Below are 72089 nucleotides of genomic sequence, written 5' to 3'. Positions count from 1 at the left end.
GTTTGTTATAGTTATGCCTTATAAAGGGAAACACACCCTCAGTTGGCCAGTTTGAAAGCATTGCCTCAGACAAAATAGAGTTCTGTTCCTGGGAGCCTCTGACCAATGTGTTTGTCAGCCCTTCCACACATAACCTTGTTTGGTGTGTATCTGTTAAAGGTGCTGTGTTTTATTTATCACATTCCCTAGCATTGAACCCATGCCAAACGGCAGTAGAACTGCTGTCTGAAGAGGCATCTCTAACGCATACTTTCTTTGTGAAGCACATTGTAGCCTTCACAAGCTTAAGACCATCCGATATCACTAAAATACAGGGGAAGAAAATGTTCTTCAATAGACTATAACAAAGATTCTTCTTTAAAGGCTAAGGAATAGAATCAGAGCAATGAACTTGCTTCATTTTGAACTCTAAGAATGCATGGCCAGTGACTGGATATTTTCACTGCTCTGTCAGTGAACACAAAGGACTGCATAATTACAAATACATTCAAGTGAGTAGGTAAAATTTTAGACACATAATCTACAAATGAGAAGCTGATAATGTCGGTCATTTGGTAGAGTGCTGGCCTAGTGAGTTAGAGCCCTAGAGCTGCATAAAGTGGACAGAGTGATGCATACCTGTAATCCTAGCACAAATGTTTAAGGTAATTCTTTGATGCATAATGAGTTTGAGGTGAGCTGTGTTTACATGAGACCTTGTCTCCAGATTAGGAAACACACTCTACATTGTAATTAAATATGAGTGGAGTCATCACACTGTCCCCTGAGATGCAAATTTGTCAGAGCCTATGCCGATGATGAGCTTGTCTAGAGCCCGGCTGACAAGTAAGGGGTTAGAGCGTGATGGGTATTTCAAGTTTTGCCAGCCACATAGTCTCCCTCAACTCTGCCAGTCAACTTTCCTGATTCAGCACAAAGTAGCCACAGGGAATCTATTATTGTAAATGCAGGTAGCTCTGTACCAAGAAAAGTTTTAGGTTTACACACCACATTTTGAATTTCACATAATTTTCCTGTCACAGAATACTATTTGTCGTCTGAATTTTCTTCCAAATATTTTAAAATGTAGAAATCATTCTTAGCTCATAGGATAAAGCATATGGTGGCCAGATTTATCCTAAAGGCTATAGTTGGTCAACCGTACTACTTGGTAGGGATGCTTAATAACATAGAAAACACTAATCTTTTTAAAAAGTATGGTGAAATTAAAGAATTGCCAAAGTCCTAAGACCCAGCCATTTTCAAAGATAGTACATAAATGTTCATATATTGGCATGTACATCCTGTGGTCTTGGAATGCCCTTATTCCTCTGGGAACATGTGGTCTTTTTGAGCCTTATGAATGGATCTACACCCTGAATATAATGGCAAACTGTGAGGCTGGGCCATTTGTCTTTCACTAGCATTTTGTTCCTGTTTGGTTTTATTGCTGTTACAAGGCACATTGCATAGGTTCTCCTTTGTGCTCAGAGATAATGCTGGTGAATGGGGAAAAACATAAAAATGAAGAGTCAAGAAGTCATACTAAACCTTGCCCTTGAAACACTTAAGTGGAATAAGCTATACAAGTGGCTTGCGTGTTCAAGTATAGAAGACTAACAGATGAGTCCACTGTACTTCCTGAGTCAATAGTTGCCTTCTGTGGATTCCAGGACCAGGAAAACTCCAGAGAGGGGCTCTCTGAAACCAAGGGTCATTATCCTGCTTTATGAATGGAAAAGCATAGAGTCCAAGGAGGATGGCAGAGAAGGGATGGAGGATTGGTACAAATCCACCAGACTTCACATTGAGGTATCTCTGTATCTTCAATCCTTTATCCTTATATCAGGATCACAGCATGCTGCTGTTCCAGACTTTGTGTCTATATGTCTTCGCATCCAAAGGACCTTATGAAGGTCACAAGAGATGGATAAGAAGTTGACTATGGCAGAAATTAAATGGGATTTATCAAACATCAAGACTCCTCCTGTCACATTCATGAGATAATCAGCATTGTGTTGCTTGTGCAGCTAATGCAGTCAGCTGCCTCTTCCCTAATTATTAAACATGAATATGTAGCACCTGGACACCAGGTACCTCATTTGTGTTGATAGCCTCCACAAGGCTGTCAGACAAAGTCCCTATCTCTGGGGACCTCATTTTTTCCACATCAGCCATAATGTTGTGGTATTCCTGTGTGCTCCAGGATCAGGTAGGATGCCAGCCATGATCACCTTCCTGTACTCAGGGCATTAGTAATGATCTATAACCAGGTAGGTAAGTTGTAGAGATTCTTCCCGGAATCTTGTTTTGAGTATATGCAAAGATAATGGATATATAGCTCACCATGAGAATTCACAAATAGGTTAGGTGTGCTGGCACACATCTGGAATCCCAGCACAGGAGAGGCTAAGAGGTTTGAGGACAACCTGGTCTATATGGTGAGACTTCATCTCTGCAAGATTCAAAAAAAAAAAAAAAATTGAAAAATAGCTTCAATCTTTTACCATAGAGGAGTGACTGAAGGCGCTGTAGCATATATAGTGATTGAATTTGTTTTCCGGTCATTTAAACATAAAAATGATAGTTTAATATGACTATGTTATGGGGCAAAAATAGTACGTAAAATTTTGAAATGAAGCAATGACGTAAAAAGCAAAGAAACATAAAATTACACCTAGGTCAGCAACAACGTCAGGCACCTGCCACAGCAGTTTTTCCCTGGGACATAGACAGCTATGCTTTCTCATGAGATTCTTAGAAATCACTGTCTCCAAGATGACCCCAAGTCCCCACTACACATAATGGCGTCTTCATCACTGTGTGTAATGCCATCTTTATTAACACATGTGACAGAATCCTCACTGCTATATATAGTGACAGTCTGGGTGCTTACTGTCCTCAGATGTCAGTCACAGAGGGAGTTCAAGGGAAATGGTCCAGGTAGAAAAGTCATTGCTTCAGCTGCTGGCACCCATGAAAGCAGGAGTAGAATGAGGAGAATCTTCTAGGGGGAACCTCTGACTGTGTACTCCTCCCGGGGAGGAGCCTATATCTTGGCACTAAGCTGTGTGGACTGGATGAGGTGGGTCAAGGAGCAAGTTACAAATAAGAAACCCTTGCATCCTCAGGCCCAGAGGTTAATGCTCCTGTCTGGAGTCCACGCTATTTCTCTCCCACTTAAATTCCATGGATCTGACATTGGGAAGGAATTGCTGGTTCTGGAGAAGACATTGCTCCTTGATTCTTGGCAATCAAATATGATTCATGATGATGGTAGCAGATGGGTCCTGAGGTCAGCCAGCTGAGAGTTCCTCCCTGCAGAGGCAGGTCTAGCCTGTGAACTGACCTGGGTTGTCCAGTTCTGAGCAGTATGGTCAACACTGACCAGTCCTTTTGTTCCCGGTGTGAGATTCATGGCCACTGTATTGGCACACGAATTGGGTGATCACTTATACAGGATGCTGCCACCAGCTTGCAGAAAGAGAGCTGGGAAAATGAGAGGGTACAACAGGGAGAAACTCTCTTTACAGTCATTTTTTAAGTACATGGAAGATAGAGGAAATATTGCAAATTCTCATAACCACACCGATTTCTAACACTTATTCCAAAAAATGACTAACGTCAGCCTGAAACCCTCTTGGCCGTATCTTGAGATCATACCTCTGACTAGTTCAGCACTTTGTGCATGCCCACTAGTGTCCTGTTCATCTTCTCAGGAGGGGGCAACATCCTGAATTGGAGGTTTGTCTGCCTTCATGAATGAAATATTACCATGAAAACTCATTGGTTCTCACAAGCTTACACAGGCTCACATTTTTTTTTTTTTCTCTGTTTGTGGAGGATTAGAAATCCACCACTGTTTTGGTTTACCAATGTCTGCTACATCAGCATCTGCAGGTGTACTTATCTCCTTCCCCTCCTGTGAGGGAAATGTCCCAGGAGCATTGTGGGAAGGGCAGAATGGACTCTCCTGAAAAGGAAGAGCAAGAGGAGCTTGCTCTTGGTGCTAAACAGCCACCTCCTGCTGTTTTGCCTGGGTCTGGAATTCGCTTGTTGCTCACTCCAGCTCTGGCTTCTTCTAAACATGCTCTTCTAATAACTCGTGACTCAGGCAAGTCTGCTGATGACATTTTCATTCTCCTTTACTTCCAGATCCCAGGAGAGAATCGCCCTTTCTTGTGTAGATTTTTTTTTCCTGGTACCGTTCATTCTGCATTTGCCCCTGGACTTCCCTCTCCACTCTGTGATTTCTTAGTGCTGCCCCTCCTTGTGTGGGTGGTAGTGTCCATCACACCTTCTTGACTATTGTACAGTATTCACCTGTTTCTCGTTAAGAAGCAGAGGTGTTCTGGGAGGCAAAAAGAGTCCCCCCTTCTGTAGTAAGCTTTCTCATTGGGACTGCCAGTCCACAAGTAACAAAACAGAGACTTATTAATTATGAAAGCTTAGCCTTAGCTTAAGCTTTTTTCTAACCAGCTCTTACAACTTAATTAACCTGTTTTTATTAGTCTACATTCTATCACATGACTTGGTTACCTTTCCTCTGTCCCGTACATCTGACTTGGTGTCTCCCATTCCCATTGGTGTCTCCATCTCTCTTCTTCCCAGAGTCCTCTCTTTCCCCAGAAGTCCTGCCTATTTTCTCCTGCCTAGCTATATTGGCCATTCAGCTCTTTGTTAAACCAATCAGAAGACACCTTGGCAAAGATGCATTCTCACAGTGTACAAAATGATTATTCCACAACAACCCTCTTTCTAATGTTTTAAGCTTATGAGCAAAACATATTACATGCCCCAAAGGACTTTGCATGCATCATTGAGGTTACTAATCACTTTGGGCTAATAATTATCTTAAGTTAAGCAGGTGTAATCTCTTAGACCCTCAGTAGCAGAGAGTTTGCTCTATTGGAAACAGGGAGAAATTATCAAGAAAGAGTTGGAGGGATTCAGATGTGAGGAGGATTTGATGAAATCTGCTTGGCTCCTTAATGTAAGTGCTAGCAAGCATAGACTGGAGAGAGGCTACTGGTTCCTAAGCATCACTGACAACCAACAGCCAGCCAAGAAACTAGAGCCTGCATTCTGCAACTGCAGGAAATGCACTGGACAATGGCATGAATCAGCTCAGAGGAGAATTCTTCCCCAAGCCTCCTGATACAGCTAAGCCTACCTATGCCTTAAACTCAGCGTTGAAGCCTGGGCAGAGAAACTCACATTCTTGCACACAAAATGGTGTGTGTGTGTGTGGAGAGAGAGAGAGAGAGAGAGAGAGAGAGAGAGAGAGAGAGAGAGAGAGAGAGAGAGAGAGAGAGACATGTTTGGGCCGCTTTACAAAATGCACATAGATCCTCAAGGCTAAGAATGTTATGAGTTGTTCGGGACAAAGCCTGGGCTCTGGCAGCCCTGGCAAGTTAGATTCTGACACTGGCCCTTAGTAAACAAAGTAAAGAGACACATAATGGTGAGAATTGAAATTTATTCAGTGTGGCCACATTGTGTATGACACATATAGCAACTACAGCTGCTTGGCACAATAACTCTTAACTGGGTGTTCAGTGGGGTTGCTTTTGCCCTGTTTTAAAGTGAATGCCTCTAAGGACATTACGAGTCTCAGTGTTTTTAGCACTCCATAGGAGTAGCTTTCAGTAAGTTCGAAGATGGGGCAAATATTGGCCAATATTTTACTATGTCTGGTAGAGTATTGCTATTCTGTTACCAACGGTTATCGATACACACGGAATTCGCATGATCACTATTTAGCTGCTTAGTCAATCTTCACAACTGTGCTCTGCAGTTAGACAGTTCGCATCTGCATTTTATGAATGAAGAACCCGGGTCCAGCCAGGCTAAAGGGTGTTTCGATGTGTAATGGTTCTCTAGAAGCTCACAAAGGGAAGGCTTAGACCCAGTGCAGTGATATCCAGAGATGGGATCTTTGGTGGTTACTGCACCATCAAGGCTCTGAGCTTATCAATAGATTAACCTATTGATTCGCTCACAGTCTAATAGGCAATGGGAGGTGGTAGAAAATTCAGGAAGTGAGGTCTAGTTGGAAAAGGTGGTGCTCTTGAAGGTTGTATTTTGTCCCTAGTGACTTATTCCCTAGCTTCCTTTCTCTCTTCTTTCCTCTCTCCCTCTCACTGTCTCCTGACCATGTATGTGGCCAGCACCTTCCTTGCCTGTGTCTCTCCATCAAGATGTTAGGTACTTTTTTTTTTTTATCACTACGAGATGGAAAACCGACACAATGTGGTTTACTGAGCCCTGCACACGTTAGTAATAGAGCCCAAGTTCAAACCAGGCTCTTTGCTCCAGAACCGCCAACCATGTGTCCACTCAGCTGTATTCCCCAGTCTTCTGTCATCATGTTAGTCCATTCATCAGAGATAAGAAAAGCTCCTGACTCTTGGTAAAAGTCACTATCATTGCAGCTGATTTTTACTATTTGTAATGTCTTACATGTCCACAGGGCTTTGAAAGATTTCGTTCTTAACCTGGCATAGCCTCAGGAGTGGAATGAATAGGAGAGCAAGCATGGCTGCATAGCATGGATATGTCAAGAGAAATGATGCAATCCAGTAATTCTCACTGAATCCCACCGAACACTGAGAACTCCCTATCTCAATATGGTATCACCACCTTCCATAGGCTATTCTGCCCCCCCCCCCCCCGCCCCTATCCAATCCTCACTCCCAGATATGCTACCTCAGCACCAGAGGACAGCAGCAGAGTCTACCTTGAGCTCCTCCCATAGGTCTGAATCACAAATTATGATGTTTCCTTTGCAATTTTAAATTCGGTCTGTGAGTTTTCCATTTGTGAGTTTTTATCTTCCTTTGCAACCGTGTGGTCCATTTTCTTTCTAGTCTACCACGCTGAGGAGACATGGAGTCAGGAGGGGAAAATATCTTTCCATATTACATCCTAAGGAGTCTTGCCAGAGTCTGTCCTGAGGCTGCTGGATGGAGGCCCAATCCTGTTCTCAGAAGCCACGTCCACAATGAGCATCTACACACAGATCAGGAGCCAGTGTGTGGCCCCAGCGGTGCTGGACACAGAGTGACAGGCTATCCCTGCCCTGGACTATATTTTGAAAGCACATCATGTCCTTGGCCCTGACATCCCTTCTGCTGGGAAGCAGCATATTTCCCATTCTCTAACTCTCCTCCACCCCCCACAGCATCAATTTTAATAATTACACAGGAAGTTCCTTTTCCTTAAAAAAAGATGGCCATTGCAGTTTTCAGCTGGGTGTTGACTTTTTTTTTTCCTTCGAATCCCCAAGAGTTACGACACGAAGGGAATGAATCACATTTTTGAGGTAGCAAGAACAGGAACACCACAGTAGGCCGTGCTGGAGTTCAAATATAGGGCTGGGCTTCTCAGTGGCCTCTGAGCAAGTCCCTCAACCTCTCTCAACGGAGGCTGCTTCTGAACCTCTCAACTGTGGCTCCTTCCGTGTCAGAAGAGCTTTGTGGGGAATTTGGGAAAGAGACACTAAATGGGAGGGCAAACCCCTTGGAGAGTAACTTGGTAGAAAGGGTTGAAGAAGCCTGAGTGGGAAGTTAGGAGAAGAAAGTGAAAGTTGGTGCGACAGAGCCACACCTGTCAGAAAAGCATGAGAGCCCACAGCTTTGCCCAAGACGTTGGTTAAAGAGTGAGTCCACTGATTTTTAGGGACCCAGACGTACAAGCTCCAGTCTCCCGTAGCAAATAACAGTGCCCCATACAGATTGAATGCTTCCCCTACATTACCTGAGTCTGGGCTTACACCCTCTGCACCTGGCTGGGCTGCACAACATGTTAGATTCAGAACTCATATACTGATACTTTCCCATGCTCATTGTGATTTGACATTTCTCAACTGAAAAACACTCCACAAATATCTCTCTCATCTCCCAAAATTACTGTGAAGTTCAGATGAGGATATGTAGGATATGCGTGCTCATAAGTATTGTTTGGTGTGAAGTGTGCACAAAATAGTTCCTGTCACTACTGACTTCTTTTGCTTCCTCGTGTGTGTGTGTGCGTGTGTGTGTGTGTGTGTGTGTGTGTGTGCGTGTGTGTGTTTCCCGCAGGGGAACAGGTACACTTGATAGCTTTGGGGCCCGCTTCATCTTTGTGGGGTATCCAGTGGTTTGACTACTGCATCCTGCCTCTTTCGTGAGTCTCCAATGTTACCCGAGAAACATCTGTATTGGAGTCACCTGGGGAACTTATTGACATGACATGTCCGTTGTTGCTCACTGGCCCAGAACCTCTGAATCAGAGGCTGGGTATCAGCTGGAATTCCTGCCTGGCCCTTTCTTGCTCAGCTCTGCTAACTGTGTGAGGTGTTTGCTACATGCTGTGCTGTGCTGTCTCTATCCCCAGGAAAACCAGGGCATTTGGGAGCAGGGAGGGTGTGGAAATGGAAATGGATCAATTAGCATGGAGTCTTTGCTTAAACTTTACCCTGGGTTTATGGAGCTTGGAGACACAGGGAAGGTTGCATTCCTCTCTTCGGAGCTGCTTAATTCATCCTCACTCTCTTGTGGAGTGTGCAATTGGCTCATTCCAGCTGCTTAGCCCAGTGACATTTGCTTCCAGCCTAGATGGGCAACCAGAGTGGTTGATGGCAAGGTGTATTCGCTCTCAACCTGAGTCAGGTGGGCACTTCCCTAGCTACTCAAAACTCAGGCCTTCCAAATCTAACAGCTCCCTGGCAAAGTCCCAGCTTGGTATCAAGCTCCTGCTGCTAGTGTTCCTGTCCTTTGTAACCCCACTGCAATGGTGGCAAGCAGGGGGAGTACTTCATACAGCTCAAATAGCTGAGTTCAAGACTAGGGGATTAGCTCCGTTCTAAGTCATATGCTTGGTACACACAAGGTCTTGGAGTACCTAACACCCAAACCAACAGCCATGAAACAGAGCAGAAGCAACAACAAAAACAACAACAACAAAAATCTCAAACGAACAAAAGTCATCAAAAGGAAACAAAAATAAATTTAAGTTCAAATCCCAAATCCCAACTTGGAAATTTATTTGTATTACTTTTTTTCTTTTTTTTTTAGTAGTAGTTTTATGGATCTTCCTTCCTTCGTATACCTACAAAGCATCATGGTCAGTTGGATGCAGGATTGCATCCATCCCAGTGCTTACCTATCCCTGTTATCTTCTGCAGGCCCCAATCACAGGCCTGAACTTTGTTTACTGAGCTGTTCACAGAAGTTGCCAGATGAGTTTTAAAAAAAAGAACTTCCAATGCCACTGTTGAACCTCAGCCATCACCAAAAATGGTCTTCATCTGAGATAATCCTTCAGATTCTAAAAGTGTAATTACTGAAGTAAAATATAGTCAGGGCAGTCTACCTCAATTGACAATAGGCTGCACCAGTCATCAGCCAATTTCCAGACCTCTGAATGAACCTAGTAAAGCCCATCCAAGCTGTCTGTCTGATTGCCTTGATGTGCGGACACCAGCCTAGCATTTGTGCCATGGAGGTCTGGTTGTTAGCAAGCATGGTTTCAGTGATCTATACAATGGAGATATTGGTGACATCTCCTGAATTCTACAAGGACGGGAGCTGAATAGTACCACATTTATTACCTGTCCACTAAATCCTTGCTTAGTGACTGGGCAGTCCTATAAGGGAGAGGTAGTGAACCCTCTGCATATCTGGCACATCACCCATCCACTATGTTCAGGGTATCTCTAATCTCCATTACAGCAACTCTCTATCCACTTGCAAGCCCACAGTGGTAGAGATGTCATTTGCTAGACAGACATCCTGAAAAATAGCAAGGGGGTGTTGAGAATCTAGGTTCTCTTTTGGTGTATGAAGCTGAAGGGTTCCTAAGTCTCCTGTGATCCACTGATTAATTGGGTCCTCCTATGAAGACACACTTATTACATTGCTCTGAGTTGCATAGTCTGATGCAGGCATCTGTTTGTGAATGCAACATGGAGCAACAGAAGTACTTGGAGCACTTGTTCTGTATCAGCACATATCATTTCTTCTCCTTTGACTCAGCAGGGAAGAATTGCTCTCCTGAGTCTTGAGGAAGAATATCAGCTCAGAGACATTAAATGGGTGGCCAGAAGTGACAGCTAAGAAAGTAGCAAGATAAACAGGTTTTATGCAGAAAGAAATTCCACCTGGTGGGTAGATATCACTGCTGAATGTGACCAGGTTACCTATGACACCTTGTGTAATTGCTGAGACCTCATAGACCAACAGGTGTCACTGAAATGCCTAGGTAATTGCCCTCAAATACATCATGAGTTTGTAGAGCTTCATGCAAACCTTAGAAAACCATACTGTTCCAAACCCGAGGCACTCTGTACTCTCATCTCAGGGAAGCCAAACAAAACTGGAAACTGTATATGTGCCAGGGTGAGGCACAAGGTACAAGAGCTGCTTCAAGGATGACATGCCCAGCCCACCCTCAAAAGAGCTGAAGAGTAAAGCCCCCATTCCAACCACCTGCTACTGACTTCTTCCTCCTGCCTGCCAGCTTGGAGTGGGATGGGGACAGAGTCTAGAACATTCTTAGGCTTCTGTTCTTGCTGGCATACTAACCAGGAAGAAGCCCTGGTTGGCTGGCTGCCTTGGGCATCTGCCACCATCGTGTGTTCACTTGCGGGCCATGGGGAGGAAGCAGAATGCTTCTCTTAGGCCTTGGGCATTCCAGACCTCTGGGGTCACCTACTGGGACATGCATACTCAGGACCTAGCTCTTCACCTCCGTAGACCTCCTTCTCCCAGCTACATGATGGACAGATGATAATCCTACCACCTCCTTATTTAACCTGAGATGAAGGCAGGAGGCATGACTGATGTCTACAGAATAGACACTGCGCCTTTCAATTCTAGAACCCCACCCCCAACCCAGGGCACACTCAGCAATTCTCTCCATGTGCAGGATCTCACACTATTCAATTGGGACAAATCAGAAGGATTTACTGTAAAGCTGGGCCTGGTGGCCCATATCTGTCATTCCCATGTCCAGGGAAGTTGAGGTGAGGAAACCAAGGTTCAAAACTAGCCTGGGGAACATGATGAATCCCTGTCTCCAAAACAATATTAGATCTTAGAATTCAACTGAAGGCCTCAGATATCACTTTGCCTACTTTTGCATAGACCTTACAAGTTATTTATGTATCTGAAGCTTGTCTGACCTTCCCATGTGACCCTGGACTTATAATATTCCTGACTTCACTGTCCAAGATGCTGCAGTTATAGGTGTATGCTACCACACCTGTTCTTCTATGGTATTTCCAAGTGGTTTTGTTTTTGTTTTGTTTTATTTATTTGTGTTTTTAATATGGTACAGGGGATCAAACCCAGGACTACACCTGAAGGTAAGCCCTCTACTAACTGAACTGCGACGCCAGCCTCATGAATGATTGAAACACAGTCAGAATTTCAATGGAGCTCCCTTCCTGTTTGAACCATGCAAGGGACTAGTTCTGGGGTATTTCTTAGACAGGAGGGTTTCAACCTTGATATAATTAACATGCTGGGCACTTGATGGCTGGCAAGCTTTTACTCTTACATGAGTATGAGCCGTGAGTGGCACATTGTCAATATCCTATTTTACAGACTGGGCAACCAAAGCCCAAGGGCTAGAGTCAGTCACTCAGCACCTTACAAGAAGCCCTAAGGCAGAAAAGGACTGTCAATCTCTGCTTCTCAAGTCTTGCCTCACTTCTGATTCTCTTGTTGAAAATGGTATGAGAAACCTCAAATGACTCCTGGTCACGCGGCGTGCACTCAAAGAAGGCTCGACTGTTTCGTGTGTCATTGAACCTCTTAAATCATCTATGAACCAGGACTCTACCGCCTAGTACCCCAACCTCTCTGTCCCCCTCTCTGTGGGTTTTTTCCTGTTCTGCCATCTGCCCCTGAGACCAGGGCAGGCTGTAGAGGGGAAGGAACACCCACTTTCTGGGCTGGTTGGGCACCAGGAGCCGGCGGCCCTCTGTAGTTCAGTTCTAGGACCTGGGAAGCCCCAAAGTCAACCTCTTTCTTTCAACCTCCTTCCTCTCTGGCTAGGACCCGGGGCTGCTGGACCGAGAACAAGTCTTGGCAGAGTCTCAGCACAGGCTCCTCATTTGCATAACACGAGTCCTAGGTCTGTGCCTGGCCCTGTCTCTGGACCAAGGAGGAGCCGATGTGGCTGCCGTGGGATCCAGACCCTCCCCTGCTCTGTGCTCTGAGGTTTGCTTCTCATTGTTCTTGTCCCCTGTCCCTGTTCTGCCTTATTCATCCTTTTGAGTTCTCTAATAGCTATATGTTGTGACCCTTCATTACAAGCTATTGTATAGGTCCCGTAGTTCCACTAACATGAGTGCTCATCTCCAAGAAGAAATTAAACTCTCCAGGGGCAGGGGCCAGGTTATCACTTTGGGTTTATTTATTTGATTTTTAAGATTTGGTAAACTATGTGAAATGTCTTGTATATATGTACACTGTATGCATACACCTGGTGCCCATGGAGGTCAGAAGAGGATGATGGATCCTCTGGAACTGGAGTTGTAAATGGTAGTGAGCCACCATGTAGATGCCAGAACCCGAACCCCAGGCCTCTGAAAGATCAACATGTGCTCTTAACTGCTGAACCATCTCTTCAGCCCCCATAGTGGGGAAAAGGGCCAACACTAAGTGCCTTGAAGCTGGGGTCTAATCCTCTTGTGTCATCTTTTTGATGTGACTCCTGCTTCCCCTACTGTGACTCTGCAACGGTGACAGTAACACTCTTCAGGTGGGAGTCAGGACGTAGCTGAATCGGTGTTTTATCCTCCATTGTTCCTATGGAGTACTCAACTCCCTCTGTACCTGGAAGTGATACCCTTGGGTGCTGGAAGACTGCTGTCAGGAGTATTAACTTGGAACCTTATCCTACCTTGCTTACCTTGATGTCCTTGACCATCTGACTCTTACTGCATGCAAGCTGCTGAAGAAAAAGTCACCTACTGGTGGCATCAGGAGGGGAGATATTTTAATTCTTGTCTCATAGACAAGACTCTTCCTGGTTTTTATCCTCATCAGACATCCAGCTCCACCTACCTGGTCCTGACAGGAATATCTGAGGGGAGCTAGTCCAGGAGGGCCCAGTTGTTCAGGCTCCTGTCTGGGCCCTGGATGCTACTATGGCCGGTACTGAAGTCATGCAAGATGGGAAAAGACCTGTGTGAGGGAATTTCTGAAATGCCTTAGACACCTAGCAGAGTTCCTTGAATGCCTTATGAATGAATGGGCTTGTTCTCAGACTGAGGATGTAGCTCTGTTTAGAGTGATCCATACATGAAGCCCTGGATTTGGTCCCCAGCACCCCACATGTGCCAACAAACCCAGAATTCAGGAAGTAGAGGTAGAAGGATCTGAAGTTCAGGGTCATCCTGTGCTACCTAGTGAGTTCAAATCTACCTTGGGTAGGTACCCTGAGGCACTATTTTAAAACAAACAAATAAGCAAACAAACAACCCAAAAGGTTTGCCCTCTGCTGGCTTCCACCTACCAAGCCTTCTCCAGGCCTCAGCTTCTTCTATAACTGTGACCTGTTTGCATTCTGTCTCCCTCCTGTGGGCAGAGAATGTCCGATGCAAATAGCACCTTGTAACCCCGCCCCCCAGCTCTCACTTTGTGCCTCCTGTTTCCCCGCCTTCTATCCCGCCATGGGTTTCTGCCAGCTTTAGCCCACAGTGGCCTCCTTTTGTTCAGCCATCTCAGTTTCAGGCAGGCTTGTCCTGCCTAGTCTCCCAGCCTGCTTCATTCACCCTTTAGAAGCCTTGACAGGCAGCCAAGCAAACTGGCCAGTCAGCAAAGGAGGGGTACTGGTGCCAGGGCCCTGATGGCTGCTTCCTGTCTTGGTGGCTTCCCAGACCTGGCTACCCTGAGGCCCGGTTACACAGGGATGGAAATGCCCAGATATTCACCTTGGCTGGCATGGATATACCATCTGGGGCTGCTGGCTGGAGCTAGTCCCATAGTCGTGATCCTTTCTCAGGCCTCTACTTCTTCCATGGGTAAGCCCTCTGCTCTTTCCCGGGCCATTCAGTCCACAGCCTGTCCCCACCAAGGATCTCAGGAAGCAAGAACATAATAACCTGGCTGGATTCTGTGGTTGTGAGGAGAAGCAGGGTGCTGTGTAGAGGAGCGTGCAGGTTGTGGCTTCCGATTCTGATGGAGCACCTCGCTCTGCCAGCCTATCACTGGGACCTACCTGCTTCATGCCTCAGTTTCCCCTTCTATACATGGGCATCTACCCAGTATGTCGACACCAGTGAAGGGCACGAGAGTATTACAGGCTAGCCCAGTGTAAGTGTTCCACAAACAATACCTGCTAAGACAGCGCTAGTCTGTGTGAGTTATCATCCTAGTTGTTGAGTGTCTCTGAGGTTCAAGAGGATGCAGTCCAGAAGCTTTGCTGTACCATCCAGCTCCCTTGGCATGCTCCCCTGTTATAGACCCATCTGAGAAAAAGGAGGAGAGCTTCCATTCTCACTGTTCAATTAGAAAAGCAATGAATACTCATAGTGTAAGTTAGGAAATTCAGATAAGCAAAAATAAAACTTAAAAAAAGCTATTTTGCTAAGATAGGTAGTCATAGGCACACAGACTCTACCTACAGTGGAAGTGTAAGGTTTTTTTTGTTTGTTTGTTTTTGTGTTTGTGTTTGTGTGTGTGCATGTATTTATTGCTACTTCACACATGTATAATGCTCATTTCATATTCTTTCTTTCAACGTATTTTAGTTGTGTTGAGACCGGGTCTCACTTATAGCCTTGGGCTGGCCTTGATTTATTTTTTTCTCTTTTGAAACAAGGTCTCACTATGTTGCCCTGGCTGTCCCTGAACTCACTCTATAGACCAGGCTGGCTTTGAACTCAGAGATCTGCCTGCCTCTGCCTCCTGAGTACTGAGATCAAAGGTGTATGCCACCACCACTGGCATTTAATATTCTTATTCCATGTTATGTGGATCTCATATATGAAGATACATATATCAAACATATATTTCAATATATGTTTGCAAAAAACTAGAAACATGCTCTGACATTTATAGCCGGTTTTACCATTTGTCTTTAAGTGATCCTTTTTCCTGTCTTTAAATGTATCTATGGGGAAAATGTGACCATAGACCTGCTTTATCCATCTAACTGATGAAGAAGGTGATGCAGTATAAGTCTCTAAGATTTTCAGGCTGACTATAGGCATAGCTGATACCCAGAACATCTCCATGAACATCTTCGGCATTCCCAGAGACAGATTCAGCAAGCATCTGAGTTCTGTGAGCACCAGGGACCCTATTCCCTCACCTTATACTTAATTGAAGTGTGTTTCTGTTCTGTTAAGAGCTACTGAGGAAGTGAATATGGGATGTTGTATCAGTTACTTTTCTATTACTGTGATGCCAAGGCCACTCACAGAAGAAATAGGTTTATTTGGGTTTATGGTTCTAGAGGCTTAGAGTCCATCCACGGCAGCAGAACCAAGGCACAGCAGCAGAAGCGAGATGGGAGGGCTCACAAGAGACTAGAAATGACTCAAGCACCTTTACCCTGAAAGCGTGATTCTGATGACACACTTCCTTCAACCATGCTACCCCTCCTAAATCTCCCCAAACAGTACCATCAGCTGGAGATCACGCATTCAGATCCCTGAGATCATGGGGAACACTTCTCATCAAACCATCACAGATGTGATGAACCCTTTCCGGTCCTGTTTCATGTTCAGAGCCTTCGTCAAACAAAACAGCTCCTCGGGAATGGTTATCTTTTTTGAATCTTTTGGCCCCAGCTTGCCCTGGAGTAAGTGTGGTTTATGTGAACTCGGGCCCATGGGAACAGGCTGCACCCTCCCGTGGGGGCCCTCCTGAACTCATTCATCCTAGTTAGAGGTTATTTCCTTGACCCATCACGCTGCCAGTGACCTGTGTGTCACTGCTGGTCAAGGAGCCGCTTGGAGGTCAGCCCCTGCCTGGCACATCTGGAGTTGGCACACCTCAGCTGTTCCAGGACAGATCCTATGGCTGGGTGTTAAGTAGCACCTGGGATGGTTAAAAAGTCTGATAGGTCCTCCTTATGACTCTTCCTGGGCTAGCATGTGGCTGATGACTGGCAGAGTATGTGTGCTTGGCATACCTGCCAGCTGGGCCTTTGATCATGATGGGGCTGTCCACACAGCCCAGCGTATTACAGAACACAAAAGCTTCAGAAAGCAGCGCAGAACCACTGGCAAACGGCAGGGAGTTGGTTTGCTGTTTCCTGGCTGCAGGTCCAGAGTGTGGGAGGAGACTTGGCATGACTGGCTGGTAGCATGACAGTTGCGTACACAACGCTGACCTTGAAATTCAGCAGAATCCTTGGCTTTTCTGAGCCTCCACTGCTCACACTTACACTGACTTAAGTGCAGGCTCAGAGGAAGCTGGTGTAGTTCAAATGCGTATGGAGCGCCTGTCTCTTAATAACAACAGCAGTTAATAGTAGCAGCAGGTAATAATGTTGAGCGATTGTTCTGACTAAGAGCCCCAGAGTCCCAATATCTGGGCTCAACTTAGGCCACTCAAAATCCCAGGTTCACCTGTTATCTGTAAAGCAAAGACAGTGGCCATTTCCACATCACAGTGGCTATGAGCCATGGATAGTGCAAAGCATATGAAAAGCTCTCCAAACACTGCCATGTCTTCCTGACAGATGAAGAAGACCCAGTGGTTTAGCCCGCTGACATCCAACATCTCCAAGAGTAGAAAGCCCTTCAACTGGATCTCACTTGTTCCAAGTGAGTGTATCAGCCGGACTGCCTCTGTTGAACACTTTTCCTTATCTACACGGATCTGCCAACGGAAAGTTCTGACCTGGTTGCTAGGCAGATTTCCTAGAATTCTGGCTGGTACCATGTAAAAAAAAAATGCTCTATTAGGAGACAGCTGTAGCCTTTGTGAAAAAGAAGGCCACATTCTATTGCTCGTACACTATTTGACACATTGAAAAATGTCTTGTAAATGCCCCTGGGGAAGTCTTGTGATGGAGTGAGTGACTGGTATAAACACACTCTGTTATCCAACATTATGGATTTGACTCAAGAGCTAAGAACAGAGAGAGTATGCTGGCCCTGATATGTTGTGCTCAGCAGGGGAAGAGGTGAGTGGAGAGAGGGGATCAGCCCTGCTTGCTAGGAGTCCTGCTGGGGTACCCTGAGCCTCATCTTGGTCATGACAATCTTTCTTCCCTTTGGCCTCTGTCAAATGCATTTCCTCTTCCTGCCTTTGGTATGTGTGATTCTTCTGACCATTGGTGTCATTGGCTTTAAGAGAACAGACTCGACTCACAGCGGAGTATGTGGCAGTTCTAGGATGCTTGCTAAGACCCTTCCTCCCCAACCTAATCATCTTTCTCTCTGATCTTTCCTTACCTGGCCACTAATCTCCCCCCCTCGCCCCCCTTGGCATAGTTCAGAGAATAGTCTGCATTACCACCTGCCTTAGACACTTGGCCGAATTCAAATGTATCACCTTGTCTCCCTCACCTGTACTTAATCCCTTGCAGTACTCCAGCCCCTTCCATTGTCCTCAGGTTACTGCCCTCCCTTCGTTTTTGGCCAGGATTATAAGATATCTTGTGAATGCTGCATACCTTCCAGATAGGTAGGCTTCCGGAAATGGCCTGTCGGGGCCAGTTAAGATAGACAGATGGGGAGGGGACATGTTGTAGTCCAAAAGAGCAAAAGCCACCTCAGGGAGGGGAGGGGGCAGAATAAGGAGTTTGGTTCCACCCTTATTGAGAAGAGGCCCATTGGACACTGTTAAACAGGCTGTTATATTGCAGGTGCACTGGAAGCCGCCAGGGTGAAGCAGCTGGCCACTCTGCAGGCTACTGGACAGCCCAGGTTACTGCAGTTACCAGAGAGAAGACACTGGGGGGTAGGAGAAGGCACTGGGGTTCAGAATGAATCCCCACTGTGCATTCTGCTGGTAGTTCAGATGTAAAGTGTCAGGGCAAAAAGAAATTTATCTTGTGCAACTAGAGACCTAAGTTTCTACCTGGAGCCAGAGAAGGGAGTGGGGTGTTTATTCTGTGTTTCAAGCAAGGAGCAGAATTTTTACGTCTGTGACTCTATTGAGAGGGCCCAAATGGAAATGAATATATGTGTAGAGGAATAATCACTGTTTGTATCTGGTATGTAAAGGTGAGTTTTGTATCATCTTAGCTGGGGTAGGATACTAAGACATTTGATCAATTATCAGTTTATGTGGCATGAAGAAAGTATGCTTTTTGGTTGTTTCTTATTCTTTCTTGTCTTTCTTTTTTGTTTTTTTTTTTTGAGACTCTCACACACAAATATAGTGCATTTTGATTATAACAACCCCTCCCTTATCCCCTCATGTATTCCTCTTCCAAATTCATATCCTCTTCTGTTATTACTATGATTGCTATGATTAGTGTTGCATATACATATGGGTGTAAGGCCCATCACTGGGCTATGAGCAGCCTAGCAGTCTTATCCCTGAAGAAAACTGACTTTTCTTTCCTTAGCAGCAGTTGACTGCCCTTAGGTCTTCAGCCTGGGTTGGGACCTTGTGAGTACCCCAAGCCTTCCCCAAGCCATGCTGGGATGTTGACTGGGGTGGTTCTGTGCATGTTTTACACAGGCAGCCATAGGGGTTGAGTGATCATGGGAGCAGCACCCCTGCCATGTCCAGAAGACACTATTTTGCAGCAGTCTTCCTTGCCCTCTGGCTCTTACAACCCTTCTGTCCCATCTCCTGTGGTGATCCCGGAACCCTGGGTGTAGGGGTTGAGTTATAAAGGCTCCACAGTCATTTATTCTGTGTACTTTGACCTATTGTGGATCTCTGTAATGCCTTCCATCTACTGCAAAAAGCAGCTTTTTAAATGAGGGCTAAGAGCTACACTTCTCAATGACTCTAAGGATAAGTATTTGTCCTTATGTAAGTATGGATCCTATGTCAGCTTAGCAGACTTGTAGTAATGGGTTCTTTTCCAGGGTCTATGACCATGCCAGCCATGGATTCTTGGTTGTGTAGCACATCAGGCAAGAGTTCTACTGAGCGGGTCTTAAGTCCAGTGAGAGAGTTGTTTGTGATCATCCCTAAGATGAAGATGCCACTATTGTACCATTGGGTACGTCTCACTGGACCAATAATTATTGTAATTCACAGGATTTACAGCTAGGTAGGCCTGTTGATAACTTCCCTCTCCTGACAGCTTGCGTAGCACCTGCTGACACTATAAGAACGAACCAGCAGTGAGGAGGCTGCCAGGTTAGTACCAGATCAATTTCTTCAAGTCCTTGACTGAAGTGGGTGGTGTCTTCAGCAACAGCATCTATAGGTTGTGAAAGCAACCAAGAGCAATGCAATAGACTGTATTGTTTGGGAGGTCTCTTGGACCCCCTTCATGGTTGTTGTTTTGAGGAAAGGTCTTGATGGCTAGTATAGGCTGACCTCAAACTCATAATCCTCTTGCCTCTGGAGTGCTGTGATTACAGGCATGCATCACCTCCCCAAGCTAAGGTGTTTCTTCAATGAGGTTTACATTTAAATTAATATAGACCAAAGAAAGCATATTACTCTTCATGATGTGGGTAGGTCTCCTCCAGGCAGTTGTAGGCTTTTAGAGAACAGACTGGGGTTTTGTATGGCAGTTGAAAGTGGGAATTCTAACTCCATGCCGCCTGTGGACTTGAAATGCAATCTTGGTCTTGTTTGCTGGCCTGCCCTGCAGATTCTGGGCTTGGGAGCCCGCCGATGACGTGAGCAAACACCCCCTTCCCTTCCTCCTCCTCCCTCCTCTATCTCTCTCACATAAACACACCCTCTGGGAAATATTAAATCCATGGAACAAAGGGATCAACTTGGATGTCTGAAATGTGTACAGAAGTGAATATGTTTTGATTTGTATGCAGAAGCCCCCAACTTAAATCACCCTGCAGGCAAGAAACGATAGAGTGAAGCTATCTTGCTAGTTCTTTGTGCATGCATGCCTCCCTCACTCCCCCCCCTGCACCCCCCTCCCATTTGTGTGTGCGTGTGCACATGTGTGCGTGCTTGTGAGGTATTTGCTGATCACTTACTATGCTCCAGGCACACCCTTGCCCATTACTCAGTGCTGCCTTTTCTTGAAGCCAGGGCCATTTATCTTCTTTCATTCTTTTCTGGCAGTTTGGGATGTGATCCCAGCAGGGTTTCCTATTTGTTGGATGCTCTGTGGTCTCCTCCTTGGAGTCCCTCAGGGTCCTGGGCAGCAGCAAAAACATCCAGTAGTTCTTCTCCTGTGTCAGACGTTGATTGTTCCAGCATCTTCCTTCCAGGCCCTTTGCAGTTCCTTTACCCCAAAGCCTCCTGAAGCCACTTAGTGTCTCTTCGTACTGAGTAATCTCATTTATTAAACATGTGCAGCTTCCTTACTGGCAAGAGTTGGTAAAAATAGTCCTGCAGCCCTGAGGGACAGGGTCATTTGAACTTAGTGACTCTAAAAGCCTTTGGTGTGCATAATGAAAAGCGCAGCCGCAGTGGCGGATTCCTCTCACCCTCTTTGTTCCTTGTTTGCTTTGGGAAGCAGAATGGTTAGCCCATATTTTCCAAGAACTGACTGAGTAGGTGGATTGCTGGGGACAATTGATTTTTTTTTTTAAATTTTTTTTTCTTTTTTTGGAGAAGTATTGTTCCTTTGCATGTGGAAACCATGAAGCAAAGAATAACATTGAGCAAGAGTCATCCTGATGACCAGGCCTGGCTAATTGTGGAGGCGGTTGTTGCAATGTGTTGGGGCCTTCATGTGCTGCAGGTTGAGCGGCCCTATCTGAAATGCTTGGGACTACATGTGTTTCTTTTTTCAATGCTATGGACCCATAGAAACATCTTAGAACTGGGGTACAAATCTTTTTTGTTTCATATATTCCCAGTATGCATGGCCCAAAGTTGATTTTATGCAACATTTCTAGTGATTTGTGTGTGTGTGTGTGTGTGTGTGTGTGTAGGGAAAGGGATGAAGTTTGTGGTGTGGGTTTTCCCATTTGTGCCGTCATATTGGCCCTCAACACATTTTGGGTTTGGGGACATTTTAAGTTGGGGTTTAGGCATTGGGAATGCTGGGCCTTTATTGAGGGCACCACTTCTCATACAACTGGACTTTGCTCTGGACCCAGGATAAAACCCTTAAGGCTTTGCTCTAGTCCAAGGTTACACGGACCATTTCTTTCTTAGATTGTGGTTGTTTCGAATTGGGAATGGTCGTAGCTCAGCAGGTGGTAGAGACCCCAGTCTTCTGGAGTAATACTCAATTCTGGTTCAGGTTATGGAACCTGTCTCAGCAGGAGGAGTTTGGCTAGGCAGATCCTAGGATGTGGGACTGTGGGTGTCAGCAGATGTCTGTCTTTTTCAGAGGAGCCTTCCTCTGCATTTTACCCTTTCTTGTATTGTGAAAACACTTTTGGATTTTGTAATGCAGCAAAATGTCCCATGGGTGGATACTATAGGTGGCCAGTGCCCTGGGACTTTAATTGTGACTCAGCATTTATAGCTTGTCCTTCACAGGTCACCTCCAACTAGAGCTAGGAATGAGGGAAGCTTCTTTGACTCATTAGGTTTGAAAGCAGAACAAGTATTTTCAAGGAAGCAAGTAAAGCGTAGTCAGCTTGGAAGTCTCATCACAAGATGCCTTGAGACCTAGAAAGAGGGCAGTGCTTGCCTTCCTGTGTAGATGAAGACCCAGGCCTGAGAAGGGACTTAGAGATTGTTTCCTTCCTACAGACTGGTCCCCAAGCCTACCCCAGTAATGCTAGTGGCTCCAGAGCCTCGACAGCATTTACAGCTGGAAGGAACAGATGTTTCACCCTGCTCATTTCTCCTGTCAGTCATGGTGCTTGGAGGTGTGTGTGTGTGTGTGTGTGTGTGTGTGTGTGTGTGTGTGTGTACATATGTCTCATTTGCTGCATAGTACTTTATAGTGTTTCTTTCTAGATCCTATAAATGCCAATATTCTTTTTGATCCATTTCTTCCTTTTATTTCTACTTCTGCCTTTAGCCAGATCATAGGATTTCTATTTCCCTGAGCCTAAACTCTTGAACTACTCTTCTCCTGTCTCTCCCTCTTTACCTTGCATCTATCCATCCATCTATGAAGACAGCTGCCTGTATAGATGCTGGCATACGGGCTCAGGTCCTAAGGGTGTGTTTCCATGTCCTATGTCCAAGGAGACAAAGGGAAGTCCCAGAAGGGATTCCTGGGCACTGGCTCCTTCTGCTGTCTGTGTGGAGTGTAGGAAAGCCCACTAAGGTAGGGGATCAAAGGCAGAGTCAGTCAGTGGGCCACTGGGTCCTGTTCTGCCTCCTGGGGACTTTCTAGGACCATCACTGGCTGTTCAACCCTCCTGTCCCATCCCAATGTTAGTTTGTACCTGGGTCAGGAAGCAGAGGATGCATTCTAGTATGAGGCTGGTAAGATGGGTGATAGGACCTTCAAGGGCCTTATGGGTTTTTTTTTTTTTCTCAGATTGAGGGAGAGCCAAATTTTAACAATGTTGCCAATTTGAAGCCATCAAAGAGGACCTCCCTCCGACTTCAGGCTATTCTCCCTAGAGAAAACTGAGCAGAAATGAATCTTAGAGCATTCTGTTCTTCCTGATACTAGAGAAGAGGTTGTCACATTCCTTTATTTTTTAGACAGGATAAAGCATTTTTGGGGTACCCATGCCTCCATCTCCTCTAGGCCTGCCCACACTTTGCTTCTGAGTGAGTGTGCTTATGATAACCATGAGATCCACAGGATGTCATACTAAGCACAGAGTCCTTCCTGAGCACATTGAATTTGGGCTGCGGTATCTGACAACCTGCTGTACTTTGAACCTGATAGGTTTCCACTATACTGTTGAGTCAGGAAAGCTCCAGCTCCCTTTTGTTTTAGGCAAAAGGTGTGTTTCAGTCTTCCTTCCAGGGATATTAGTGAAGGAAAATGAGCTATACCATGCAAAACAACTTCACCTTTAAACGGCACCTGTCACGTAGGAAATAATGCATGCACCTGTGCATACACATAGAAGCGTGCATACAGAGTTTAAGCAACATCTTCCTAAAAAAGCCTTCCCCCAATTTTGTTTTTGTTTTTGTTTGTGTTGTTTTGTTTTGCTTGATTCTTTCGACCATGGCAGATGACTTGTAAATTTCTGCTGAATAAATGAAGGACTATCAAGTCCATTTTAGAGATGACCCCCAGGCTCAGTTTCAGGAACAGAGAGGCAAAGTAACTGACCCAGCTCCTGGCAGGCAAGTCTAGGGCCGGCCTGTGTATTAATCTAAATCATGAATAGGTCACTGTTGGAAAGCCAGCAAAATTGAGCACCTTGCCTCAGCACAGGACCCAGAAAACGTAACACATCAACTATTGCTGTCCCCGGACATGTCCATGTAGCCTACCTCTCAGTTTTGTGTCTGAGTTGCCGATGTGGAATGCACATTCTTACAGTGATAGGGCAGCAAGGCTCTGAGATGGCAAATAGGAAAGACCAAGCACGGTGTGTTTGCAACTGGGTTTGTTATTCTTACTGTATTCTGGCGCACTGCGCTGTGCTAAGAGGTCCTTATTAGCCATTCTTATCTTTGTGCTCCCTGAGGGTGGGAACTGAGAATCTCATTCATCGCCACATCCCCACCTTCTAACGCAATTCTTGGTATGTGCTTGATACACGCTGTAAAAGGTGCATGAATGAACGACATAAATGAAGCAACAGACAGGCTTGGGCTGGTGTGTTGAGGCCACCTCAGCCAGTTATCTGGGGTTGGGTTTCCGGGGGTCTTATCCCTTCTTGTCAGATTCAGGTCCAGGACAACGGTTCTATTGTCCCCAGATAGTATAGCCTATCTGAAGGTCTCCATGGGCAGTCCTCTGTCACACCCTGAGCTCCTGCCCTATCACTGGCCCCACCTGGACCCCTTGCTGCCACCCGTGCGGTGGGCCTGAGGAAAGCTTTCATGTGGCCGGCATGACAGCTCCTTAATCTCTCTCTCCCCTTGTCTAAAAATTCATGGAAGCCTGCCGTTGGTTCTCCTTCACTTTCTGCGGTTCCAGGAGGCCCAGACAATAGTTTAAGTAAGTCTTCAGTGTGGCCTCAAACTTCCAGCTTGAAGGGACCTTGACTGAAAGCCTCATTCCTAGTCCCCTTTGCCATTGGATAAGCTGAGGTCCCCAAATTGTATGACATCTAGGTTACATGACGGTAGAAAAAGAGCCTGAAATTAGAACCAGCCATCCACACCTAACCCATCTTCATGCTTTTTCTCCTAAGTGACCCACCATGACACTTAATTTGTTGCTCTTTTCTGCCTTTGCCTACAAATGGACAAAAGAGAGATGTTGTGAAAGTGGTGATCCAGGGCCTTTTTGAGTCTGTTAATATCATGTGTCCTCCAGGTTTCCTGAAGGATGTCTTGTGTGTGAGCACCCTAAGGAACTGAAGTAGCTCCTGGAGATTCTCCAGCTCAATGCTGGGTAACTTCACCCTTCAGTTTTCATTAGTTGTAGATATTAAACTGGGACACCTTTATAAAAATGAGATGCTATATAGCTTCTTAAAAGAATAAGCCAGAAAAGATATGTATATGAGTTTTTACGTTTATTAGTTCAGCTTAGAATTAGACAAGGTACACACACACACACACACACACATATATATATATATATACTATAAATACGTATAATTTTATCTGTCAATGAAAATTATAGTCACTAACAGGGTTATGAACTGATGGGGAACATTGCTGAAGTAATTCTATTGAAGAACAACATCAACCTTAGCAATGTTGACTTTTCTTCTTAAAGTAGGGTATTGAATACCAGAGTGTGAAGTTGACTAGCAACTGCTCATTAATACACAGCCACTGCCCCATATCAGCCGTGGGATCACTACAGGCCTAAGTATCCTTGGCGTGTTCTGTTATCTCTGCCTCTTTGCTGACCTGTCAGTCACTCCTAGCTCACCAATCATTCCATGAAGTCTAATCTAGCACTGCTTACAGATGCAGTGATATTACCAGGGCCAAGCCAGAACAGACACATAATACATTGTCCATAGCTATTAATGAATGAAGAGTGAATGAATGAACAGAGAAGAGAGGATTTCCCCACAATTTCCCTCTACCTTTCATTCCTTGAATGCATGAACTCAGTATCTAAGTTCCACTGTCCTTTCTCCCTCTTCTGGTCCTATCCCTGACCTCCCCTCCTCTCCTTAACTGTCCTGCCTCGGCAAGGCTTCCTCATCCTTCCCAAGCTGCAGAGAAACTAGGAACAAGAAATGAGTTGAAATGGACCTTTGAGATTACACTGTGGAGCTGATATTGCCAGTTAAGTCAGGCAGAGCTGACTTAATTGATTAATTTAGCTGTTGGAGCAGAGCCAATCCAGAAGCTGGGATTAACCTCCCCATCTGACAGTGTGCTGGTGAGTCAGACCTGTTGGGGTTTGAGCCTGTGCTCTGGTATGGCTGCCTGGGTGACCTTGGCCATGTTACTTACTGCCATTGAATCTCAATTTCCTAATCTGTGATAGAAGACTAAAATGCATCTTTGGAGGGCCTGGTGCAGATAAGCTATGATAACACTAGTCTAGGTGCCCTTTAGAGACAGAGGGAGGTGAGAGTGCTCATTGTGTATGGAGCAGAGAAGGTTCTTGTCTTTCTCGGGGAGGAATCCCAAGGCCAGGTCAGAAGAGGTTATAATTTGGCTCTTCTTCTGTTTGATGCGCTTCTCAGACCGCCCAGGGTTTGCAGCTTAAGCAAATAAATTATCCTGCTCCAGCAGGCCCTGTGTTCTGTAGCTAGCCTTATGTTGGAGGAGATAGAGATCCTTATCTGGCAGAGTAATATTACCCAGCAAGGGATGACATTTCTTATCAGAGGCTCCAGGGAGTCAGAGATAGGAGCTTTCCTTTTCACTGGCTGCCAGACCTCTATGTGCTGGGCTGCCAGGGAGGGTGGGAAGGGCTTGCCGCCCAGGGATGGACAGCTGATGCTTTTGCAGGCATCAGCTGGCCTTCATCTCTTACAACAACCCGGCCTGATAGGCCGCCTCATCCTTTCAAGATTTTTGCATTTTGAATGCACTGATAGAGACTAGGCAGAGGGGAATGAGGAAGGAAGAAGGGAGTGTGTGGTGGTGCTGGCCAACTTTGGGTGGAGGCAGAGCCCTGGCCTTTGTGGGGACTTCCCCTTCTAGGAATAAGCAGGCAATCCCCTGATGCATGGACAAAGCCTGAGTTTCTGGGCTGTGGGTCTGTAGGGTAGCTCAGACCCTTGTACCTACTGAAACCAAGCTATTGGCGTGCTTCTATGTGCTTTCCCAAGTCAGCTTCCTAGAGCTTTCTGCCTTGTGCTTTGTCCTGGAAGGGGAGTTGTGTGGATGCATCCACACGGTGGCTGAGTGGAGCTCCATGCCTTTTGTCAGGGGAGGTACTGACTGGATAGGAGGGCAGAAATAGAGTTTATTCTTCCTCTGACCGCTGATGGTCCTTTTCTACATCTACACAGAAGGCCCTGACTTTGAAACCTGGCTTTCATTCCTTGGGATACTTGCCAAGTGGACCCCTTCCAGCCTCTCTTTCTTTGTCTGCAGTGTGATGAGGCAACATCACATCTTTCCATATCTCCCATGACTGGTTTTGGGGTTCTCAGTTTCAGAGCCCTGGCTTTTTGAAGGAAAAGACTTTATGAGGAAAAGCTCACTGTAGATCGGGTACCATCATGGACTCAGTCAACCACATGCTTTGGGAATGTGACATCTATTGCAGGCACACACTCGGGGCTCTTCCCTTCCTGGTTTTTGGGAAGTCCTGTCCAGCTCTGCTCTCAAGTAATAATCTTACTTCATCAAAAGGAAGGAGAAGTGGTTTTCTGTCTTCCGGGACCCCATCCCCTCAGCAGTTCCTGCCGCTGCTTCTTTCCTGGTGGCCCCACATCTCTGTTTCCTACTGTCTTTTTTCTCTAACTTCTTTGGGTCTTGTCTTGGGGCATTGAGTTTTCTTGTCTTATTCGATTTTGACGTCTCCCACATCCTTTCCCAACGACCAAGTCCAGGAACTAAAAGTCCAGGTCTGACCATGCTCCTCTTCAACTTAAATATAACCAGAAACTCCCTGTCAGCTTCAGGATCATAACCATACCTCTTGATATACTATTTATGGCTTCCACCAACATCATTCTATCCATGAATCCAATCTGATCACCTTTGACACCCCCACCCCACCCCCAGTGTCAGGTGTTGGTCCTCCAAAGCAGGTTTCACATCTTGTGTTTTCAACTCCCACTTTCTCTCTTTGACTTCTGTGGTTTGATCCTGTCATTTTATGTTTATGCCTAAGAAGTCTGTGTGCTCTGGTCTGAGTCCAGCCTCACCTCTGTCTCACTCTGTGGCTGTGAACATATTTCTCCCCTCTCTGCCAGCTTTTGGATAGTATTTGAACCACCTTTTAGCCTCTCTGTGTCCTTAATGATAATCTTTTTTCCTCCTCCTCCTTCTATTAAAATTATTTTGTGTTTTTGAGATAGGGTCTTACTTTGAAGCCCAGGCTGGCTTCTTCCTCCATTTCAGGAATGCTTGAATTACAAGTTTGAGCCTCCGTGTCAGATCAAAGTCATCTTATGGATAGCATAATTGGATCTTGTTTTTAACCATTCAGCTAGCCTTTATTTGATTGGACAATTTAATCTATTTATATTTAATGTAATCACTGATCAGTCAGGACTTACTGTTGCAATTCTGTTGTTTTCCTGGCTGCTTTGTGGTTTCATTAATCCCTTCCTACAGTCTTCTTTGTGATTTTATGATATGTATTTATTTGTGTGCTTTGCTTTTTTTTTTTCCCTCTCTCTCTCTCTCTCTCTAAGGATCTAGCCACTGTGGAATTTTTCTTTGTATTTCCTGTGAAGTTTACACAAAGCATCTTATCATAAAGTCTGTTTTAAGTTGATGACAGCTTCAACTGCATACAGAAAAGCTACACTTCTTTCCCACTACATGTTACGTTATTAGTGTTATGATTTCTACTATTGCATATCTACTAGCAAACAATTAATGCTATAGTTATATTTCAGTCTTGAAGACTGTGTCCTTGAATTGAAAGTAACTTACATACCACCACTGCAGTATTTTTCTGAACTTGACCATTTCCTTGCTTTTATTGTGAGTTCTGCATGCATGTGTCTTTGTGCTATTAGTTAGTGCCCTTTTATTTAAACTTGAAGGGCTTCTTTTAATGCTTCTTTTAAGACAAGCCTTGTGCTGTACAGCCCCCTCATCTATTCTCTGTCTAGGAATGCTTTTCTGTGCCCTCCATTTCTGAAAGATAGCTTTCAGGTATTTGATTGACAGTTATTCTTTCAGTACTTTGAATATATCATCCCACTCTCTTTTAATTTTCAGGATTTCTGCTGATAAATCTGCAGATGTTCTTATGACAGTTCACCTGTATATGACAAGTTAGCTTTCTCTTATTGCTGTCAGACTTCTATGTCTTTGGCTTCTGAGAATTTGATTATAATGTGTCTCAGTAGAGATGTCTTCACAATAACCAGATTGGGGTTCTTTGGGACTCAGCTTGATGTTTATTTCCCTTTCCAGGTATGAAATGTTTTCTGAGTCTTTTTTCTCTTTCAACTAGCTGTTATCAGCCCCTTCTCTCTTTTACTTGATGGTGTACTAGAAAGTTTTTGTATTTTATTCTTTTATTGTTTTGTTCCCAGCTAATTTCAAATGACATGTCTTTGAGCTTGTTGCTTCCTTTTTTCTAGTTGGTCAAGTCTGCAGTGGAAGCTACCTATGGAATTTTTAGTTTGGTCATTGTAAATTGGTGTCAAAATTTCTGCTTTGTTCTTTTTTTAATGTTTTTTTTGTCTTTGTTTACTTTTGTTCATGTGCTATTTTCTGATATCATGCAGTAATATATCTGTATTGTTTTATGCTTCACAGAACTTCTTCAAGACAGTTATTTTTGGTTCTTCTTCAGGCAATTCATGGATATCCAATTCCTTGAGATTTGACTCTTTAATGGTCTCTCTGACTATTCATGATCCTGTGGTCTTGTGTTGATATGAGTCCATTTGAAGAAGTAAGCACACTTGCATTCTTTATAGATTAGCTGTAGCAAAGCAAGTTATCTACCAGTCAGCTCACCCACATCCAGAATTTGGATGGGCTGGCTGATAACATCTCTGGGTAGGATTACTGCCTTAACCATGAATATGATAGGATGCCCTGGTGCCTAGATCATTGGGTAGGTGGGCCTGTGTCTTGAGTGTGTAGGGGCCATGCTGGAGCCTGGAGTCATTTGGATAAGCCCAGATCTTAGGTCTCTGTGCCTAAGCCTAATGTCTGGGTCAGTGGGTGGAGTCTAGGACCTGGATCCATGAGTGTAAACAAAATTCTGAGTCTGTGAGGGTTTATTCTATACTGAACTTCACAGGGGTTTTTCATTAACTGTAACCTAAAGCCTAGATTTGTAGAGGTTGGCCTGAGAGTGGAATTCATTAGGGTAGGCCTGAGGTTGGAGTCTGTGTCAAACACAGTGTTCCTTACTCTCTTTCCTCCAAATGAAGGGCAACTCTTTCCAGAGTCATGAGGAGGAAGGCTGATATGGGGCAGTATAGAGCTATCCCTCATACCATTTAAAATGTGTCTTCTTTTTTTTTTTTTAAAGATTTATTTATTTATTATGTATACAATGTTCTGTTTGCATGTATCCCTGCAGGCCAGAAGAGGGAGCCAGATCTCATTACAGATGGTTGTGAGCCACCATGTGGTTGCTGGGAATTGAACTCAGGACCTCTGGAAGAACAGCCAGTGTTCTTAACCTCCGAGCCATCTCTCCAGCCCCGTCTTCTTTTTTTTTCTTCCACCCAGATGCTACAACCTTTCTCTTGGGTTCCTTAGCCTTTTTGGTTGAATGTTGTTCCAACTCATCTTCCTGTGATGAACAGATGCTGAAATTCCTGTTCTTCATCTTGATGATGCCATTTTTGTCTTCACAGCATCGTTTACAAGGATGTATTCATTTGCTTTTGTTTCATTCCTGTCTTCCTCCGTTACATTTCAACTTTGGAAAGGATAAAGTCAATTTTGACTACTGCAGTCATAGCAACAAAACACGACACAACAGCACTGTTTTCATACTATGTTCTGGGCACTACTGTAAATTCTTCATTTCCACCAAAGTGTTGGATCCTCATAAGACTGTTGCAGTATCGTTACTATTGCCGTATTTATTTTACAGATGAACAAACTTAGCAAGAGAGGTTAACTGCTGTATTCCATCCTCCAGTCTAGATGGGAAATGGTAAAAGCAAGTTTCAGAAGCTCAAGTTGGCTCCAGGATGCTTGCTCTTAAGCCCTCTCCTATGTTCTTGTGACTTCTCAACAGCAGCAACTCCTTTGCAAGCAGCTAATACACGAATCAAAGGGCCCTCTCTCTTTCAGTCTCCACACTAGATGCAGAGTTGGAGCCTGGTAAAACGTACGGAACCAGAGTTTGGGAATCCAGCAGTCCTGGGTTCTTTAGCTGGTGACTGTAAGCAAACTAGCTTCACAGAGCATTGGCCAACATGGGAACAGATACTATTTATCCTGCACAGGATGTTTGTGAGCTGAATTGAAGGGTTACAGTATGCAAGCAAAGAATGCCAACTGCCCTTTAGGAGTTCTCATTTTTAAGTAAAATGATACCACATCCTTCACTGATAAGAGTAGATGGAAAGGAGAAGACAACCTGGGGTGGGATGGCCTTCACTCAGGTTGACAGGGAACAGGAGTAAGGTCCAGTTGCTGTAGGACTCACAGGGGATTCCCTGCCCTCTGGTTCAACCTTAGATCTTAAGTCACAGTAGTCACTGACACATACAGGACCAAGAATGTAAAGACTTGGGGGGTCCCTGACCCAAGCCACGGTATTAAAGGTCTCTGGGTAGTTTTGGTTCTGGGACCGTTCTAAACCTCCAGACACTGGCTGCTTTCTCCTGTGGAACCACTACTGCCTCCTGCCCCTGGCTTTCCCGCCCTGTCAGCCTTCCATTGAGGCCCCCCCAGATGTGCTTTTTGATCTCTTCCAGGAAATCCAACTAGGTGCTCTGAAATACCATTTCTCAGTAATGCTTCTTTCTGAGGATTACTTCACTCTCGTCTTCAATTCTTTCTACATCTGCTCGCCAGTGCTCAGGGACAGCTCTGCTTCTCCCCATAACTCTCATTTTCTTCCTCAACTTTTCCTCACTGCCTTACCTCATTCTGGTCTCCGGCTGTCAAAGGAACAGACGTGCTGGCCTCTTATAAAGCAGCCTCCCTTAGCAGCAGATTCAGTCCCTGAAGATGGGGAAGAAGGACATTTGGCCTTGTGACAGCCGTGGATAGCTGACTCAGCCTGGATGCTGGACTTGCTGTACAATCATCCCTGGAAAGTCACAGAACCTTCTTGGCCCCAGGCCTGGAAGAGAGAATGTGGCCTCACTAAAAGCAACAGCTCAAGCTGGCTGCCTTTCCATTGGTTTGCTCTCTCTTGGAGTGTTGTTCCTTTGCTTCTGAGAATCTTTGCAGCCCAGAGCAATGCACCCTGCTCAGACACAATAACGTTTAGTGTCATACAGACTTAACTGTACTCACCAGCAGATGTAAGTTCTTAACCATCATTCTAAAGCTACCTACTTGCTTCTGTCTTAGTTTCTTCATCTATTGCATTGATGAAAATGCTCAGGCAAAACTCATTTACTAGACAGAGGGTTTATTTCAGATCACAGTTCAGGGTCACAGACCATCAAAGGACGGAACCCCAGCAACGAGAGCTCGAGGCAGCATCTGACCACATGGCATCTACTGTCAAGAAATAGGGAGTGGTGAATGCTTCATGTAGCTTGCATTCTCTCCTATTTAGTCCTGGATTCTGACCCACAGTAACTGTGCCACCCACAATAGATGGATCACCACGCCACAATTAATCTAATCAAGTTAATTCACCACAGGTATGCCCAGAGCCTATTTTCTTGGTGATTCCAGGTCTTGTGAAGTTGACCATTAAGACTGACCATTGGAAGTTACAGTCCTAGCTCCCTTGTGTACTAGTGGTATGATTTGGGGGAAATTCTGAGTGATTCTGTTCTGTTTTCCTCATCTGTAACATGGGATGTTGATTGTCTTTGGTTCCTTGAACTGCTTGTTACAATTCTGCAACCCTCCCTTAGAAAACTATGCATTCACCCCTTTGCCGTGATCGCATAGCACGTTTGGATAGAACGGACTTTTATTCCTGGACTTTGGACTTGGCCATGTGACTTCTTGTCCTCTCTGGGAAGTTCTTGGTCTTATCACCCAAGTGGAGAATGGAATGTGTGGAAACTTGCTCTTGTAACTCTCATGATCCTGGTAACACTGTTTCTTTGGTGATGGGAGTGTGATATAGATGCAGAACCATGTTCCCACAAGCACTGCTTACATCAGCCAACACCTAGCTGACCAGCTGACAGGAGAGTGAAGAATAAGCTCTTGTTATCTATCATATGCCCTTGAACGTCTTGTTCCCCTCTTCCTATCTCCCTAGTGCTGGGATTACACAAGCGTACCACTATGTTCAGTTATTTGGTTCTGGGGATTAAGCTCAGGGCTCTGCACATGATGCTCTACCAACTGAGTCACCCCGCCCCCAGCCCTTCACTCTTTCTTTTATTTGAAAGCCCTTCTGATGGTAACTTGGACCACCAAAATAATCTAGAATCATCTATTTATTTTAAATAAATCAACAACTCTAATTCAATTTGCAGCCTCAATTCCCTTCTGCCATGTAACTTGATATTCACAGGCTTGAGGGATTGGAGCATGGGCATTGTTACATGGCCATCAGTTTATCTACTACAGCCCACATTAGACACACACAGTACTATATTTCTATTGATCCATACTGGTATTATAAGCCCTAGTATTTTATCTGTGACATGAAAATGAGGTGGCCTGTCCTCTGATGTTGCCACCACCTCCTCTTTCAGAGGGGTTTGTTTTCTGAAAATGGTGCTGTCCCTTGCTGGTGGACTACCAGCAGTGGGTTTATGAGCTAGAACAAAGTAGTGTAAGATTCTTAGATGCCTTAATACAGATGAGACTCTTCTGATTGATGATAATTGTCCTGAGAAATAGTTGTGATGGGTGTCTTGTTGTTCCTATCTCCCTTGGTAGATAAAACTGTACCAGTCTACCTAACTCCCTTGGTAGGTAGACTGATTGAGCCAACTCAGAGGGGCCACAGGACAAGGCTAGGTCAGCCCACTTCTATCTCCCCAGGCCAATCTGACTCTGTCCTTGCAGCCACAGGACCCTCTGATCTTCCCACACACAATGCATTACAGGGAAAAAGAAACTTCCTGGCCTGACTGATACCAATTTGAAGGAAATAGCTGGCTTTCATGCGGCAAGGAAACAAAATCCAGCAAGAGTGATAACCTTTTGCTGGTCTGAGTTTTGCTGAGTAGCTAGCTGAAGCATGACTACAGAAGACATTGAGATTTGGGGCAAGGATGTGAATTCTGGGGTGCTGTGTTAGCCATTCATGAGTGAAGAAAGGGTAGTTGAGTAGGAGGAGGAGGAGAGCCAGGATCTAGGGATTCCTAGACTTGTGAAGTCCCATCACAGGCTTACTGCATTGTGACTAGAAAGTAGACCTGTACTTCTGGGTTCTGGTAGCTACCTTACCTGTTTAGCTGGCCTTTGCCATTGATCAGTAAATGACCTTAAGCCAAGTTCTCATTTCTTCCATGCCTGGGGCTCCCTACCTGAGATACGGGGTTATGTTAGCATTAACATAGAGCTTGTATGAGAAGTAACTGAAAAAGATGTGTGTGTGTGTGTGTGTGTGTGTGTGTGTGTGTGTGTGTGTGTGTGTGTAGTGTGTGCACACGCCCGTGTGTGCATATAGTCAGATAGTATGTTTAGGGATATATGTGTATCATATGTGTATATTTATTGTGTTTACTGTATAGTTCATAAGGTTATTTCTCTGTTTATGATGCACTCACAGCCTGAAGAGAAGTCTCAGGATGCCTTACTGTGGGCTCATCCCAGTGTTCTTTAAGAAAATTTTCTGGTTGGGGATGTGCTCAGTAGAGTTTTGAATGACAGTTTCCTGAGACTGCCTACCACCCAGTAGCCACATAAGAGACTCCCAAGCCTGCCTTTGGGAAAGTGTCTGAAAAAGATCACATCTTATACCATACAAGTTCCTCCTGTGTCCAATCTAGGCCCTCAACAACTGAAATCAAATGTAGACTCTAATATTTCAAAGTTCAGAGGGATTTTGGTGGAAATTCATTCCATGCCACTTCTCTCCTGGCGGCCTGAGATCCCTGCCCCTGCCCCTATTCATTTTCCTCCACAGGAAAATCTGATATACTCTGTCCATGTGTAGACAGGAGCTCGCTGGGTACAGGATGCCGACATTTCTTGTTTAGTCAGTCTACCCTGCTTTCCTCCATCCTTGTAAGAGTCAAACACCCTCACCTTGCCCTTCCAGCTAAGGGTAATGAGACCACCAAGGCCCCTCTGTTCAGAATGAGCCTCTTCCCCCATGGTACAGCTTCTCAATGCTTTGTAAGTTCCCCATGGCATTCTCAGAACAGGCCGGCCTTCCTCTGGCTGTTTATTGAGCAGATTATCTACTGCTGTCCCTGCTGCTGTAGAGGGATGCTATTGATCCTGAAGCCAGGAACCAGCAAATAACTTTCAAAAGGGCACAGAGCTGGACTGACACTCTGGCCCACCCCAACACCTTTCCTCTCTACTGCTCCAGGGGCTGGAAGGATAAAGCCACAGAGGCCCTAAAGACTTCTCTTTCATGTGTGTGAACAAAACGCTGCAGAGAAATTGTTTCCAATTTAAAATGTACAGTTCAGCCTTGGGGTTACAAACAAGAGCCAGAAAGTCATAAGCTGCTTTGGTGCAGTCAGCATCCGGAGGCACATGAAGAGGCCTGTGCTCTCCCTTCAAGGTGCGGGGACCTGAAAACCTGCTGCTCGGTATTTCTCTGTACCACACTCCATGTTGTAAACATGTTTTCTACCCTGCATTTTAGTATCCATCACGATTTAAATTCCTTCTTGTTAGCCTTTCAGAAAGGGGTTGGGATCTAGATACTAAGTCCTCCTGTCTTGTGGATACAGTTGGCAGGATGATTTTTGAACTCAAGTTTACTCTCACAGCTCCCGTAACAGGTTACCCCCTCCCACCCTCCAACTTGTGTTAAAGAAAATCTTCTGCCCAGCTGCAAATCAATTCCCTAGTCTCCTTAAGTATACTGGGAGTCCCGCTGTTTAGCTGCTGGGTAGACGAGGGTATGGAAACCTAATCCACATTCAAGTCATAGGGCAAGACTGCACAGCTCCTTGAGATCTGGTGGTCCCCTCCATGCAAGTACCTTATAAATGCAGCATCTGTTCTCTTGGGTGGATGATGATTTGCCTGATGAGCCTTTCTTCCAAATCAGGAATGTCTCTGTCCCATCTGCCAGGATTCTTCAGTGTGTAACCAGACTTGCAATGCATCCTTTAGAAAGACACATAGACAAGTAAATTAATACAGAGCAATCCCCACTTACCAGTCAAACCGCATGTACTTGTTAATGTATACTGTCTTGACACAACCTAGAGTCACCTTGGAAGAGGGAGCCAGATCAGATTGGTCTGTGACAATCTCAAGACAAGAGAGATTGTCTTGATCAATGACTGACATGGGAGGGCACATCATCCCTGGGTAGGTGGCCTGGGTTGTATAGGAAAGCCAACTGAGCAGTATTCTTCTACAGTTTCTCCTTTAGATTCCTGCCTTGGCTTCCCTTGGTGATGGACTGTAACCCAGAAGATGAAATAAATCATTTCCTCCTAGAAGTTGCTTTGAGTCGTGTTTTATTACAGCAACAGATGACAAACAAGAGTACCACTTTAAGAGCATTGAGTGCCTGGATAGCAGTTTGCCCTCTTCGGATGAAACAGGTAAGTACTTCTCAGAAAAAGCTAAAACTACTCATCATTTTGAGGTAACTAATTCAATAACTGCATGAGTGTATGACTCTGTCTGTCTATCATCTCTCATCTATGTAATATGTTCGTAGTTTGCAAATAGATCTTTTACTAAATGCATGATAAACACCTTTAACCTTGCCATGTATGTTTCTGTTACATCATCACAGGTTCCCTGGGCCTCAGTTTTACCCGTATTCAGCAACTAGTGGTAAAACTCTTCAAATTTCTTCCAATGCCTGTGCAGTCTTTTAGGACGAATGAAGCCTCAGTACCGTGATAAGCAGTGGTTATTCTCTTAGCTGCCACAGACAGGGTGAAGTTGAAGTGAGATATGGTACACAAAGGGTGTGTTATACAACTCAGCACACAGTGAGTACTCAGCAGTTAGAGGGAATGACATTTACTGTGAGCCAGGTACTATAAGCTTCAGTGAATTGCCAGTCACAAGCTAGACCCTGCTTGCCACCTGATTTGTACAACTCATGAGTTAAGGAATTTTACTTATTTATCATCTATTTAATGTGTAGTCATTTATTTTTTGAGACAAGGTTCTGTGCATCTCAAGCTGTCCCCAAATTCCCTGTGTAGCGAAGGGTGGCCTTGATGTTCTGTTCTTCCTGAGCACGAGGATTACAGGTGTGTGCCACCTCACAAGGCTTACATATGAGAAAATTACATGAAATGGAAATAGAAAGTTCAATGTCTATAAATAATGAGCCATTGAAATGCAATGTGGCCTTTTTAAAGTCTGTTGGCTTTTTTATGGCACAAATGACAGAATAGGTACCCCAAATACTCTTATCTCTCTTTATAATAAATCTGCCCACATAAACTTACCCACTCCTATATCATGTGGGTGCTAACATATTCTCTGGCGCACAGATCAGTGAGGCTTAGACAGGAAAGGACATTAACTAAAATCATACAGCATGGAAGTGATAGTGCTGGGTATGTTCCCAGGGCTGGGCTTTAGGTGCTTGGACCATAGGTCAGGACATTGTTCTTTTGAAGTAAGGCAGGATGAGATGAAGTCCTGCATTAGTAATGAGGGATTCTGACCTCTTCCCCTCTGGGGCCTACAGATATAGCACAGCTGGTATAATCTTTGCCTAGCATACTGAAGACCCTGAGTTTGAACCCCAGTACCAAATAAACCAGACATGAACCAAAAAGTCCCAGCATTCAGGAGGTGGATGTAGGAGGATCAGAAGTTCAAGGTCATCCTCTGCTACATAAGGAGTTTAAGGCCATCTCAAGCTAGATGAGAACGTATCTCAAAGCAGCACAAAATAACATTACCACTGCCAACACAAAACTGTCTGTACCACAGAGTTCTTGACCTTCCTCTCTAATGGGCTCTTCTCACCTCCACATGCTACTAGTATATTCCGCTAAACACAATGCCACACCCAAGGAGGCCATCACCTTGTCCTTGCAAAAGAAACTAACTGAGAACAGGGGACAGAGGGACAGAACTAGTTGAGTTCTGGGATTTAGACTCTGGAGAGAGGGAAGGGCCCCTGGGAAAGGCAACAAATCGCAGAGCCTTCTCATGAGAAAGAGACTTTACTGGAGCCAGCTCTGTTCCCTGGGGACATGGACTTAGTTCTTAAGCCGCAATACCAAGCAATTGTCCCATTAAATCTCCTCTTCAGGGATGCTGCTGTGGTTTTCCACCTCTGACTGCTGTCCTCACATGGATGGATTCTCAACATGCTCTTTTAAAACAGCTTTATTTAGACACAAGTCACATACCATGGAATTTACTAATCCTAAAACATATTCATTTCCTCAAAGAGAAAGTCTGGGCCCTTCAGCTACCAAGTTCCTGTACCTCTGTTCTATCTCAGTCATCAGACCTCATCAGGGTGCTTCCTGTCTCTGTGGATGGGTCCACTGGAGTCATTTTCTGTACATGGAATCCTACCCTTTTAGGGCTGGCCTCTTTCACTTAGCATAGTTTTTCAAGGCTTATTCATGTTGTACAAGTACCTTGACTTCATTCTTTCTATTGACTGGAAGAAGAATTCATTTTGTGGCTATATGTTGTTTTATTTTCCCATCAGTTGACCAACTTTGGGCTATTTCCTTTTTCTAAAATAGGCTACTCTGGAGGTTCATATCTAAGTTTTCTCATGGACTTACATTTATCACAGTATATACATACCTGGGAGTACAGTTGCTGGGCCACAGGGTATGTCTCTGCATGACCTTTTGAGGATCTGTCATAATTTTGCAGAATGCCTTTGATATTTTACTATCCCTCTCAAACTTCTTGCTCTCATTCCTTATTTCTGCTCATCTTGAACATAAAATATGCTTCTATTTTGTGTGATGTTTAAACTCATGCCAAATTAATAAATGGAAGTAGAAATAAGTGTAGTATTGCCTCTGTTTGGGATGGGGGTGGGGCAAGATCAACTAGGAGAAGAACCAACAGCCTTCTGGATAGGGAATGTTCTGTCTTGTGGTTTGATGCATTTAGATGAATACGTGTCAAATTCAATTTTGTATTTCGCTGAACATAAATTTTATATAAACTTAAAATGATAGAGATGAAAAAAAGTTATAGGAGGTAGGGGGACACATGCATTTAATCATCTTGAGACACAACTGGCTGTTTATCTACCTACTTTGTCATAGAAACAGGGCCTGCGCCTGGCAGTGAAGGCCAAGTGTAAACCAGCTCCTAATTGGCATGATTAACTATGTCTCAATAGGAACCTTAATAGTACCAGTGGGGAGCAAAGGAGGCTATTTTCCACTCTCTGAACAAGGGGCTGCCTGGCAGAGGTCATGGGGTAGCTGGAGGGCTGCTCCTTGGAGCGGGGGAAGGAGCCTTCTTGAAGTCCAGCTCCACTTCCTTTGGAACAAAGTTTAAAAATATTTTTCATCATTTTCTATTATTGGTTATAAAACGCATTCTTCATTTTCACCAAGGAGGACGAGAAAGCCAATTCCATTTTGCTTGCACGTTTTCTAAGGCCAAACTGTGTCCTGAAAAGAGAGCTGCCACAGAGCACAATAACCCTAAATGTATTCCGAGAAATAGAAAGAAACAAACGGAAGTGGGAGATCTCATAGAATATGCAAAAATACATGAATTGACATAAATTCACAGATTAGGACTGAGCAAGCACTACTCATTATCCTCATTTTAAAATCAGTATTATGCAATTTTTGATATAGTTGCATTAATTATGTCATTTTATTTATAGGCTAGAAAAAATGTGTTTGACAAGAAGAAAGTATCAGTATGTTTACTGAAAGGAAGTACTCCACCTTTTTTTGTACCTTTATTCTTCATCTGTAGTTGACTTCTTTTTCCATGGAGATCACTTCCATACTGCTTTGAATTCGGTTATTAAAAAATTATTTGGGTTCTCTCTAACTGAGGGTTCAGTTTCATTGGCCCTCCTCTCTTTAGAGTATGCTTATATTCACCTCCCTATTCTCTGTACTCAAAGCTGGTATACTTTAGGACCCCTTCCACATGTGGCATTGAACATGAGGAGGTCAGTCTTGGGGTTTGATTTCCTAGGATCTGAGCAAGTGGTAGATCTTCTGTCTTGGTTTCCTCATTGGAGGAACGGGACAGAAAACACCCTCCCCAGTGGGTTTACCTTTGAGACATATGTGGGAACACTCCTGGTATCACCTTAGACTCATCTGTCAGTTCACTTCCCTTCTCTAACTAACCTTGAGTCCACAACAAGTAGGACAGGCTATATGATTCTGGTCGTTGGCATGTCTAACCTCTACAGAGACTTAAAAGCATATGCTCATGAGAGAGAGAGAGAGAGAGAGAGAGAGAGACTGAGAGAGAGAGAGAGAGTGCATGTGCGCACACACACACAATGATGCATGTGTGAATGTCTATTTGTATCTTGAAACAGGTACAGGAAGACAAAGCACACATTTTTACTCCCATATTTAATAGGAAGGAATTGGCTCACAGAAGTAGAAAATAGGCTAGTGTTTTCCAGAGGTGGGCTGGTTGGAAGGGAGAGAGCTGTGAGGTATCAATAAAAAAGATATCATTTCAGCCCACTAGGAGGAATAAGTTCAGGAGACTTCTGGTATATGGTTGCTATAATTCTTAGTGTCTTCTAGTCTTGAAAAATGCTTAGAAAATGGATATTATATTCTTTTCACAAATATGAGAGCCATATGAGGTAATAGGCATGTTAACCAGCTACCTTTCATCATTTCACAATGAATGTACCTCATAGTATCATGTTGTTCACGATACATACAATTTTGAAAAGATTACACAAAACTTCTGTCCTCTGGATGAATTATGATTGCTCTTGGGACTAGCAATATGGTTCAGCTGACAGGATAGCTGCCTGACCAGCACTCATGAAACCCAAGATTTGATCCCCAGCACTGCATAAAACCAAGCATGGTGGCACTTGCCTATAACTACAGCACTTCAGAAGTAGAGGCAGGGGTATCAAAGTCTTTGGTCTATATGGTAGGCTCAAGACCAGCTACAGGTCCATGAGACCCAGTCTCAAACAAAACCAGCTGATAGAGCTAGTGAGTGTCCATCACTGGTCGAAGCTAAGGCTGGTTAAGTAGCGAACATCTAGGCGGTGTCAGCTTGTTATTTCCTCCCTCGCTGCAGGTTCCTGGCAGTGGGACTCAGTCTTTAAGGATTGCCCAGTGCTGTGCTGGAAACGCTTCCTGACAATCAGGATCTTGAACTTGACCTCAGGTGGAAGTGAACATTGTTTTCTGAGGATGGAGGAGGGGCTCAACAGAGCATGAGTCATGGTTTTGCAACAATGTTTACCCTTTCAGAATATGCGCCCAGTCATACTTACACAGAAGCTACCCACAGCTAGTTTTCAGCCTCCAATTTATTGAGCACCTCTGTACTGTATCATCCTCCTAAACTGTCTCCCTTGGTCCCTTTGGTCCTTTTGATGACAGTAGGTTTCAGCCTTCGATTTGCCAATGATAATTTTGAAAGCTTGCTGGCATGCAGATACCTAAGTCTACACCAGACTTGCCAACTCCATGCAGTTAATGAATGACAGTCAGCACATTTTCCAAAGTTTGGGTAGATCTGTTTCACCATTTAAGTACGTTAAACAGCCTGAGACCGATCTATATGTGAGGCCTCACATACAAGTTTGAAAACTAGCAGGTGAAAGTATTAGCTCTAATATAAAAAGCAAACTGAAAGATGGTGATAGTTGTAGATATTTATAGACCTTTAGATCGATTTGTCCAGTGAAGCTAGATAGGTTGAAATTTGGAGCTACATCTTACTTGTCAGGAGACATAGCTCTCTTGACAAATGCAGCCACAAGGCAAGGTTGGAGTTGTCGCCCTGGCCGCAGGATGGAGTCTGCCTAGATCTGAGAGGGAAAGACTTCTGAGGTCCCATCTGGGCTCTGCGTTATGGCTTAGTGATGACTGCAGTGCCCACAGGTGACACCTGGCTTTTCTGCTCCTTATGACTCCTTCCCTGCTTAAACTTTTGAAAAATGTTCCTTAAGTCATGGTGGGGGTTGGGCCTTGGGGGTTCCTGGATCTCTGCTAAGGGGTTTTTTGGCTCTCAGCCGCACAGCTTTATGCAATGTTCACGTCTCTGTTTCCCAAGTCAGAATCCTCTGCCTGGCTTTCAGAGTCTTCATCATCCAGACCCTCCACCCCTTCTCCCAGAGCTCCATTATTTTCTTTCTGTTACAGCAACAAGAAGATGCTCACTCTGATCACGTAGAATCAAACCTCTCTCCACTTCAGGCATTTAGCACTCATGGCTTCTGCCTCTCACTCTCCAATCTACGGCTATCCTTGAAATATGGCTTTCAGAGGAGTCTCCCACAAAGCTCACTGTGATCCTGGCCTCCTCTGTTCAGCCCCTACAGGGCCCACACTAAGGTCAACTTTGACAGTCTTATTTTGTTGCGTTATACTTTATTCTTCCATGGCTACCTAACTTCCCTCCTGTTGAAGCCTTGACTCCCTAACTGGGTTATACACTCCAGGAATGATCTCCAGTTTGCAATCTCTTACTATGCTGTCTTAGCATTGGCAGACACTTGAGAAACAGAGCGGGTTCACTTGGTGGTGTGTTGGTTAGGGAGTAGAAAGGGAAACCGGAAGCCATCAGCTAAGGGTCACATGTCCATCTCTTCTATTGTCCAGCCCACTCTGCCTTCCACCTTCCAGGCCAGCTCTCTTTACTCCATGGTTGGCCCAGCTCAAATGTGATTTGGTACACACATATAATATATAATGATTAAATCAAGGCAATTGGCCTTTCCAACCAAGCATCACTTGAGGAAAACAATTTATAAGTCAATGTGGGCCACAGAGAATTACAGCACTGTTTCCTCATTATCAAGTTGACTGGATTTAGAGTCACCCGTGAGATACAACTCTGGGTGTATCTTTTAAAAGAATTTGGTTCTTGTTGTTAATTAAGTGTGTCGTCTGACAATTAGATCCAGGAATATAATGTATTCTCATTACCCTTGCCTCCATCTTCTCTTATCTTCCACCCACCCCTGTGAACTCTCCTCCTCCCTCCTGATAGGTTCTTTTCCCATGTTCATGTTTTTGTTGTTGTTGTACTCATTGATTCCTCTTATGGCACCCCGAGTTTTATCTAGGACATCTGAGTGACCACAGGTATGGAACTACACAGTGCGCCTGCTATGTTACCAATAGGTACTCATTTGAAGACAATAATTCCCTCTCCCTGAGAATCCATCAGTAGAGAGTAGTTCAGCAGGGAGGGGTGGACCTCATAATACCCTCTCCCAACCATCAGTAGCTGTTGACAGTCTTGGGCAGGCTCAGAGCAGGCAACCTCAGCTGCTGTGAGATCATGATTATAATGACTGGGCCATATCCAGGAAATGATATTTCATGATCCTTCCCCCACCTCTTAATGTTCTCACTACCTTTCAACCCTACCATATGCAGGACCAAGCGTATAACCAACGAACCATTTCAATCCATAGTAATCCAGTTTGGGTGCTCTGGGTACCCTTGGTTCATATGAGAGTCCTACGTTTACCTGCCATTGACCCTGGCTTGCATTCTTCTCCTCTTCTATTTCCTATTGGTAGATGCTAGGTGACCAAGTCTAGGTTTCTGATGAACACCTTACACCCGTACTGGGAACTGTGGGAGAGTCCCTGGTGTGAACCCTGCAATGATGTGAATGAGTCATAACTCACAGGCACATTTGGTTTCATGAGTGTTGTCATATTGTTTTCCGGAATGACTGTACTGACTTACACTTCCATCAACCATGCTCGATGGTTTCTGTTTCTCTGTGGCCTCACCAGCACCTGGTATGATAAGATGTGTGTAGTTACCACAATGACTATAGCTAGGCACTTGTGCTAGACACTTCACTTGCCATAGAAAAATCTCTAGTAAAAAGGATTATCAGGCAGGCAGACTATCTTCTATTAGAGAAGACAAATCTTTCCAGAAATTTCTTATAGATTCCCACTAAGTCTTTGTTATTATGTAACTTGGGTCAGGTGTCCTCCTAGCCAGTCCCCATCAGAGATGACAGGATTGCTGTGGTTGCTAAATATTTCTTTGGAGCACATTCCCATCTGTCTCTCCCCCCGCCCCAATCTCCCCCCACCACCACCCGACGGGATTTCTCCATGTAACAATCCTGGCTGTCCTGGAACTCACTTTTGTAGACCAGGCTGGTCTCGAACTCACAGAGATTCAACTACCTCTGCCTCCCAAGTGCTGAGATTAAAAGCGTGCACCACCACCGCCCAGCCATCCCAGTCTGTCTTAAACCTGTATAGAACTGGGACTATTTTAATAAACAAGAGAGCAGAGATGGACTGGCTACCCAGCAACCAACAGTCTACATCAGGTTTTCACTTTGACCAATTTCTGAAGTGCACACTGCCTGATCTGTGCAAGCAATCGTCCCTGGATCTGTATGATTAACCATTTTCAGAGTTCAGAAGTGATGTGTTAACTATCACATGCCATTTCCCTGGGGAAGAGATCTGCCCAGTTCATTTTAGAAACCTAATGTTCTTTAGAAAATTTTCATGCCAGGCAGACATCAGACCTGTTCCCGCTCCAGCTGTTTAAGCTGGGGTTTCTGCATGCTCCCAATGAAAGGGGGCGACACAAAGTTTCAAGGGCAGAACATCACAGCTCTGGCCCTGTGCCATGACAGGTGGGGAGGAACACCTGTCAGGGGCTACTATCTGTAGAGGTAGCTGCTTCCCCTTCTCACCCACCACATGGATGCTTTAGTAAACCTTGCATTTTCTCTCTGACCAAAGGCGGAAAACACTAATCTTTAAGTGATACCCAATTGTTCAAAATTTGTTGACTACTTGTTCTCTGCCAGGTGGCTTGGAGAGTGTTTCATTCCTATGGTCTCATAGAAGTCTCCAGGCAATTGTCCAAGAGGCTGCCCGTGTCATGGCCATAACATGGATACTAGTAAGAAACCCACTTCCAAGCTAGGGATCTGGTTCCATAGTAGAGTGCTTGCTCAGCATGCACAAGGCCCAGTGCCCAGGTAAAAAAAGAGAATTTTATTCTTGGCATTTATTAGCAGGGTGGTGTTAAGCAAGTAACATCACTAAGATATCCCTTGGCATTATTTGTGGGGCCACCGATAATAGTGGTGTGTTTCAAATACTCAGTGGTTTGATAATATAAAGGACTTAGAATACACTCAAATATTAAACACTTTTTATAATCTTAATTTAAAAAATGGAGAAACTGGGAGGTTCAGAGGCATCAACTTACTAAACTTATCAGATAGTTCTGATTAACAGAGCCACAGTTAAAGCCTAGAGTGTCTGATTCCAGAGCTGAGCTTTTAAGCATCCTACTGACTCTGGGCATCAGGGGTTAGAGTGTTCCGGGGAACAGTATTCTGACTTCCTCTGCAGGAAAATACATTCCTACCCAGCCACGCTTTTCACACAGAAAATCTTTTGCAACTGACCACAAAAACAGTGCAATGCTTCCAAGACCTGGTCAACTTCCAGTGATCACCTGACACAGAGCCACACACCTAGGAGGTGACTTATGGCAGACACAGGAGCACCTATTAATCATCTCCTGCGCCAACTTGAATTCTTGAATAAAGGCTACAAGGCCCCAAGGACGCTGCTGGATCACAGACCCATTCTGAGTGTCAGGGAAGGCCCTAGTCCCTGTGACCAGCCCTCCTCACACAGCTCATAGTGCCTGACACTGTCCAGAGCACCACGTGAGTGTGCACACAGCTCAGCTTCCTCAGTCTTCCAGGATATGTGATGATAACAATAATCCTGTCTTATTTTTTTTTTTCAGATGAGAAGCATCTACTTAGAGACGCCAAGTAACTCAGCAGAAGTCACACAGCTGCTAAATAGCAAAGACGGAAGTCTTCAGGCTGGAGGCAATTCTATAAGACAGTTGAGCCCTCCAGAGCTTGTGGGTAAGTACACACTTCCCAGAATGTGATGTGCCCAGAGCTGGTAATGAGGGATGAGGTATTGGTCAGCCAGTGTCTTTTCCTGGAACTCTCTTTGTAGACCAGAGTGGCCTTGAACTCACAGAGATCCACCTGCCTCTGCCTTCCAAGTGCTAGGATTAAAGGTGTGCACCACCACACCAGGCTCCTGGATTCCTTTTTAAAATTTGTTTTGTTTTTTGTAGGAGACTGATGGACTTACACAGGAGATAGATCCAGCCATGACATTGTCTTGAAGAGAATGATACATTCTTTCCAGAAGACATAGAAGATTCCTGAAACTAAGAAATGTGCCTGGAAATGTGGAGAAGAGAGAAGAGAGCACTCTCCCTCCCCTGCCTGGGCATGTCCCACTATACACAATACTTTCAACTGGGGTCACGGCTGAGCTCTCCTCTCTCAATCTAGGTTTGATGGAATATTAGTCTGGAAACGTTACTTTCTTTTTTTTTTTTTTTTTTTTTTTTTTTTTTTTTTTGAAATTAGACTAAGGAATATTAACTCTCCCCCTTTTCTTTATAATTTAAGCAAAATCTCAAGCCTAGTTAGAAACCCAAACTTTTCCATTTAAACAGTTCCATTTATAACACAAAACCATTTCTGTAAGTAATTTCATTTTTACATAAACAGTTCAATAATTCATGAATCCTCAATTAATAAAGCATATATGCATACACAAAACTGCATCTTGATTCTAGGTATGGAAACGTTACTTTCAATTAAACTCACTTGTTGAACCGCCTCTATCTTCAAAGGATTCCATTAGGACGGTTAATTATAGTTATTGCTACAAAGCATTATTTGCACTCAATTTCAGCTTTTAGGCAATTCAGTTCAAATGTTTTATATTTTACTCTTTGGAAGCGTATGCAACCATCATCCTCTTACACTACAGGCTTCCCATGAGATATTTTTAGAAATCCGAATCAAAACAGCAATTTTGGTGGTGATCATATCTGGTCTAACCTTAAGTGCTGATGAAAACAGCCAAAGACACAATGCTGTATAGAGCAAGAAAGACACCCCCTTGTTTTGGGGGGTCAAGTGTTTAGAAACTTCAAGCTGTCCTTTATATTACGGTATTTCTTTGCAAACTAGTTAAAAACAATGACAATGGGAATTCCTCCCAATTTGAAGAGATTTGTCCTTCTACTAACTGTTGGACATAATTACTGTGCTTACGATGGCAGCCATGCAAGAGTTTAGTGGGGACCCTGTTTTGATATCTGCTTTTCCCATGAAATGGAAATAAGTTTCTATTTATTATTTGCGTATATGTGTACTGCATATATGTGGTTGTAAGTACTTGGATGTTATAGCACAGATGAGGTCAAAAGCCAGCTTTCTGGAGTTGTTCATTCCTTCCACAGTGAGTTCTGGAATACAGCTCAGGTCATTAGGTGTTTATGTCAAGCCTTTTTACCCTCTAAGCCATCTTTGGGCCGAAAGCACTTTCTTTGTATTCATAACTCTGCCCTCTTTTCTTCTTGTGCCAGCAGACATGTAGCCTAACTCATGCTTGCTCAACTACTCTCTCTCCCCAAAAGTTAAGTTCTCAACTTGTGGACCACGACTTTACTCTCTCCCATCACATGCCTACCTCATAGGTGCTTGCATGATAAATTGACAGATGGTACATGAATCCTCAAAGTTCAACTTCTATTTTCTCTTTCTGAAAAAGTCAATGTTTTATTACATAATCATTGAATGATTGCATTCATCTTTAAAAATAAACAGCCAACAAAAAGCAAACCCCTAGAACTTTCCCAAGAAGGCTGAGATACTTCTAATGTGTCAGTTGATCTTCACCTCATCCTTATCTTTGCATAGGGAATTATTTGTCATCATTTTGGAGCACATTTTTTTTTATAAACTGTTATCATGCTAAGTGGATATGCCTCCTTTGATTTGAACCAAATGAATCTGTGTGTTTTGAGGTATGCATGCACATGCTTGCAGTACATGGAGAGACCAGATGCCAATCATGGATGCTGTTTCTCAAGCACTGCCTATCTTGTTTTTTGTTTGTTTGGTTTGGTGTGTGTGTGTGTGTGTGTGTGTGTGTGTGTGTGTGTGTGTGTGTGACAGGTCTCCAATTGGCTTGGCACTTACCAATTAGGCTGTGCCAGCTGGCCAAGCAAGCCCCAGAGATCCTCCTGACTTGGCCTCTTGGCCTCTTGGCACTGGGATTATAAGCATGTACCTCACTCAGATTTTTTTTACAGGGGTTTTGATGATCAAACTTAGGTTGTTACATTTGTAAGGCAAGTACTTTACCAACTGAGCTGTCTCCTCAGTCCCTCAAATAATTTTTTTTCTGTTATTTTAGTCACTATATTTCCAGATGCTTCTTTTTTTTTTTTTTTGAACTTGACCAGCTAGCCACAGTATCTTTTAGTAGCCATACCACATTTCATCAAAATCAGCCAGCCACCTTGGGGATTATGCCAAAAAAACAAACAGAATTATGCAAAATTCTGAGGCATGCTACAGACAGAAAAAAAAATCATTTGTCTTAAGTGTAGGGCATTGTGCCCCAAATATTCCATAAAAATGGATGGTGAATGACTGACCTAGGATATTTCCTCTCCCTGGACCACATATTTTCCTCTGCACAGTGGGCTCAGGGGGCCTTTCGAGTGTATTAGGCAGAATAATAGAATTTCCATAGTGCCACTGAGATTCATACGCAGAATATACCGGTAGCTGTCCCTCCATTATGTGTTGAAATGGGGAAAGGCCCCCAGCCCAGCACTTAGCTGAGACAACACCACAAACAGTCCACTATAAGCCCAAAATTGCCTCTAGATTTTATTCTTCTTTCTAAATACTTTGTCATCATTTATAAAGAATTTTTGGTTTCGCTTTGGTCAAATATTACATATTGCATTCTGATTACTCTCATCTCCACCATGTTCTATATGCCCATACCCTTATCAACCTCCTTCCTTCCTGTAACTCCTTTCTCACATTCATGTCTTTTTGTTTTGTTTTGTGACTCACTCTGTTTAGCCAGGTTTGTCTGTGTGGCCACAAGTTTCCCACTATCCACTGGAGCCTAATGGAACCACTTGTGGGTACATGACTGAAGACAATGTCTGCCCTTCTTCTGGAATCTACCAGCATCTAATTGTTGAGCAGGATAGAATATGGTCCTTTGAGTCTCTCACCTGTCCATGATTGATTGATACTAGGCCCGGTTTTATAAGGGATAGGGTAGACAACCACAGCTGCTATGCAATAATGATTGCAATGGCTTTGTCATGTCCAAACAATGGAATTAACAGCCCTTATTCCCGGCCAATAGCATTCACAGCCCAGTTCCTTATTGTCTAGCTCTTACAGTCTTTCCACTTCTTCTTCTGTGACATTCCTTGAGCTTCGCAGGGTGATGCTATTACTCTCCTGAGCACTCAGCCATCATGTATTGTCATCAGCCTCGGAACCCAAGAATCTCTGTATTTATCCCAGTTCATTGTAAAGAGAAACTTCTCTGATTAAGGCCCGGCATTAACATTTGTCTATTATACAGATACAAAATCTAAATACAGATCTTTCTAAGTACAAATACTTGGAAAGCAGCTTGACTCCATATCACTTTAATTGAACAACTGTAGTAAGGTTCCTTATGTAGCCTAAGACCCAAGCCAAACATTTTTGACTGAGTTTATAGAATCAGTTATGGACTTTCTATGAAGCAGGTCTCAAATCAAGTAAGGGAGTAGTTGGTTACCGCTGTAACATTCATGCCACTGTTTCACTAGTGGGCGCATCTTACCTGGCAGATTGATATTGTAGTTCATAGGGTTCACAGATGGATAAAAATGTTCATATGTTCCCCCCACCCAGTAGCTTGCCCCCCAGTAGCTTGCCTAGCACCTTTCAATACTATCCAGCAGAAAGAAAGTTTCTACTTCACTTCCAGCTTGGTTTATCTTTATCTCATAACTGGGGTGTGTGGTGTCTTTCAACAGTGGTGTTATTAACTAGTCTGGTTAGCAACCAATGGCAATGGCAAGAGCTTCCTTAAGAACACATAGTGACAGAACTCACATATGGCATTGGGTTGTTCATTTAGCAACCCATTGCTTTTAGAAGCAGCATTATCCAGACACGTATGAGATATTTTTTAAAACCGTATTTTTAGTTGACTTACAAAGTGGTAGGTTTCCATACCGTCTTTGTACACACTTGTCTCGGTGAATTCCTACCTCTCCTGCCCTTTCGTTTCTTTGTGCCCCAACCCTATCTCTGCTTGAACCTTTCTATCCTCTCTAGTCCCCATTTCTACTTTCTTACCACCTGTGCTCCTCTAGTCTCCCTCTTTAAGTCACGCTCCACCCTGATGGCCCCTTCTAGTTTTCTGGCTTCTGTAGTTACTCCAGGTCAAACCCACAAATGTAAAGATTCAAAGACAGGACCCATCTATGAAAGAGAACATGTACCTGGTATGGTGAAGGAGAAAATAGCTAATAAAATGCAAAAAGTTGAAAACCACACCCACGGGGAATATTTCACCTGGTGTTTCAAGTCTCTTTCCACCTGCTGATAGGTCATTTCATGTGTCTATGACAAGACTTGAGAGACCAGCAAAGCTCAGGAAGTCTTGTTTCACAAGAGAATCCTCAGGTTCTAGGCCCTTGTGACTCATGTCAAGCCTCTCAGGGAGCCACAAGAATGGCCCAGAGGAAGTTCTAAACCACTATGATTCATGGGTAGGCTTTTCTCTTCTGAGACCTGAGCCATAGGGTATTCCCCAACTATGTAGCCCAGGACCACAGGGTCACCAGCTCTTCTTCATATGCCTGAGGTGTGTTTGCCTTACCATGTGGCAGGAAAACTCCGGCCCTTAGTTTGTAGATGATGTGGTTGCATGGGAGAGGTCACAATGAATAGGTGTGAAAGATGCATAGGAGCTATAATCCAGCAGTATCTGAGGGTGCTGTGTGCCTCCACTCCTGAACACCCCTTTGCTTGTGTGTTCCATGGGTTGAGCAGATTTCTACTGGAGTAAGCTCAGGCTCTACCATATATTTCTCTTTATGGAGATGCTAAGAACACAGCTAATCCTCTTCCCTTCTTCTCTTCCTACCAGCTAGGTCTACTGGTGAAATGATGCTGTGCAATAGACACTTTACCCATTCTTTTCCCTTTTTATGGAAAAGGTATAATTTTTCTGGGTATGATAGTGCACACCTGTCATTCCAGTACTTGGGAAGCTCAGGCAGGAAGACCAAGAATTCCAGGCAAGCCTGGGTTATAGTGCAAAACCCTGTCTCAAAACAACAAAAACATAGTTGTAGAGGTTCGGAATTCTAAATAAATATCTAGATGACACACCCACATAATGGGAGCAAAGGGAATGGAGAAGATTTCATTGGCAAAGTGTACCTGGCCAATTGATGATATGAATTAGTAAGTAAATTGTGGGGTTCTTGCTGTGGTTAATAGCTGTCTTTCTTGACTACATGGGTTGGAATCTCTTGTAGATCAATGCAGAGCAATCCAAGTTTCTCACCCCATATTTCATGTTCTCAGCCTTTCCAGCACATATATTCAGAACTGGTAAACTTTCAAAAGTGACTCAACCTACCCTACAATTCATAGATCCTTTGTTGGAAAAGCTCTATGTAGGGAAAATTCAAACATAAATCCCTTGGCCTCTTTAATTCAGCTTACGGAAACCTTCTGGGGGTTTCCCTGAGGAGCAAGGCTCAGGGTCCACACACTCCCTGGAGCCCTGGCTTGAGTTCTGATTACAGCAGCTGTTCCAGTCCCCTTCTGTGATTAGCATACCTCTCCATCAAAAATGCACTGACTGGGAAGATCTTAGTTTCTGGATAAACTACACTGGAAGGCCTTAAAGGCAGAGATTTAATTTTCTCCCATGTATTTCTCTACTGCAGGTCCCCTGAAAGGAATTAGGAAGTAGAGGTTTGCAAGTTGAGTGAGCCAGTTAAGTACATTATTAATCTCTCCCCCTCAGTGTATGTCCATTTCCTATTGACCTTAGCATGCTGGAGGCACATCTGGTGACATTTCTGTGTCCCCAACTAACATCTGAACTTCAGGTGTGTTCATTTTGGTTTCACATAAGCAGTCTTCTAGCTTCCGGTGCTGACTAAGTCCCCCCCCCCACACACACACTTTTTTAAACTTGGAAAAGTATGAAGAAAATTGACTGCCTATCCCTACCTCTTAAAAAATGAGGTGGGCCACCCCCCTAAACCATCAACACCTGAGGCATGTGGGCGAGCTGGTACAGATGCCATAAGCATGGGAGAGCTGCTTTTGTCCCACACCAGCTGCAACACTCAGGAGAGCAGGCCCTGCACCTTGCCTGGGCAGCACAATAGAGCCAATCCTATTGTCCGAGGTGTGCTTGGGCCATCCCCGAAGTTGTGAGCATGAGAGAGCTGTCCCCATTACTTACCTGTACTTGGCAACATGGATAGGGGTGAGATGTCACCCCAACCCCCAATCAGTACCTGAAGCAGGTGGAAGAGCAGGCTCTGAAGTCATAAGAGTAGGAGAGCTGTTCCTGCCCCTCATCAGCTGCAGCACTCAGGAGAATGGCCCCTATACTTCGCCTAGGCAACACAGTATAGCTGGCCCTGAAGGTGTAGGTATGGGAGAACCAACCCTGAGGACATGAAAGCAGAACTGGCCCTGCCCTTGCTCATTGCTGCAAGGGATGAACTAGCCAGGGCAATGCTGAAGAGCTCACCCTGGTGGTGAAGATAGTGGAGAGCTGGTGGGCTGACCAACCCTGCAACTACCCAGGCTCAGAACCAGGGTTAAGTGTTAGCCCACCCCAACAAGCACCCCATCTGTGATCTGCTGGAGCAAGGTGGGTGGGGTGGTGATGTTAGTCCTGTGGACCCAGGGCTACAGGATCTCCATGACACAGGGTAGCAATGGGATGTCCAGGAAGAGTCCCAGTGAGGGCCCAATGTCAAGGGTGTAGCAGAGACTAGGGGCCTCAATCCAGACCAAGGATTCTTTGTGATGAACGCCTGCATGTAAAAATGTGTGGATAAAGGGGTTTACTGCCTGACTCACTGTGTCACACTACAGCTTCCATAATGAGGTTGATTTTTCCTTTTTTTTTTTCTCTTAAATTTTACTATATTTTATTTGGGGGGGTGGATTGCAAGAGCAGAAGGCAGATATGAAGGGACAGGGAAATGAATGGGATGCATGATTTGAAAGACACAGAATACATTTTTTAAAATGTTGAAAAAATAGGGGTGGGAGTTGCTATTCTTCTACTCTCCAGCTTCCGATCTTTTCTCCCTTTGTTCTACGTATTCCACACCTCCAGGGCACATTCACATATTTGAACAAGTATATTGGAAATATAAGGAACCAAAAAGCATGCTTTCTATAATCTCCCAGTCCTTTTTAATATTAGAGCAACTGTTCTATATAACTCATGTCTGTCATTCTGTAGCCCCTCGACACCCACATAGTTGTCATGACAAGGCACCTTCCCTTTCTCCCATCCACAGTTTTCTGCCAGCCATACCTGTGTTAGTCCCTAACTTTTCAGTTACATGTTGAAATCTCCTTTTATCTAAATCATAGTTCACAAAAAAACTGGAACTTCCTTTTCCTTCCTGTATTTAAATTTTTCCTTCTAGCACGTTCTGTATCCAAAAACAATGGCAGAAGTAGAACCACTATATTAAAGGATATAGATATTGTCAAACTGTGTGTGTATTTGTGTTTAAATTAATAGACTTTTTTTTTTCCTGAGTAGGTATGGATTTATCAAGAAATCCACTGAGTTCCCCTGTTTCCTTTTCTCACACTATCTTATTACTAATATCTTGCATTACTGTGGTATATTAGAATTTATATGGCAATATTGATACCTTATGAGTGACCAAAGTTCATTACATTGGGAGTAACTACTGGTGTCCTGTGGGCCTATGGAGCTTGATTAATATGTAAAATTACAAATCTACCATCTCTGGCTCATAAGGAAATTATACTACTTTCACTGGCTTAGAAATTCCCTGTACTCCAGTATTCATTCCTCTGTTCCTTTTCTTTTTCTCCCCCTCCCTCTTTTTTTTTTTTTTTTTTTTTTTTTTTTTAAGACATTGTTTCCCTATGTAGTCCTGGCTGTCTTGGAATTCACTCTGTAGACCAGCCTGGCCTCGAACTCAGAGGTCTGCCTGCTTCTGCCTCCCAAATGCTGGGATTAGAAGTGTGCATCACCATATCTGGCATCCCTTTTCTTAACTTTTAGCAAGCACTGGTCCTTTTACTATCTCTACAGTTTTACAGTTTTGAGAATATCACATGGTTGGTGCCACACTAGGCAGCCTTTTCATACCTGCTTTTTGCATACGATTCAAGTGTCGATTGCTATTCTATAGTCTAGATGAGCCTGAATTGACCCATCCTGTCTGCCTTCAAATTTGTGCATCAAGGAATGAAGCTACTCTAAACACCTATGTAGATAGAAGCTTTCAGCTCACTTGTGGAAAATACTAAGGAGGACAGTTTCTGAATCTTAGATAAGATGATGTTTAGTTTGAAGGTTACTGCCAGACTCTCTTCCAAAGTGCTGTATCATTCCCACTAGCAATGAATTGAGAGCCTCTATGACACAGACTGGAGAGGAAACTCAGCAGCATAGCATGTATCTAGCATTCTTGAAGCCCTAGATTTAACCCTAGAAGCAAATCAACAAAATTTCACTGAGTCTGATAATCCAGCCCTGTAATCCCATCTGCTTGAATGGCTGAGGTAGCAGGATCACAGTGGTCTTGGGTACAGGAAACTCCTGTAGCTCCAGGACTCTGCCAATGTTTGGTGGTGCCAATGTTCTAGATTTGGGCTATATTAATACGTGCATAGTGGCATCTCCATATTATTTTAGTTTGTGTTTCCTTGGCAGCAGATAATGTAGACCATCTTTTCATGTTTATTTTATATGCCTTCCATGTATCGTAAGTGAAGTATGTGCTCAGATCTTTCTTTTGCCTAGTTTTTGTTTGTTTGTTTTAATTTAGGTGCTCATTTTCTTGTTCCTAAGTTTTGTGTTTTTTTTTTTAATTTAGGTGTTCATTTTCTTATTCCTAAATTTGAAGAAGGCCTTTCTTGTGCATTAAAATACTGTTTTTTTGCATTTACTAATTTTGTGTGTGTATATGTATATGTGCATGGGTAAACCATGGCATGTATATAGAGAATTGGTTTCTCTTTCCACTCCACATGGCTTTCTGGGCTCAAACTTAGTCATCAGGCATAGAGGCAAGCAACTTTACCTACTGAGCCATCTTGCTGGTCCTTTACACTTTAAAATGCATTTTTAGTTTTAATATAAGCATATTTAGAAATAAGCATAACAATGTGTGAATTTAGGGGGTACATTTTTATTTTTGATGCATATATAGGGTACCTGGAGGTGAAGCAGCCATGTTAAACTTATGAAGGGATAAGCCATGAAACCAGCATGAAACAATAGAGGAGACAGAAGGAATCTGAATCCCTGACTGAATTGTTGATGGAATATTCCATCATCCCAGGGCTGAGACTACCTTCAGATTGGTGAAACAATTCCTGATTGCTTAAGTTGCTTTAAATTGGACTGTCTCAGCCGGCCAGTAGTGGCACACGCTTTTAAACTCAGCACTTGGGAGGAGGAGGCAGGTGGATATCTGCGTGTTTGAAGCTAGCCTGGTTTACACAGTGAGTTCCAGGGCTAAACAAAGCTACACAGAGAAAGCCTGTCTTTAAAAAACAAAAAAAGCAAAAAGCAAACAAAAACAAAATAAAACAAAGCTAGGCTATCTCTTACTTGCAGCTGAAAGCATTTCTAATACAAATTCACATTATCTGCACAGTGAGGGGCAGCCAGAGCTCCTGAGTTTCAACATAGGGTCATCTATGTGACCTTGGAGAAGTCTCTTAGCTTCTCCATGAATTCTTTGCTCATCTGTGTAATGCTTAATAAACGTAAACTGAACATTGAACGAGGGACAATGGTACTATTTAAGTCATGGTTATCAATCTCATTAAATGACTAAATACTTACAAAAAGGTTGGAACAGTGACTGGCACACAGTAAGTGGCTATGGAAGAGCTGGCCAAACGGAAGGAAAAGAAAAGCAGTCGTGGTTATAGGCTTTGTTTTGCACCTTGATCCTTCATCAAGGCTCTGTGGTCTTTAAGCAGAACCTTGACCCTATTCAGTACTGAGGCTCATGGAGCATGAAATGCCCCCCAAACTCTGCCTCCAAACACCCACACTAGTAGTTTCTTTTTGACACGAAAGACTCCTTTACTGTCTTGTAAAAAAGAAGGGGCTGTGACCACTAAGTCATGTCACTAGATGACCAAAATAACCAAACTTGCTCATGCAAATGGACTCTAGTCTCTCCTGGCAGCCCTTCTGGAAGGCTCTAGAATTTTTGAAACTTCTTTTTGAAATGGTCTTTCCATCCAGTGGCCTTTTTTCATCTCCTCCCAGCTAAGATTTCTTGTCAGAGGCAGAGTGATGAAGGGGGATTAGTGCCTGGGTTCTCTACCCTTTCTGTATAGTGAGGGACCAATCTGCTGGTCATGTGTGAAGGAGCTGATGTGACCTGGGATGTCACTTTCTGTTACCCCAATGGCCAAACTTTAGAGAAGTCACTTGAAGTTGAACAGTGACTAGGCTTTATTTTAAAATAGTTCTTGATTGTGGGGTTAAAGAATCAAATAGTAGGTGTGCCTACTGAAAGTCTTTTGGAAAGTGCCTGCAGAATGTCTGCCCTTCCCACTTGCTTCTTATCCTTTCGGTCAGAAACACCTCAGAAAAGGGGGTCCCCATCTTTGGACAGTCTTCTTCCTACCCATTCTTCCTGTTTCTGTCTGACCTACCTTCCTTCTTCAGCAGCCAGGGTCCTTTAAAAATGAGTACCGAGACATGGGCCTCATCTAGTCACAAGCACCCTCTGGAATCCCATCTCTCTTAGACTGAATTCTGAAGATCCCCTCTAAATGAACACAGTCCTCCCTGATTAGCTAATGGCTTCTCCTTTTTGCCATTTTCCTGCTTGTTCAGATCACTCTTCTTCTAGACTTATTATGTTACAGACTCCCTGAGTACACTCTGCCTTTCCATGTAACAGTTCGCTTTTCTAGAACATTCTTTCCTGCATAACCATCTGCTTCTGTCCTCACTGTATTCTGACTTGTATTTCAATGTCAATTTCCAGTTGGGCATTCTCTGCCCACCCTCTAATGTGTGTCCCTCTTCTTGCTTGCTGTCGTCTGTAGTACCCTAAGTTACTGACCTCATTACAGACTAAAGTTGTTAGCACCGTCCCATTGTCAGAGTATCTACAGAAGCCAGGATGTTCTTCATTGGGTGCTTACTAAGTAATAAGACTGAAGAAAACCTTTTGACCAAGTTCTAAGCCTGCAGTTTCTTGTGAACCTGTGAAGTCAGCCTTGAGACCACTTCTTGGAAAGTTCCTGATATGTTCTGAACAAAGAGACCAAAGATGGAGATATACCCAAAATGACTGCATTGGTTATGATGTGTAGATGATTGAGAGAACATTGATTTGATTAGAAATCTACCTCACCACACTTAGATAATCTCCCTTCCTCTGTTTCTGAGTATCTTTGGGCAGCCCTAGTCTACACAGCATTCTCCTCTATGGTGGTTTATGGACATAATCAACTTGCTGTTTATGTGCTTCCTATTGGAACATGGGATTCCTGTCTCTTCCAGTGTGTGTAGACTGGTGATTGTTGCATGCCGCACTTGCCTAGCGTTCTTGGAGTACAAGTACTAGGGGAACATGGTACTGTAATGCTGAAGAGCAGTTCTTGCCCTAGCTGTGGCCTCAGATTAGTTGCCAGCCAGTGATGGCCATCTTGGCTGTTTAGGCTTTTTGCACTTTTGCATGACCACAGTCTTAAGTGACATCTGAATACAAGGGCATGGAAAACCCCCAGTGAGAACCACTCTGCCAAGTTTTCCCCAAATTCCTGACTAAAAACATTACAAGCATTACTAAATGACTAGTGTTTTAAAACACAAAGCTCTGCAATAATATGTACTCAGCAATCAAATGAGAACATCACCGTAATTCTTCCTTCTGTGTACCGGGCAACTAAGCGAATGATGTTCAGTGTTAAGCACATCAAATTTCTCACTTCTGTGTTAGGAGTACTCATGTGGATGCTACCATTGATCGGTGTGAAAGCAAATTTTGTTCAAATGCAACATGCTTTGCAACAGCTGCTATATTTCTTCAAACCTAGATGCCATCCACTGTATAACTCACCATTAATGTGTGTGTACCATGAAAGAAACAAATCTTTCCAGTGAAACAACAGCATGCCTCTGAACGTAGGCTATACATCATTTGAAAAGATATGTGTCTGAAGACTTCTGACTTAAAGGTTGATGAGCACAAAGACAAGGCTGAACCCAGATGCAAAGTAAGACCCTGAAGATTCAAGTTTATGAGAAACAGAGAGCTCAGAGCAAATATACCTTTGTATTTGAGTCTCTAATCTGTTGTTCCACTTCACAGAGTGAAACACAGAGGTGTAATACTGCTCTGTGGTCTGGGGCAGAAAGTGATTTCCCTGGACCACTGGCAAGTGGAAAGAGTCAAATGACACTGTTTTGTGACTGTTCAGCACCACTGTGTTCTGTGAGAAGGATGAAGTCAGATCCCTCAACCAGGTTGTGTTGATGAGCTGTTGTTAGCAAGAACGTGTCTGTGGCAATAGTGATCAGTCAAGCTCCATTTCCTCCTGGTTCTTGTGACATTGCTTTTTTATGACATGAACTTGCATTTCTTTGTGAGATACCAACAAAGATGACAGAGGAGACTCTGGTCACATCTAATGGAACAGAGACATTATCATCAGAATCATGGATGCTCAGTGCAGCACACCAGTTAGCCCAGTTGCAAGGGTCAGTATTACACTGACTGATGCAAAAGTTTATCCTCCTGGAACCAGAGATGTTAAGTCTCTTTCCCGAGTCACACTGCTTAGTTATGGGAATTTACTTCATCAGACAACAGAGCTTTCTCCCCCACAGCACCATTGCTACTGAGCATGCTTGCCAAGACTGGGAGGGAAAGTGCTTCAGCAGCTGCTTCGATCCAAGACTCTCACCATTACAGCTGTGTGGAGAGACAAGCCTAAACAGTTCTCCATTTAACATCTCCTCATGCTCAACCATGTAGGCTTGCCACCGATACTGGCAAAATAGGAAAGCCTTAAAGGCTCTGCTCAGACAGGACATTCTAGGTCATTGTTCCAGCACAGTGGCCACTGGCGTTAGCTCTCTGAGGCAGTGTGGATGGTGGCTTCTGTTGGTCATTCCCAACCTCCTTGAAGTCTTTGGGCTTCTGGTGTTCGACTGGATATCAGCCCATCTCCACAACTTACAGCTTGAATGCCTGGGCATACATCTCCTCTTTTTTAGATTACAAAATGAAATAACTCCAGTATCTACCTTTTCCCCAGAATGTCATAATGAAGTGTGTGTGTTTAGATTGCCTGTCGGATGCTCGGTGATATTATGTAAAAAGGACTTGCCGAGTGTCCTCACCAACTATTTCCTGTAGCCTGTGGTCTTCATCACAGCCCTCTTCATGACTCATCAAACAGTTTTACGGATGAGGAAACGTGCAAAGGTTCTTGCCCATAACCCTATGGCTAGGATATGACAAAACCGGTCTGTTATCTGACCTCTTTAAACAAACTCTTTAGCGTCCATGAGCTGGATGCTAAGCAAGCTTTTTGTCTGATTCTTCTAGTGCAGGAATTTTCTTCTTTAACTCCATGTAGTAACTGCATTTACTTATAAGGTACAGGATGATGATTTGGGATCTATGTTCATTGTGAATAATCAACTCTGGGTATCATCCATCACTTCAGACATGTCATTTCTCAGTAATGAGAACATTCCAAATCCTGTCTTTCCGCTTTGTGAAACTACAGTGGAATGCTGTGAACTGTGGACACACTTCTGTGTCAAAGTGTGCCAAAACTTGTAACTTGTTCCTCCTGATAGACAACATGGACACTGTGGAACACTTCAACCACATGAAGGATAAACTCTTGCCATTTGTGACAACATGGATGAAGATGGAGGTCAAAATGTTAGGTGAAATTAGCCAGACACAACAAGACAAACATTCTGTGATCTCACTCACACGTGGACTCGCATATAGCAAAATAGAGGCTACTAGAGGCTGGGGAGGGTAGAGAATAGAGAAGGAAGAGACAAGATTGGCTAATGGTTTCAGGAGTGTTATACACTTTCTATTTGTTCTTATCTATGTAAATCTTCATGGGGAAAATGATCATGCTGCCATCATTATGTTAGTAGACATTTGTTTATATATTTCACATGTCTGTTCATACCATCTGCCTCCTTTTTAGGGTTCTTAAGAGTGGCAGGTCCTTGTCACTACAAATTGCCCATTTATATAATGAGCCAAACCAAGATCAGATCATCTGCTTTGAATAGTTCAAGGAAACTTTTAAGTCCAAATTCTTGTCCCTTTCATTTTCCAAACCAAGGAGTATTGTGGATGTGGTTGCCTTTACCTGGAGCAGCTTGGCTTGCAAGATCTCTGGGTAACCTTGTTGCTATTCTCATGGATGCGCTCCAGCACGGAAGACAGGAAAATAACCTTCCTAGTCATCACTTTGGCCTTTTGGGCCATGTTCAGGTGAGTAGTATGACTCAGCATCACATCAAGCATCATCCTTTACTGGGTACTGTAGTGAAAGTTGATGCTCTTCACCATAAAGAGTAGAGTAGAATCCAATATGACAGGTGTCTGAGATCTTTTCACCCAGGTACGAATCTGGTAAAAACCTGGGAGGTTAATTCATTTCCTCAGACTGACAGTAGGTGACGTATTCAAGACTTCAGCCATGTCCTTCACCTTCAAAGGCTACTGTCATGACTTTCGTGCAAAGATATGTCAGGGCAGGGATCAGAAGGTGGGAGTTACCCATATTCAAGGTCTACTTTGTGCCAAGCACTGAGCAGGATTCTTTATTTACAAATAACTGGGAATGTGTGAGTTATTTTTCATCAGTCTGCTAAATTCCTAAGAGAACTCCATTTTAGATGGAAAGACTTGGGCTATGGCCTTGCAGGTTTCAGTCCACAGTTGGCTGGCTCCGTTGTCATGGTCTGGCATTGTAGTGCAACATCACAGTAGCAATGGTATGTGATAGAGTGAAATTGCTCACCCTCTGATGCCCAGGGAATAGAAAGAGAATGTCTGTAACAACTGACTTCTTTCCCTCCGTGTTCCATCAGGACTCCCAGCCCATGGGATGGTGCCTCTCCAGTTCAGGGCTGGGCTTCTCCTCCAAATCAATGGTCTCTAGAAAAGAGCCTCACAAACAAACGCAGTGGTGTGTCTTATTAATCTTCCTAGGCATCTTAATCCAATCAAGTTATGATCTAGATGAGTCCTTTGAGGATGGTATATAGATGTCTTATTGCTAACTTCTTATGTATTTCCACAGAATGGAGAAGCCACTGTGCTTGGATTTAGCTCTTTCAGAGTTACTGCCGATGAATCGAATAGCTCAGCATGTGGTACACCATACTGAATGTTGCATGTGCACTTGAAAGAATGTTTCCTCTGCAATTTGGGGTGGAGTGTTCCATAAATATCCACCATGAGAGGCTGGGCACTGCACTGAGGACGAATTTGCCGGTGAAGGAATGCTTTTGTGTTCTTTTATTGCTGTGATACTCAAATAAACCCACACTAGGAAGCAGAGCCATTGTCTGCCCCCCCCCCCCCCGGGTATGAGTGTGGGTACACCATCAGTTTCTTAGAATGTCATCTTCCACAGTTTGACCACAGGAGGAGAGAAGGACAACATCCAAGTGGGTGAAAAGCCATGGCCAGGAGGCAGCCTTTGTGCCAACGTGTCCTCCCTGTGACCCAAAGGAGAAGAAAATGCCAGGAACTCTAATGGATAGACGAAGCCAAGAGAAAGCAGCTAGATATTTGCTCCAGGAAGATTCACCCACAGAAATGAGGAAAGATGCTATGTTATTGACTTCCCCCAATTCGTTCATCTGACCTTTATCCAAGGTCAGCTGTCTTCTTAACTTCTATAGATGCTGTCCCGGACTGCTGGGAACTGGTAGCTCACACGTCATGGGAATTTATTTCTCACAATTCTAATTATTGTGCCCTCAGTCCTGAAGCAGAAGGGTTGAGGAGTGTCTTTTGTAAAAATACATATCACAAGGGCTTCAACTTCATGTTTTAATTACCTGTGGTAGTTTGAGTGAGAAATGACGCAACCACCCCCAACCCTGGAGCTTGCACAGGAGAGTATGTATAGATAGTTTCACACACAATAATGTGGAATAAGGTGAAAAACCCAGAAGGGCCAAAATGCTGGAACAGGAGGGAGAAACGAAGGACTGAGCATGTATGCCGATGAGACCTGGGGGTGGGGGGTGTTGCTAGGCTTCAAACTTTAAAGGAGATTTCACCAAATTGGGAGCACTACCCAGGGCTAGGGTGTTTCTTCCCAGGAGCCAAGGGGAATCATAAGGTCCTAGTTAGGCTCATCCTACAATCTGGGAGGCATCAGTGGCTGTGAGCCTGAGATTACACTCAAGTTACACAGGAACTACAGGCAGTGATGGGATGCTTCTTAGGTACGGACAGCTGTATCCCCATTCACAATGTCAGCCTAGGACCTGGGGTCCTCACTTTACCAATGAGGTAAGGATCTTGAGCATCACACTTATTCAAGGTCTCTCTGTGTGTATGTGTTTATTGTGTCAAGCCCAACAACCCACATGTCGCAGTCACAGAAGCTGCCTAGATCAGTGGTTCTCAACCTATGGGTCTCGACCCATTTGGGGGTTGTACGACCCTTTCACGGGGGTTGCATGTCAGGGGTCCTGCAAATCAGATACTTACATTTTAATTCATAACAGTAGAAAAATTACAGTTATGAAGTAGCAATGAAAATAATTTCATGGTGGGGGTCACAACAACATGAACAACTGTAATAAAGGGTCGCATCATTAGGAAGGTTCAGAACCATTGGCCTAGACTCTCACTTTTGGTTCACTCTTAAATAATTTAAGGCTCCCATGTGAGCTCCAAATCCTCAAATTTCTCACTTGTAAAATGGATAATTTGATCACTTTTCATATGTAATAGTAGTTGTACATATGTATTGGTGTGGTGAGGCATCTCAATGCATGCCAATAACGTGCAACCATCAGAGTCAGGCTGTCAATCTCAAAAACCGTTTCTTTGTCCTTGGGAACAGTGTAAGCCTGGCTGTTTTGTGATGTGTTGTCTCTCCTACTTATCCTATTTTACTGCAGAATGCTGTAAATTGTTTTTTCTGTCTATCCACACCAAGGGCTTTCTGATGGTTAAAGAGATGCATAGAAACCTCTGAGCACATTTGCCTGACACATTAATACACTGTGCTATTGGCTACTGAGATTATTATTAGCCCAGCAGGACAGGGAGGAGTATTGGGGGGTCCCTGGGGTGTGATCACTCCTGTTTACTCTTTGGACGGTGCTTGTCTGGCCAGGGATCATGAGTTTGTTTTTCTGGTACGGAGGTTGCCCTGGTGTTCTGGAGTGACCCCACAGGGCTGACTGAGCTCATTATCCAAAGCTGTGTGCTGGGTCCTGTCCAGCTCCATCCAGCCCCACCCCCTTGCCTGCTAAGCCTGTGTGCCCACAGTCCACAGGACTGTCACTAGCCAGCATTGTTTTCACTCTGGAAAAGCGTGACCTTTATTCTGAACCACGTCCAAATCTCCTGGCAAATTCCTTCCTCCTGATACACCTTTTCTTTCCTCTTCTGGGGAGGCAAGAGGACTTCAGTGCCTCCAAAGCAATTGTTTGTCCTTCCCCACTTTCTCTTTTCTACAAACTCTGCTCTCTGGTGTGCTTTTCCAACATGAGTCAGATGCTAAAGGATGTGGGGGTATTGAGGAAGAGTGGTGGTGTTAACCAGCCAGACTTTATCCTCGCTGTGCTCTCCACATGGAGAGCAAGAAAATCCCTGGAAACGGGCTCATACTTAAGGTTTCTAATCAGGGTCACGCCTACAACACACTGATTATATGGTAATGTATGTTTACAGCACACGTCATGACTACACTGCTTGCTTTTTATCAACTTGACATTAACTGAGACTCCCCGGAAGAAGGAATCTCAGTTGAAAAATTGCCTCCACCAGGTTGGCCTGTGTGTGAGGCATTTTCATGATTGCTAATTGGTGGGGGAAGGCTTAGCCTTCTGTGGGTGGTGCCATTCCTGGGTAGGTGGTCTTGGCTGGTATAAGAAAGGAAGTTGAACATGAGCCTGGGAACAAGCCAGTAAGCAGGTTTCCTCCATGGTCCCTGTCTCTACTTCTGCTGCCCCGACTTTCCTCAATAAAGGACTGTGATCCAAACATGTAAGCTAAAAACCCCTTCTTTCCTGCTTGTTCCTTTTGGTCATGGTGTTTAGCACAACAATAGGAAAAAAAAATCCTCCAACAATCACATGCAAAAGCCCACTATGCCATTGTGAGGACTCAATATCCTTTTACCCACAGAAAAAGCTGGAACTTTGCAGGTTTCCAGCATATGCTACCTGTTGTTATTTGCAGGGAGCCTTAGTGGCTTCTGGGACTCAGTTGCCCTGTTTTAATACTGTCTGTATAATATTATAAGCATTGTGTCCAGAGCTCCCGTGACTCAGTTTGAGTAGTTACAACCATGATGACTAGTCCACAACCCCAAGACATGTCCCGCCTGGCCAGGTCTAGTAGTGGGACACAGCACAGGAGCATGGCTGCCCACTGTGTGTGGCACAGTGTGTGTAAAGCTTCTAGAACACATCCTTTCTCCCCACCCTAGACTCTTCTCCACTCTCTTCCTACCAGAATTCCCTTTCACAAGTCCAAGCCACCTAAAAATATACAGAGGCCAAGCCTTCAAATGGGGCTGTGTCTGTCAGCTTCATTATCTTCAGCTAAGTAACTCAATGGGGTTTCAGACCCTCCTGTGCTCTGGATATCAGTGTCATCCACACAAGAGACAGGCTTTCTCTGGAGAGCAGCTTCTTCTGGGCTACTCTCAGGTTGGAGGCGTCCTCTACCTCTTTCTTGATGGGCAAATCACGGACCCAGGCTGCTCAAGAACAGCCTGCAGTAGAAGGCCACTTACTCTGGCTGGAGGTAGGGACGTAGTCTTTCACACTGGAATTGAGGATCTTGATTCTGCTCCGAGAAGTGGCCAGGAGTTCTAAGATCTCAGGCTTGGGGTCTTCTCAGGAACCTCTCCTTTGTCCTCATGAGCCCTGGTGCGTTTCCTACTGGCATCTTTGTTTCTCAGCTGGAGTGTGGATGGCACATCTCCTGGTGAGAGGTGAGTAGAATCTCTGCTTGTATTCAACCTGTTGAATCCCAGAGCCTAGAAGAGGGCCTGGACTGTGGTGATTGATGGGCGAACACTTGTTTTAGAAGAAATACTAAAGTCTATAGAATTCCTGGCACAGTTGTCTTGAAAAGTTGCCTGTGACTGTTCTAAACCAGAATCTGACCAATTACAACTTCTCCACCTGTGGTCACCATTAAAGTTTTATTGGAACATGGCTATGTCCATCTTTTATATGATGTCGTTGGGTTGTTTTGCTCCTGTATTAAACCTGGGAGAGTTTAATTGTCATGGGAGAGACGTGGCCAAAAAGCCTAATATAAAGACTGTTTGGCACAAAACTCTGGCTTCTGTTCTGAATAAAGTGATTGTGGATTTTGTTTTCCCATTTGCAGGTGTTTAGGGCAATTATAGGTCGGAAACCAGCAGTGAGCTGGCCACCTTGAGGTGCGTATTCTTTACATCTTCTCTACCGTATTTAGAGTTTTTGCCACCACTCTGTTTTGCCCCTTTAGTTCTGCCTTGAACAGACCAATTTCTGTGCCCCCTGCTTTCCAGTGGAAGGTGTTACTTTCATTTCTGTGTAAAAAGAAACCAGACCCATCTGTTAGCTGCTGGCTTTTTCTATAGGGACAGAGCCTATGTCTTAAAAGAGGTTTAGGGCCAAGGAACCACACTGGACATGGACGCCTTCAGTATAGGCTACTTTGTAGATTCAAAGACTGAGATGCTGGCAGGCCCAGGATAGAGCCCAGGAGAGGATAGAGAGTGCATCACTTGCTACTCTTTTCCAGCATTCCAAATGGCACGATCTTAGGCATCTTATTTTTCTTGTACTCAATTCACCAACATGTAAAATGGTCATAATGATGCCTATCAAGCTGGTTGGCATTAAGGCTGAGGCATGAGATGTCTATTATCCAAATCACAATAGAGTTGTTAAATATTCCTATAATCTTTATCACTGTTTGGGTATGTGTCGTCACTCTTTCTAATGATCAGCAGTCACCCCTGAGTTTGTTGGGTGGGACATTGTTTTCTGGCCTTGTGATGGACAGCTTCCTAGGCAACTATGCATCTATGAAGTACCCCAAGGTCTAGAACTGAAGGCTGCTTGTCCTGATGCCAGTTGAGCAATCCTATGGGTCACAATCATGGAACACAGCATGGCTATCGGACAATTTTCTTTCTTTCCATCCAGAACAAAACAACAGGCTCCCAAGTTCCTCAGCCCCAAGCACAGGACCATACAGGGATATCTATAGCCTGAGGAACTCACTGAGAATCAGATATCTGAGACCCAGGGTGGGATCCAAGCTCAAGACTTGCTGTTGTCTGCCAGTCAACATTTTCAGGTATCTGGTCAGCTTTATCTTTCCGTCTCATTCATGGTACATCATCAATAATCTGTAAATGTTACTGAGGGGATAAAGGGTGGTTTGCTCTGAGACTTTTACAGACAAGCTGCCAGCTTCCAATGGGCAGGTCCTTGAGAATAGGGTCTCTTTTACTTCTGCCCTGGCCATGGAACTTCAGAGGTCCTGGGGACCTGTGATCAGCAACACTGTTCTGTTTTTTTGTTTTTGTTTTTGTTTTTGTTTTTGTTTTTGTTTTTGTTTTTCCCTTCTAGCAGACCCAAGCTCCTGCACTGGATTCCCATGGGACTTTTATTACTGATGCTTGTTGTGAGTGGTTACTGTCTAGAAAAGAACACCTTTACTTTTGTCCTCTTCTAGGAATGCAGGGGAGAGAAAGTCAGACCTCCAGTTTACATGCAGCTAGAGTTTTGAAGTGAAGTGACTCACTCAGGGCCACCCAGTGAAGAACAGCTTGGCTGTCCTCCCAGGCTCGATCCCTCTAGTCATCCAAATATGGAAGCACATGATGACACAGAGCCACATGCTTCTCCTGGGTCTTCTGAGGCAGAATTCTTCCAAGGACACTTTGGTATGAAGGGAGTAGGGTCCAAGAGGCCTCTGTCAGGGCCCACCAGAAGCCTCCCAAGGATCCTCGTGGAATCTTGCAGTTCTTTCTCTGAAGGGGGTGGGGTCTGGCAACACTGCCCCGGTCACTGTGGATATGGCAGCAGAAATGTCCTCCCAGACTGTAGGGATCACCTTATTCCAAGCTTTTCTCCTCTAGAAACCTTCTTTACCCATCACCTGCCCCTTTGACAGCCATCTCGAGACTAACCCTGAAACTTAGTTCAGATTTCTCTGTACTCATAAATACAATGTCAATCATTTTTTCCTTCCTCCGAAAGTGACACATAATTACCAAAGAATATTCAAATAAGCAAAAATACCCTCCTTTCTTTTCTTCTTTTCCCTCCTTCCCTCTTTCTTCCCCTTTCCCCACCTCCCTATCCTTTCTCCCCTCCTTTTTAACATTTTTCTCTTATTTTCTTCTTTCCTTCCCTCCTTCTTCCTTTCTTTCTTCCTTTCAAAAGTCCTATTAAATATTTTACATAGTTATACAAAGATGCATTTATTTAAATGCTACCTGGACATCTGTTCTTGGTTAACGACCTGCTTGGTTCTGGTGATGGACAAGAGGGAACAAGATGGATGAGGCTCTGCTCTGCTGAGCATGCGCCCAACGGGGGACACAGACCTGAGTCACATTTTGGATGAAACATAAGTAATTAACCAACTTTTGTTTAAGGAGAGCAAAAATAAACAATGGAGGGAAATAGAATTAAAGGGGAACACACACATTTGGCATGATATTCAACCTTGTAGAGACTAGGATAGTTAGGTCACAACCTGAAGGAGCTGGAGCTACTACAGGTACGTGGGAGGTGGCCCCACAGATGTTAGAGACAGAGGGCATTTATCTATCTATCTATCTATCTATCTATCTATCTATCTATCTATCTATCTATCATCTATCTGTTCTTCTCTCATATATTGCATCCCTACCACAGTTTCCCCTCCCAATCTCTCCTCAACGTCTTTCCTCTCCCCCAGATCCACTCCTTCTCTGTTTCCTTTCACAAAAAAGCAGGCCTCCCAGGGATATCAACCTTTGGTAGCCTAACAAGTTACCAAAAGACAAAGCACAAACCCTCATATCAAGGCTGGACAAGACAACCCAGTAGTAGGAAAAGGGTCCTCAAAGCAGGCAAAAGAGTCAGAGACACCCCCACACCCACTGTTAGGAGTCTCTCAAGAACACCAAGCTACACAACCATAACATCTATGCAGAGGAGCTAACTCAGACACATACAAGCTCCCTGATTGTCACTTCAGTCTTTGTCATCTCCTATGAGCCCTGCTTAGTTGATTCTGTAGGCCATGTTCATGCGGTGTCTCCAACCCTCTGGCTTTTATTTTAAAATCACACTGGGTCCGAAGTAGGAAATGAAGCAGGGTGACTGTGTGTGCCCTGGGACTAGGAACTCAGACAGAGATTTACTTTGGAGAGTGGAAGTCCAGAAGACCAAGGGCCTTAATGCAATAATGGTAGAGAAAAAGAGACAATCCATGAAGGCATTGGGTTCTAGAAAGAGCTCCAAGGTGTGACCTGTCTTCAGAGGAGTCCTCCTAGCTGTCAAAACAGGAAGTCAGTGGAGCTGATATCAGAACTCAGAGATGGAGATGCTGAGATTTGTCCTGTTATTTTGAGCACTAGAGGAGTCTGAGGATCAGATCAGGGAGTCAATCTACTTAAAATCCCAGCTGAAGCATGGTGGGGAGGAAAAGAACTTTGTCTGTCTTCCAGATTGCTCCTATCCATGACTTTGTTCCATAGGATGCTAGGTTTCATCTCACCTCCTGGGAAGTACACTATATATATATGTGTGTGTGTGTGTGTGTGTGTGTGTGTGTGTGTGTGTGTGTGTGTTTGTGTGTATGTATTTATAAATAAATATATATACATACATACATACATATATATATATATATATATATATATATATATATATATATATATATTTGTGTATGTGATCCCAATAGTGATTTTATGGCCTCATGTTCTAGTGTGACATCAAACCCCACCCTAAACTATCCTCAACATCCTCCTTGCAATAGCCTGGAGGACTGCACAACTACCACCTCCTGCTGGCTGGTTCCAGGTAGGTAGCTCTGTAGAGGTCTGCAGCTGGCTGGAGTAGTTTCTCTGCAGTTCTTTGTTGGTCTCTTCCACCTCTCAGACCCAGGTTGGTGAAGATGCTCAGGGTCCTAGTCAAGTATTATAACATGCAATCCCTGATACAGTGATACAGTGGAGCCCCCAGCATCCTTCTTTCTTCACACTCTTTCATGGTCCAGCATTACCCTGGGGAGATGGCAAAGACTTTTATCCCACCTCCTTCCTACCACTGGCTCCCAGTGAGAAACAGATCTAAAGTCCCACTTTCCTATTCTAGACTGGTCATCCCCCTCCACCCCCCTGAGCCACTATGCTGAGGGGATTCTGGGGGAAGTTACTCCGATGGCTGTGCCTGACTCTTCTGGTTTAAATTTTTACTAGAATGAGGACTTCCACAGTTGAACACCAAGTGATCACATTAAATAACAGAACTTCTCATTCTAACATAGGCATGTAGCTTCCTGGAGAAAAAGACCAAAAATCACAGCTTCTCTTGTAGCTCTGTGTGGCCATGTGACTTATTTCTTAACAACAGAATTTATAAATACAAGCATCCTGAGTGCAGTCATTGAGGAGTTCTCATGGAGATGGCATAAGAAACCAACTCATCCTCCTTCTTACTAGTTAGAGTACAGAAATGATGGCTGATATGTAAGTAGTTGTGTTGAATAATGAGGGATACTCATGTTTGGAGTTCTAATGGCTCTAAGCTAAACCATTTCAAGATGTTTATTCTTTCCATGTCTATGTGTATGTGGTAGGTTATGTGCACCATGTGTGTGTAGGTGCCAGCAGAGGCCAGAAGAGAGACTGAAACTGGAGTTACAGGTGGTTGTAAGCCTCTCCACATGGGTGCTAGGAACCAAACTAGGATCCTCTACAAGAACAACAAACATTCTTAACTACTGAGCTGTCTTTTCAGTCCTTGACAGAATCCTTTAAATCATTTTATATCTATTGCCAAAAGTTCCATGACCTCAGAGCCAAAGATGATCTATCCTTTGAGGTCATGATTTGTCCTAGGAACCAAAGGCAGAAAGAGTTGCCAGCTTTATAGCTAATGGAAATGACAGACAAGAGACAATGTTAGATTCATAATTAACACAGTCCAGTAAGCATTGCATCTGTGGTGATAGGAACAAAAAAGTCCATGTATGCCAGGAGACTCTGTGTTCTCATTCCTAAGATGTAAATGCCTTCTGCAGTGGTTGATCTGAGCCCTTTTTGGACTTGACCTTGAACTGCCTTTGTTGTAGTTAATTGCTCCTGCTTGAAGCATAATCCTCATTTATCTTCCAAGACCCCACTTCCCAGGTCTCCGTAGTCCCTAGCTTGGGTCTGTTTCTCATTGACTGAATTTTATTGAGTTCCAGCATTTCAGGAAGGATTTGATCCTTGCATGCTCTCTCCTATCTGCAAACAAATGCTTGGAACACTCCTTTGTCCTTACTGAGGTCAGGACTGACTTCTCTCAAATGTCCTTCCATGCCTGCACTCAGTGTCTTAGGATCTCAGACACTGAAGGTCTTCTCCATTTCCTGTCTTACAGTCTCCCGATTCTGTCTCTGCCTTTTTATGTCCATATTAGAGCTGGGCATAAGGTGTCCTTGGACTCTACTCTCACATGTCCAATCTATGAGCAGATTGTGTCCTGCATTACTGTTTCTCATTTCTGTCCTGTTCCTACCATGGTCCAGTCACATTGTCCTTGCCTGGATTATTACCACAGCCAACGGACTCTTGTTCCTGTTTCTACCTTGCCTTTCAGTAGTTATTCTTTTTTTTTTTTTTTTGATTTTTTCGAGACAGGGTTTCTCTGTGTAATTTTGGTGCCTGTCCTGAATCTCACTCTGTAGACCAGGCTGGCCTTGAACTCACAGAAATCCACCTGGCTCTTCCTCCTGAGTGCTGGGTGGTGTGTGCCACCACCGCCCGGCTCAGCAATTATTCTTAAAGCAAGTTTAGGCAATCCTCTAAAACAGAAGCCATGCTACAAGACCCTAACTGCTTCTAAAGCTGTAAGGTTCTCACACTTTACAGAGTAAAGACAGTGACCCTGCACTAGTCCATACAACCCATGGACTATGGCTCACCACCTCCTTGGTCCCATCCTGTTCTTGCCCCTCTGATTATAACTCGGGGCAGGCTTCTGCCCCAGGATCTTTGCAAATGCTGACCCTCTCTACCTTCATTGCTTACATCCTCTTCTGATTCTAGTAGCGATATCTCACAGAGGCCTTTCCTGAACCCCATGTTAAGTAGTCAGACTCCTTACCATCCTATGTTAGCCATGGGTCCCCTGGCTACCTTTGCTGACCTCCAATGAGCTTGGTGCATTGCTATGTGCCTCACACATTTGACTGACTCCGCCCACTCCTTCTGCCCACTGTACAATAATCTAGGAAGACAGATTTGGCTTCTCTGTTCTGGAGAAGTGTGCATGATGGGAACGCCTTCTGCAGCTATTCAGAAATGAATAATGGCTAACCTTCGATGTGAAGAAAATATACTCAGAAGAGAAACATTTATATCTGACATAACCCTTTATCGTATACATACCCCAGGATACCCCACTTCCTTTTTCTTGCAAAGAAGGATGCTCTCTTGTAGATGAAATTCTAAATGGTCTTATTAAATAAGAAACACAGAGGCAAATGCAGAGTTAAAAGCCCAGAGTAGTATCCAAGAGCTAAGACCACCTTATTTTACCACTCACTGCTGTCCTTTCCCTAAGAGAGAGACCTTCTTCCTGTGTCCTGTCTTATTATTGCCTTTCTTTTCTGCCTTCTCATTGGCTCTAAATCCAACCACATGATTTCCTCATCACTGCCTGTCTATACAGACCTCCAGGTCTCTATGGTTGGTACTGGGATTAAAAATTCAGGTCACCTTGCTTTGGATGTGTTCTTGACCACAGAGACTCTGCCTGCCATGTGATTGGATTAAGGGTGTGTGCTACCACCGCCTGACTCCTGCTTATGGCTCACTGTGACTTCTGATCTCCAGGCAACTTTATTAACATACAAATAAAATCACATTTGGGCACAAATAAAATATCACCATACT

The sequence above is a fragment of the Peromyscus eremicus genome, chromosome 20 (assembly GCF_949786415.1).
Source record: "Peromyscus eremicus chromosome 20, PerEre_H2_v1, whole genome shotgun sequence".
NCBI lineage: Eukaryota > Metazoa > Chordata > Mammalia > Rodentia > Cricetidae > Peromyscus > Peromyscus eremicus.
Note: the sequence above shows the minus strand (reverse complement) of the source record.